Source organism: Podarcis bocagei (genome assembly GCF_964188305.1).
Source record: "Podarcis bocagei genome assembly, chromosome: 2".
Classification (NCBI taxonomy): Eukaryota; Metazoa; Chordata; class Lepidosauria; order Squamata; family Lacertidae; genus Podarcis; species Podarcis bocagei.
In genome coordinates this window covers 92,742,422-92,814,344 of record NC_138126.1, presented here as the reverse complement: position 1 = coordinate 92,814,344, position 71,923 = coordinate 92,742,422, and the positions used below count along the sequence as shown (strand labels likewise).

At 45.9% G+C, this 71,923-nt stretch overlaps 1 protein-coding gene and 2 long non-coding RNA genes across 4 annotated transcripts; 2 read left to right on the top strand and 1 right to left on the bottom strand.

Moving 5' to 3' along the window:
• Positions 1–35,945: 35,945 nt before the first annotated feature.
• Positions 35,946–67,556, bottom strand: PMP22 (peripheral myelin protein 22). Of its 2 annotated transcripts, none has more exons than XM_081183869.1 (5): positions 67,339–67,556; positions 63,827–63,927; positions 62,441–62,540; positions 43,500–43,640; positions 35,946–37,644 (listed from the first exon to the last, which is right to left on the bottom strand). In XM_081183869.1, the coding sequence occupies exons 2-5, from the start codon at positions 63,902–63,904 to the stop codon at positions 37,478–37,480; spliced, it is 486 nt and encodes a 161-aa protein (XP_081039995.1). In that variant the 5' UTR covers positions 63,905–63,927; positions 67,339–67,556; the 3' UTR covers positions 35,946–37,477. The 2 variants fall into 2 exon arrangements, with proteins under 2 accessions (XP_081039995.1, XP_081039996.1); XM_081183870.1 differs by lacking the exon at positions 67,339–67,556 and adding an exon at positions 65,716–65,859.
• On the top strand, positions 38,154–41,777 carry LOC308581461. Its single transcript, XR_014005092.1, has 2 exons — positions 38,154–40,893; positions 41,084–41,777. It is a non-coding gene; the product is annotated as an uncharacterized lncRNA (long non-coding RNA).
• On the top strand, positions 65,894–69,941 carry LOC308581458. The gene is made up of 3 exons (XR_014005089.1): positions 65,894–66,504; positions 67,631–67,830; positions 68,363–69,941. It is a non-coding gene; the product is annotated as an uncharacterized lncRNA (long non-coding RNA).
• Positions 69,942–71,923: the final 1,982 nt, after the last annotated feature.

Genomic DNA, 71,923 nt, shown 5'->3' with positions numbered 1-71,923 from the left:
GTTAAGAAGTACAGTGGTACCTCGGGTTAAGTACTTAATTCATTCTGGAGGTCTGTTCTTAACCTGAAACTGTTCTTAACCTGAAGCACCACTTTAGCTAATGGGGCCTCCCGTTGCTGCCGCGTGATTTCTGTTCTCATCCTGAAGCAAAGTTCTTAACCCGAGGTACTATTTCTAGGTTAGCGGAGTCTGTAACCTGAAGCGTCTGTAACCTGAAGTGTCTGTAACCCAAGGTACCACTGTACTAAAAGGGTTTATTTGGCCATGTTTGAAGAAAGTAGTACGTCCTCTGCACAGAGAAGATGAAGAAATGCTTTCGGGTGACAGAAGGCAGAAGTGCTCAACACCTACATTGCCTTTGTCTTCACGCAAAAGTAAAGGAGTGATAGCAGGGTAAACAATGTAAGGAGGGAGCTGCAGCCCAAGACAGGAAAAGAGGTAGTAAGGGAACACCTAGCTACTTTAAATGAATTCAGATATTCAGGGCCTGACGAGCTACACCCAAGGATACTAAAGGAGCTTGCGGATGTAATCTCAGAGCCTCTGTCTATAATCTTTGTGAATTCTTGGAGAGCACGTGAGGCCCCTGCAGACTGGAGGCAAGCAATTTTTGTCCCCATCTTCAAAAAGGGAGAAAAAAAAGATGACCCAGGTAGCTACCGACCAGTTAGCTTGACATTGATACCAGGAAAGGTCCTAGAACAGAAAATTAAGCAGTCGATCTGTGAATGTTTAGAAAAGAGTGTTATAATTACTAGGACCCAGCATGGGTTTCTCAAAAACAAGTCATTCCAGATGAAATTCATTTCCTTTTTATATATATAGAGAGAGTTACAAGCTTGGTGGATCAGGGGAATGGTTCTTCTTCTTCAATGTGGAAAAAAGTGACAAGTCCTGGGCCCATTTTCTGTCCTGGCCTCATCGTTCAACATCTTTATAAATGACTCAGATGAAGAAATTGAGGGGATGCTCATCCAATTTGCAGAAGACACCAAACTGGTAGGGGTAGCTAATGCTGCAGAAGACAAAACTGGGATTCAAGATTACCTTAACAGATTGGAGAACTGAGCCCAAAGTAATAACATGAATTTCAATAGGGACATGAACAATCTGAAACCAAAGGGACACATTGGTTGCCAGATGTGAAATATATTGCATTATTTTCAGCTCTCCTACCCCACTAGTAAATTTAGTTTATGAACCAGAATTTGCATGCTGGGAAAATCTATTTGTATGTTCCATCTAGTGCTGTGATGGACCCAGAATCATGTTTTCCTCTGGACAAATGTCTAGGTCCTCAGGCCACTGGTGGGTGGAGACAGAAGCAAAAGTGGCTGGAGCAGCATATGTAACTTCTAACTTTGCACAGGAAAGGTTAGAGGCTTCTACATACACCCACATGCTCTAAACATGTCTCCATCCTCCATTCTGTAGTAGTAGTAATAGTAGTAGTAGTAGTAGTAGTAGTAGTAATAATAATAATTTATTTATACCCACCCATCTGGCTGGGCTTCCCCAGCCACTCTGGGCGGCTCCAAATAGAATATTAAAAACATGATAAATACATCAAACATTAAAAACTTCCCTAAACAGGGCTGCCTTCAGATGTTTTCTAAAAGTCAGGTAGTTTGTTTCCTTGACATCTGAAGGGAGGGCATTCCACAGGGCAGGTGCCACTACCAAGAAGGCCCTCTGCCTGGTTCCCTGTAACCTCGCAATGAGGGAACTGCTAGAAGGCCCTCGGCGCTGGACCTCAGTGTCTGGGCAGAACGATGGGGGTGGAGCTGCTCCTTCAGGTATAATGGGCTGAGGTCATTTAGAACTTTAAAGGTCAGCACCAACACTTTGAATTGTGCTCGGAAACATACTGGAAGCCAATGTAGGTCTTTCAAGACCAGTGTTATGTGGTCTCGGCAGCCGCTCCCAGTCACTAGTCTAGCTGCTGCATTCTGGGTTAGTTGTAGTTTCCTAGTCACCTTTAAAGGTAGCCCCATGTAGAGCGCATTGCAGTAGTCCAAGTGGGAGATAACTAGAGCATGCACCACTCTGGTGAGACAGTCTCAGCCTACGTACCAGATGGAGCTGGCCCTGGACACAGAATTGACCTGCGCCTCCATGGACAGCTGTGGGTCCAAAATAGCTCCCAGGCTGTGCACCTGGTCCACAGTTACCCCATTCAGGACCAGGGAGTCCTCCACACCCACCCGCCCCCTGTCCCCCCAAAACAGTACTTCTGTCTTGTCAGGATTCAACCTCAATCTGTTAGCCTCCATCCATCCTCCAACTGCCTCCAGACACTTACACAGGACCTGTACATGGTATGCATGATCACAATTCAAGGACAGATTCCAGCCAGGCAAAAGTACACAAGGAGGGCGCAGAGAAGGGCTACTGAGGGGTATAGCCTGGGAAGGGTCCTGAGCATCACATAGAGAGTCCTGGTTGAGTGGGGTCTCATTTGGCTTCTGGACCTGACATTCCCTATGATCTATCCAAGAACTAGAAGGAAAATATCAGATCTTAAAACAATAATAGCTACAAATCCCACAGTAAACCTTCAACCCTTGGTTAGAGGCTAGTACCTCACTTCGAGTATATTTCCTATGAACTGCATCTCCGTGTTTTACTGTTCTTCCTGTACTTAAGGGAATATGTTATCTCTTTGGCTCAAACAATGCAAAAACACATTTGTTCTTTAGTGCTGACTATAATGCAGAGCAAACAGTTTTTTAAAAAGTCCAGGCGAAGTAAACATTAAAAGGCCAACAGCCAGTAAGGCTCATTAAGGATTCAGGAGCCAAGTTCTTATTTATTTTAAATGAAAAACAAACAAAAAACTTTTTGTAGTGTGTCTCTGCACCAAGAAAAAAAAGGGGGGGGCCTCAAAGTAGCAATGCCTCTGAGCGCACAGCAAATGAAAGAATGGAGAGTGGCGTAAACATCATTTTGGACTTTTGGGCTGCCATTTTCTATAAAACTAGAGGGAATGTGTGTGAGTGGTAAGAGTCTCACCAATAGATTTTTTGGTCAGTTCTTTGAAATATATAAGATTAGCTTGCATCATTGAGTTCTCGAACAACAAAACTGTGCTGCAGTAGAGCAGTGGCATCCTGCTAGTATGTAAGGGAAACGGTGGAGACAACCACTCAGAGTGGAGGCATCCATGTAGCTATGCCATTGAGCAGGGGCACCAACTCCTAGGGGCTGAGGTGACTTCAGCACCCCCCTCAAATGTATTTGATGGGTCTGAGCCCCTCCCAAAGTTGATGGCCAGCAGCTGCTGTTACTGCTGCTGCTGCAAGGCATGCCAGTCCACTGCCAGTGGCATGAGGCCTGCTAGGCCACCATTTTTGTATTTCTGGAAGCTGGCGCTGGAAGTGTGTTTCCAGAAGTACATCAGCAGCTTCCAGAAGTGTGGCCACAGAGACTTGTGGCAGTCACATGAGCCAGGAATGCGGTGGCTCCTCCTCCTCCTGCCACAGAGGGGATGTAGCCTATGGTCCATGGTGGCAGCAGCAGCAGGAGCCGACCATGGAAGCTGAGCTGCCACACGATGCCCAGACATCGCGTGTGACAGTGTTGCAGCCAGGAATCTGTCAGGAGTTAATCCTACTCTCAAGTAGGACCCTGACAGAGACACATGCCCAACTGGCATGTTCCCTCCCTCCTTGTTGATCATTCGGGAGCTTCAAAAGCTTTCTTCTGCCCAAACATCACAGCAACCAATGCCAACAGACATCGGCACACTTAGGGATCCGCAGAGTGTTCGCAGTTCATGTAACAGACCTCAGCAACTCAGCATTTTGGCTAATCTACTTTATTTACATATAAACACACACAGAGCACTGCAACATGGCTCCCTCTCTCTCTAGCATCAGACAGCAAAGAGAAAGAACAAAGAACAATAGTCCCACTTCAGGGAACACAGTAACACAAACATCCTGTCTCCGTCACTTCCCACTCTGTGGAGTCAAAACATGCACCGTCATGTGATAGACAACAATCCCATGACATCAATCACAGAGCAGGAATCTCAACAGCATCATGGCTGACGTCCAGGCAGTGCACATGACATTGTGTTGTCACACATAACACCCAGACACGGCATCGTGACATTGTGCACAATGTCAGCCCCTCAGTCTTTTCCCTGGGTTGGCACACCTGCCATTAGGCAAACTGATGCGGAAATGGCACTGGTATCAGCTGAAATCGTGTCGCAAATTGCATAAGATGTTGCGAGCACACAAGGTCTCTCATGTTTTCAGCAGGATCTTGCCCAAATCAAATTGACCCCAATTTCTTCACCAGTGGCAGAGGCGGCAGGGTGGGTGGAGGAGCAGCACCCATGGCAACAGGTATGGCAGCAGCAGAAGTGGCAGGGCAGGTCACATCCACACCAGCCATTTAAACCACTCATACCACTTAAAAAGTTATGGCTCCCCCCACCCTAGATTTTGGGAACTGTAGTTTGTTGAGGTTGCTAAGAATGTTGGGCAATTCCTCAGAGAGCTACAGTTCCCAGCACTGTTAACAAACTATATGCGGTGGTTGTGACCAACCAAGTGCTTTCCTCTTCCTTGGCCTGAATGAGGAAAGTATCTTCTCAAGCATATGTATCACTGGCAGCGAATTTGTGCTCTGCTAGGAAATATGTTTTCTGATTACAGATGTATATTGTACCTCCAGCTTTGGTTCCACAAGCCCAGACTGGGACAAATTAATTTCATACATCCATAGATGGCAGTTTCATGGATGGCTGAACAAGGACACGAAGCATAGCTTGCAAAAAGCTCCTCTTCATTGGGCTCTTGTATGTTAAAAATGATACTGGTCTTATTTTATTTTTATGAAAAATATGGAAATCTCCCTCCTCTATCAAGCGACAGACAAACCTCCTGAGCATTTTCTGGAAAAATGGGCTGAAATTTGTAATCTTTCAGTTTAAAAAATGCATTTTGCCAGTGGGAAAAATAAAATTTCATGCTGAATCAAAGCCTATGCAGCCCATTTGATTTTGGGAATTAAATTCCCCTGAAGCATAGAATAGTGGTTTCACATCGCCCAGCTCCCCTTGACAGTTTGCAATAATTTAGGATATGTTCCATTTACTTGTTAGCAGGCAAAATGCCATGGAACATTTGCGGTTTTAAATGCATTTTGAAAATCCCTGCTCGGTATGTTTATTCTCCTTTATTAATGATATTTTCTCCAGACTTCTGCTTCTCCATTCTACAGTTTATGTTCCTCTCCCCCCTTCCACCCCACCATCATTATTATGATTTCTGCACAGAAAGAAGAAAAAAGCTTTTCTGGTGTTAATGGATGCTGGAATTGCATTAGAAGGAGACGGCGTAACCTCAGTTTCCGCTCGCTCATGTCAGCTCGCCTATGAGAACCAGGTGCTCAAAGTGAAAAAATAATATCTAAATAAATAAATCTGAGGACTAGAGGGACCTTTGAAAACCACATGAAGGGAAACATAGTTCAAATTCTTGAGGAGGAGAAAGGTGTGTTAGGCCTCCAGTCATCCTGAATTTGGAGTTTACAGAATCACCTGTGCTGCTTAAAAGCCCTTCTCTGCAGCTAGCAGGTTTGCAAGGACAGGGTCATTTTGCCACCTGAGGCAAAGGACAAGTTATCCCCAACCCCAAATGCATGCAAAACTGACTCTTACTTGGACATGGCCAGTGTCCTCCAGCACAACAAAGGTTAGCAGGTTGGTCTAAGGAGAATCATTCCCTACCCAACAACACCTGCTGCCTTAAATAGGCACCTCACTGTCCTGAATTATAAGAGTGGTATGAGCAAGAATGGTGCTGAAGGAAAACTGAGCAGGATGGCATTCATGCAGTTAGAAACTTCAAATGCATGGCATTCAAAAAGTAAACACAAAATTCAGGAGCCATATAGCAAGAGACCTGGAAGGAGACAGTGGTTTTTTGTCTGCTGCTGAGAACCTGTTTGCATTGGAGATAAAGCCCTCGTTTGTACCAATGGACACTTTCCTTCCAATACAAGCTGCAAGTGTAAGAGCCTGAACTGGATTAGGACCACAGTGAGGGGCAAAGTATTAAAGCTCCTCTAGCCGTATAAGGTCCAAATTAATATCCCCCCCCCCGACACTCACTATTCCCCTTTTAAAAATTGACAATTGTGAGAATGTTGTTGTCAAGGCTTCAAGAGAATCCTATCCCTCCCATGTGGGGTGCCAAGAAGCAGGAAAAAAAAGAAGAGTTCTTATCAAGGAGTTTATTCAATATTCACACACACACACACACACAGAGAGAGAGAGAGAGAGAGAGAGAGAGAGAGAGAGAGAGAGAGAGACGCAGACTTGTGTTCTGTCTTAGATACAGTAATGGTGTTACTCCAAGTAAAGTCCGACCCCCGCAGTCCCTCCTAATCTGCATCACCCCAGCGCCGGCTGGTCAGTGCTTCTGCCTCTGATATTTCTGCTCTGCTACTCTCATGGCACACCTGGTTCTGGGAGAGGGGGGATCAGGAATGCTTTCATGAGACACTGAGTCTGTTAATTGTCTCTCCCCCAGTGCTTCTCCTTCCTGCTGCTCCCCCAATATTTCCCAGCTTTCCCCCTCAGCAACCTCTGAACTATGCCCTTCTGCAAACCACGGTTCTAAATCTATACTGTCCTCCTCCTCTTCTCCGGAAGGTGCAGAGGCGGCGGCGGCGGGGGGGGGGGCTCCCACCATTCCTCCTCAGTCCAGCACCACTGCAAAAGCACCTTCAGGGCCCAGAAACAAGTCCACATGGTTCAAGAGATGCATGCTACACATTGCAGAGTCAACAACAGGGCTTTCTCTGCTATGGTGTAGTTAGATAATTTTGGCCACCAGACTTGATGACCTTAGATGCTCATCAGTTCAAAATGTGGGAAGCCTGCCCTGCTGCTCATTCAGGTGGACATCTGCCCCCAAATCTAGCCCTGGTGCCACCGTGGTTTTTCATAATATTTCTCAAAATAAATAAACCAATTAAACCCAAAGGCAGGAGCATCACTAGGCTGGTGCAAGCAGTTCTCTTGCCCTGGGGTACAACTGAAAGTGAAGAGCAGTCTCATGCAGATCTCCTATTTTCCTCTGGTTGTATTGGAGAAATGGGAGCAGAGGATGAGGTTTAGTGGCATCATCGACCCCTTAATGTGTTGCGCTGCAGAGCTTGGAATGGGTGCTGGGAAGCCTAGTGAAGACAGGCATCACACCTGCTCTTCTTAGTTCAGACCCAGAATCCATCAGAAGTGGATGGATCCCAGTCCCGCCAACCAGAACTGATGTGGAATTTACTTTTGTGTGTGTGTGTGTGTGTTCTGGAATATTGCAAAGAGATTCTTCCTTTGACTTCAGTGGGATTTAAGAGTTGCCAGTAAAAAACCAAGGCTTGGAAGTGAGAGCTGGACCATAAAGAAGGCTGATCGCCGAAGAATTGATGCTTTTGAATTATGGTGCTGGAGGAGAACTCTAGAGAGTCCCATGGACTGCAAGAAGATCAAACCTATCCATTCTGAAGGAAATCAGCCCTGAGTGCTCACTGGAAGGACAGATTGTGAAGCTGAGGCTCCAATACTTTGGCCACCTCATGAGAAGAGAAGACTCCCTGGAAAAGACCCTGATGCTGAGAAAGATTGAGGGCACAAGCAGAAGGGGACGACAGAGGACGAGATGGTTGGACAGTGTTCTCAAAGCTACCAACATGAGTTTGACCAAACTGTGGGAGGCAGTGGAAGACAGGAGTGCCTGGCGTGCTCTGGTCCATGGGGTCACAAAGAGTCGGACACGACTAAACAACAACAACAACAATAAAAAAACCACCACACTGAATGACAGTGAAAGTTGCTTCCTCATGTGTTTCGATACACTTGTCCTCGGGAGAAGCTCATCTAATACAGCGGCAGCTCTTTAGAAAAAAGTTCAGGTTAAGAAAAATACATTTCTTTGCATAAATCAAGGTACATAGCTCAAAGCCTCCCTCTAGTGGAGAAAAGGGGGGACGTGATGCCTACAGGCTCCCCAACGCTGCTGCTTTGCTTGGTTTATGCTAGCTACTAGGTCAAAGATTACCATGCAAGAATAAATCTGGTCAAATTTCAACTCCGCTCATTTATATGCTTGAAATTATGAAGTGCTTAGGTTGTGTATCTGCATAAAATACAAGGCTCTTCCACATGACCTGTTCATTGAGCATTCATTGAAGCTCCTGCAGCCAATCGGAAGCTTCGGAAGCCCCGTCTGATATTTGTTTCCCAAAGAACGCTAGAAAACCTGAACACTCACTTCCGGTTTTCAATTGTTCGGGAGCTAGAACATTCAACTCCAAGGTGTTCGGGAGCCGAAGTACAACTGCACTTTTTAAAAGTGGATTTGTTCCACTAGGACGACAGAACCCTTTCATCCGCATTAACTGCATAAAGTTCCAGAATATTCTGGAATCCCTCCTGTGCAATAGTGACAGTCTGGAGGTGCCCAAAAGTGGACTGCAATGCAAGGGAAAGGCAAAGATCTTTGCCTCCACCTTAGCAGTCTTCATAAATGGAGCCTTATAAAGCTTTTTCCCTACCAAGGTACATGGAAATAGGGAGTGGTGCCTGGGGCACACCTGAGTTGTCCTCTGTGTCAGAACTGACCCTTAAATCAGAAGAGGGAATAATAAGTTCACCACCACCACCTCAGAAGTCTTCCCAGGTGCAACAGAGGAACATAGGAAGCTGCCTTATATGTGTCCATTTAGCTCAGTATTGCCTAATCCTGGCAGTGGCTGTCCTGGATTTTCAGACAGGGGTTTCTTGCCGCCCACCCTGGAGATGTTGAGGACTGAACCTCTGCATGCCACACCATCGCTCTACCACTGAGCTACAGCTCCTTCCTAAAACCTCATTCACAGAAGTCAACAGCCCGGTTAGTTGGCAAAGCAATAGCATGCTCTAATAATTCTTTATAATAGCAAGATTTTATTTCCTGCTGAAGTTAAGCAGCCTAGGTCTGGCTGGGGTGTGAATGGATATATCTCCTAGAGCTCTCTGCAGAAGAGGCGAGCTAACATTATAATAAAATCAATGAAGCATACTATTAAAATCTCCAAAAAAAAAAAAAGAGAGATTTACTCACTTTTTTACACACACAAATATGCAAGAGCATGTACCAAGGGTAGCAGAGCTGTGGACTTCCAAATGTTGTCAGACTACAGCTCCCATGATCCCTTGCTATTGGCCACACTGGCTGGTGCTGATGCGAGTTGGAGTCCAACAACATCCAGAGGACCACAGGTTCCCTACAACTGACAAAGACCTTCAGGCTTCAGCTTCATCCATCATTTAGCAACTTTCCCGAAAATTCAGCATTTTTCTGGGTTGTTTTGACTATTTCTCTCCATAACACGCCCTCAGTTAGAAAACTCACGGTGGTGAGCTTAGATTATATATTACTAATTAACTTCTTCATTTCGACAAACAGACCATCATTTTAAAAGTGATTGCTGATGCTCACTTTTTAAATGACCCCCCACTGAATCCAGCCCTATATCAATCAATTAACACATTAATAATCAAAATAACATTTTGGCATAAAATGTTCTGTCCGTACACGGCCCCCAGATATGTGAATTATGGGGTATTAATTCATAACTGGTTTTCTTAATGGGCCTTGGCCTTTGGCCTCACTCTTAGCAACAGTGAGGTGTGAATTGATTCCCCCTCCCCCGTCCATTTCGTCCATTTCACGCACGGTCACTCCTTCTCATTTAAATATTGTGCAGCTTTGGAAAGGTCATAAAGAGATGCAAGGAGGGGGGGGATGAAGGGGACAGTCTGGGTGCAAAGATAGCAGCTTATTCCATTACTCCATTCCTTGCCTCTTCCTCTAAAACATCTGGTCCTGGCCAGTGTCACAGATCAGTCATGAAGGATTTGCTGGCTTTCATTTCATTGTGGAAGGCGCCCAATAGACTCAGCGACTACAATCACTCCCTTGCCAAACCTTCACTGAAAAGTCCTGCCATGGACATCTCAGCTGTGCACACCATTGACAAATGCAGCATCACTCTCAGTGAGAGCCTGTGGAAGAGACGACCAGTGGCAGAGACGAGATGCACACCAACAGTTTGCCATGCCAGGGCTGCTGTGACCACTAAACAGAAGGAGGCGACTGCCCCCCAAGCAAGTGGGTGATGTGGGGGCTACCCTCAGCCATTCCCATCCACTGGTGGCCCAGTGGTGGGGATGCTTGTTTGGCCAGGCTGGGTTGCCTAATAATCCCCTTCTCTCGTTGCATCATAAGCGATGTCACTGGGAAAATCCATGACTGGGTGAGGAAGCAGAGAGGCAGGCAGCACAGGCCACAGACTCCAGCAGGCATCATGTGTTTGTGGATCTGCCCATGTGGCACAACCTGACACTGCTGCCACATTGCACTGTTCGTCGGACAGGGGAGCGAGCTGGTGCTTGGCAGAACCATGAGTGAGCAGCAGCTAAGAACTGAGGGGCAAAGCTCCCTAAACCAGCCTGCTGTCCTCAAGTATATAATAATAATAATAATAATTTATTATTTATACCCCGCCCATCTGGCTGAGTTTCCCCAGCCACTCTGGGCGGCTCCCAATCAAGTGTTAAAAACAAGACAGCATTAAATATTAAAAACGTCCCTAAACAGGGCTGCCTTCAGATGTCTTTTAAAAACAAGATAACTGCTTATTTCCTTGACATCTGCTGGGAGGGCACTCCACAGGGCAGTCACCACTACTGAGAAGGCCCTCTGTCTAGTTCCCTGTAACCTCACAATGAGGGAACCGCCAGAAGGCCCTCGGCGCTGGATCTCAGTGTCCGGGTTGAACGATGGAGGTGGAGACGCTCCTTCAGGTATACAGGACCGAGGCCGTTTAGGGCTTTAAAGGTCAGCACCAACACTTTGTGTGATGGAGGGTGCTGTGGCATCACTAGTGCATACTCCCCAAGTGTCCCATTTTAAGCAGGAAATCCCAGATCACAGAAGCCAATCTTGGCTTCTGTTTGGATTCCAGAATGTTCGTAATTTATTACTCCAGTGTTCTGACATGAGTCCTCATGCCAGAGTCCTGGGCCAGAAGCCACTCTGGTGCAACCCTGCGGACGATCGCCAGAGTGTCAGACCAGCAGGCACACCCCTCCTGACACCCCAATTTGGGGGATGAAAATATTGGAGGGTATGCTAGTGTTGAAGTAAACTTCAACTGCCAGTCCAGTCGGCATCTGTGTGTGGAAGGGGAAGCATCTTGTTTTTCACCTCAGGCGACAAAATGTGTTGACCTGTTCCAGAGCTATTGTCTTTTAACAAACAATAGCAAAGCTTCAGTCACAAGCTAAAGATGGATGGTGCAAGAATCCCCCATTTCCCTGACAAAAACAATAATCAGGCAAAAAGATGCCAAAGAGATGCCTTCCTGTTTTGCATTAGCCCATTCATATATCAGGGAGTGCCCTTCTGGTGTCTGTTATATTTCCTCTGGCCTGTTTCCCCATTCTTTCAAAGGTTAACCTTCCTTGATTCTTGATTATAAGCTAGCACCCACATGCACATTTGGAAATCTAAGTACCCATTTCATAGAAGAGAAACTGATGATGCTCAAAACCTGCCTCTTACATACATACATACAAGCAAACAAACAAACAAACAAACAAACAGGCAAAGCAACTACACACACCCCAAAACAGAAGACAGGCCAAAAAAGCAGGCAAGCCCCACCAAACAAACAAAAAAAGCCCAAACATCTCAATTAAAGTTACAAATCGAGATGGACAGGGAGCCTTGGGTAGTGCCACAGTCACCTCATCCAAGACCTCAGGTATAAGCAATGAGCTTGCTGCATTGCCATTGGTGCATGCCCTCTGAGCGCTCATAGATGAAAGGAGAAGAGGGACACCGCCTGCAACACTTGAACTCACATCAAGCTCCCCTACCGCAATCTTCTTTATGCATTAGATTATTATTCTTTTTTTAAGAAGATATTTATTAACATTTTCAAGATATTACAAAATGAAAAAAGAAAAAAGAAAGAAAAATACAAAATAAAAAACAGTTAAAAACAACTCAATCTTTCCATTACTTATTTTTCATTAACTTGTTTCCCAGACCTCCTCACGCCTCCCTTTTTTGTATTCCAATTCAATTTGTTAGTTCAGCAAATCCTTCCCCTCTTTATTTATCCTAGTCTTTAATCTTAAAATATTGTAACATTAAATTTTTACCTATTAGTAATCCATTTTTCATATTCCCTTATAGCATTACAGCTAAAAACCACTTACCGTATTTTTCGCTCTATAACACGCACCCGACCATAACACGCACGTAGTTTTTAGAGGAGGAAAATCTGTAGGCATGCCACCCACAGGCATTCCCTCCATAACACGCACAGACATTTCCCCTTACTTTCTAGGAGGAAAAAAGTGAGTGTTATGGTGCAAAAAATACGGTAATTTCTATCCAACATCATTCTAACATTCATTGATTTTACAATATTTCCGTAAATAGTCTTTAAACTTTTTCCAATCTTCTTCCACCGACTCTTCTCCCTGGTCTCGGATTCTGCCAGTCATTTCCGCCAATTCCATATAGTCCATCACCTTCATCTGCCATTCCTTTATGCATTAGATTCATTCATAATAACCTGTTCTGCGCAGGTGTGCTAGCAAAGGGACTGCAGGAGTTTCCCCTTCAAAGCAATTTATGGATGTTTTGGTGGATGTTATTTCATCATCATCATCATCATCATTATTATTATTATTATTATTATTATTATTATTATTAGGAATCTCATAGTCTTCCCTAAGTAAAGAATAGCTGCAGCTCAAAGACATCCAGCAACGTTTACTTTCTGCACAAGGCGAGGGGAGGGATGACGGGGAAGCACCACAGTCACATTTTGTTTAAGAAGATAAGAACATAAAAAGAGCCTGCTGGATCAAACCAATGGCCCATTTAGTCCAGCATCCTGCTCTCACAGTGGCCAAGCAGATGCCTGAGTGGGAATCCAAGGAACAGAATGTGACCACAAGGTTACTCACCCTTTCCTTGGTTTCCAGCAACTGGGATTTGGAAACATTATTGCCTCCAGCTGTGGAGGGAGAGCCCAGCTATCATTCCAGGTGAGATTCAATTGCATACCAGAAAATTCAAGGGGAACACATTTTAGAGAGTGGGGGGCAACCTTGGCTTGATGCAACATCATCTACCCACCTTGCAAACAAAGAAGAGAAAATGTTTGATAAATAGCTGAGTTTCCTAATCTCCCTGCAAAGTATTCAGGATGAATACTCAATAAACAGGTCATCTGGAAGCAACCAGGGTCCCCTTCCATGGGTCAAACAACAGAGGCTGGGGGACCTGGAAGTGGTCCACTCATTGCCCTCAGTAATGTTGCCTAATGGAGTCCAGTGTTTGTTATTCATCCACCAAGGATGCTCTCATTTAAATCCAGCCTGGGCAAGGCCCACTGGCCTGTGTTCACTATGCTGCAAACTGAGCTTTAATTAAGAGGTAAAATTATTAAAGCCACAAATTATTATAGCCTCGGGATGCTCCAGGCCTGGTGATACCAAGCAGATGGTCCGGGGCAAGCAGGAGCCCTTTATAAAGAAGTCTTTGCAATTCATGAGCATTAATTATGTCCACTCCTCTCATTTTCAAGTGTTATGGTTGTCAGGCCTGGCATTGTGTGGCAAGGAAGCATGATGAATGAGGCAAACCCCTTCTGGTTCAGGACATAGCCTTTGTGTAGCAAAAATTAAAAGTATTATCTCCCAGAAGAAATAGAGACTGGAATGTTTAGGCCTTTGGCTTTTCCTTCTTCTCTCCCTTAATTTTTTTTTTTTTTTTTTTATAATCCAATTCTCTACCTGGCTTATGGTCGTTTCTTTTAGCCTGTGTATTTTCATTTTACTTTTATTTATTTTTCCTGGATCCAAAGACTTATTACAATCTCTATTTCTTTATACTTCAGGGTTTCTTTGGGGTGTGTGAAATAGCAAGACTTAAAAAAATAAAATGAAGTACCCAACAAAAACATCACATCCCCAGTTGACCCCACGTAGTCCTCACTCATTGATTCAGGTTGGTGATGTCTGGTCAGCCACGGGAACAGCAGAAGAGCCCGGCTGGATCAGGCCAGAGCCCAGCATCCACAATGGTCAGCCAGATGCCTATGGGGAGCTCATGGGCAGGACTTGAGTACCAGAGCATTCTCCCCATTTGTGATTCCAGGCTACTGGTATTCAGAGGCAAGCTGCTCACAATGGGGAAGGTAGAACATAGCCTAGTTAGGAGGGGATTTCATGCTTTTAGAATGTAAGGGTTCTATCCAACTGAATGCTACACAGCGTAGACTCATTCAAATTCCTGACCCAAAACAACGCAAGGCCATTGATTGCACTGGATCCATACATGTGCATCTCCTCTGCTAGGTAAAGGTAAAGGGACCCCAGACCATTAGGCCCAGTCATGGCCGACTTTGGGGCTGTGGCACTCATCTCGCTTTATCGGTCATGTGGCCAGGATAACTGGCAAACCAGAGCAGTGCATGGAAACACCGTTTACCTTCCTGCCGGAGCGGTACCTATTTATCTACTTGCACTTTTGACGTGCTTTCAAACTGCTAGGTTGGCAGGAGCAGGGACCGAGTAACAGGAGCTCACCCCATCACGGGGATTCGAACCACCGACCTTCTGATCGGCAAGTTCTAGGCTCTGTGGTTTAACCCACAGCGCCACCCACGTCCCTGCTACACAGCATAGACTCAATCAAATTCCTGACCCTAAACAAGGCAAGGCCATAAATTGCACTGGATCCATGCATGTGCATCCCCTCTGCCGCTCTCTTGCAAATAGATGACTCCAATGACAATGGCATATTTTGGGACATTCCACTTTGTAGGGGGGAAATCAAGTTCCTTAAGGGGATGATCCTAAATTCCCTTACACCTCTTGGGTGTTGTTCCAGTGAGATCTGCGGCTGGCTCAGAGGGCAGTAGCCGGAAGTCTTAAGAAAGGGTTAACAAACAACCGAACACAACAAGCAAACTCTCCTCTCCCCTATTGTAAATATTAGTTAAGCTGCTTGCTAATCCCCCTAACCTGTTCCCCTACAATTGTATCAGGGAACACGCTGCCCCAGACCTCAAATTGACTTTTATTTCCTATTCACGCTCCCTCCCTTAGGCTCCCAGGTGGCTACGTTGCACACAAAAGCCCATCTAGTAGCCTGCCCATTGGGGAAATGTAACCTACGGAGCATTAATGATCATCTGCTGATCTGATCTGTATGAAATACCCAGCCTGTCCCACCTGCTTCTGTGTGGCTGAAGGGTCAGGTGCTGCTCCAGGCCTGCCCTGTGCAGTCAGAGGCACCAGCGCTTGAGGCGTGGGTCATGGCAGGACTCAGGGGGTCTCTCATTAAAGGAGGGGAAGGGCAAGTGTGCACATGCAAAAAAGAAAAAAAGATTAGACACAGCATAGCAAACGGAAAGTAATTCATTATCCCGGCTCATTCTCTGGCCCATTAAAGGCTCCCCTCTCCTTGGCAGGGGAATAGGTGTTGTGCCAGGGCAGATGGGATCACGTCCAAATCACCCCCCAGGTGCTTCGCGGTGCATTAGTAGCAATGGCGAAAGGGAGCAAGGTTGTGGATTCCTCAAAGGGCCTGGCTTGGCCACAGCAGGAGGCCCTGAAGTTCATCTGTATCACAGGCACTAATTTAGTTTAATTTACTTCAAAGGCCTCCCTGAATGCTGAGGGTGAATGGATCGCCTCTTTCTCTTTGGATGAAGGGGCCAGAGGGGCAGGGAGAGAAAGAAGCCCTGTCTCCGAAACTGGAGGAGGATACCATTCTCTGAAAGAAGACTGCTGGGAAAATAACCAGGATTGGAAGCATAATTCCAACATCGTGAGGTTAGTGGTTTCCACAGTAGGTGTTTCAGGAAAAGACGGTGTGAGATCAGGACAGAGATTCCAAGAGGTTTGGAACAGAACAACCGAGAATGATTTTTCCCCTCACCTGACAGTGAATGGCAAATGTTGTCTACCTAAAACCAGAGGTTTTCAACCTTTTTGAGTCCACGGCTCCCTTGACCAACTGCCTTCTTTCTGTGGCACCCCTGTGGGGCTCAGGAGCCCAGTTATGTCACCCATTTTCCTGCAGAGCTGGCACCCTCTCACCCCTTTTCAGACATCCTTCTTTGTGAAGTGTTCCCTCAGCGTCCTCTCCCATCTCCTAATTCCTCCGGGCAGCCGCCCCTGGTTTCTGAGCCACCCCCACCCCACCCAAAGATGTGCCTCCTCACACTGCCCCCCCCCCTGGGGCCTGGGAAGAGGATGCTCCCCCCCGACAGAGCACAAGAAAATTCTGCTGAAAATTTTAGGTTTCTGTGAACTGTCCAGCACTTCATCCCAAAACTTAATAAGTACACTTTTCTCAGACCCTGAAACTTTCCCCAAGCCACTGTATAAGGGCTTATACATGTAGGGAGAAGGATAAGAAAGGGTTAGTTTCAGTGTGCTGTCTAATTTGGGTGTGTTTTGTCCTGCACCTGTAGCTAGTTAGGCATGTGAGAATGAGTCAGCAAGCATGTGAGAATGACTCAGCACAATCTACAGTATAAATGTTGTGTTTAAGGCAAGTTTGTCCCTGGTTTCTGCCCTTGGCCAGAGTGTGGTCAGTATGCTGTAAGGAAAGACTGTATCTACAACTGGCTCTTCCTAGAACTGTTTGGTGTTTCTGTGTTCTTTTGGCACACTCTGCTGGCATGAGGAATGGGCACTCTGCACGAGCCCAAAGTATTTTGTGTGGCTGGAAGATGCCCTTGAACTCTGGTAATGCCTCTTGTTTGTTTGGATGGAGGATAGAGATGAGTTTGTGTGTCGAAAACAGCCTACCATAGAAAGGTGAAACCTGCATTTATTGCTCCACCTACTTTTGACTCTAGCATGTGGTGCTTGGAGGATTGCCCAGCAGAGAAAGTGGCCCTTGGGTTGGAAAGGGCTCCCCACTGCTGTCTTAGGAGCTGTTGTATCGTGAGTCAAATCATTGATCCATGTAGCTCATGTAACTGTCAACGCTGACTCGCCAGCTCCAAGCAGGTGTCTTTCCCAGTGCTTTTGGCTTGGAATATCCATCAAAACTGATACCCTTGCAGGGTATTGTTTCCAATAAAGAAGAAAAGAAGTTCATTCCCCCCCCCCCATGCCTCTTTTGAGATTTCTGGTGAAAAATGGGGATATGTATGCAAACAGAGAGTGATAAACTTAATTGGTGTGAACCTCAAAGGAGATGTTTATAAAATAATATATAGCAGGTATTATAGTCCAGATAAATGAAAGTGTATGGAACGGTATCAGATATTTGCTGCAGATGTAGGAAGGTTAGTTAAAGGTACTTTCCTCCCCCCATGTATGATGGGATGGTTGCTTAATTAAATATTCAGCGGGGGTGGATTGAAGAAACAACTGGCTGTCAACTGCAGCTGAATCCAGCAACAATATTTTGCGATATCTAAAACTTCAAGGACAGAGTAACGTCTTTTGATTAGTCACATAACAGTGATGCATATTGATTGCATGGGAAATGGATAGGACACCTTTAATAAAGCAACGGAAGAAGAAAATCTGGGACATAATGTGAAACAAAAAACTACGGGTGGATGCTGTGTTACTGAGTCCTAGTCCTTCCTTGCAGGAGACAGTCTGCTAATTCGTAAGCAGCAGGTTGAACACCTTTTATCCTAGGGCTACTGCTGCAGCAGCATTTGCTCCAAACTTTATGCATTTCTCTATGACGTTGCAAAAAATTCTGGGGTGCACCTTCTAGACCATGTGCTTTTTCATTGATACCATGGGGATGGCCAGGATTTTTGTCAAAGGAGGCAGGCTTTTGTTGGGGGGGGAGAGCAGAACATCAGATTTGTATTGATTTTGATTGATTGGGGGGCAGCTGCCCCCCTGCCCTCCCTTGGCTCCGCCCATGATTGGCACCCCTCAGCAGTATCGTTGCTCTTCCCCACCACCCCACCCCAAAAGACTGCTTTAGTTTTTTGTTCACCTGGGCCAGACTTGGATAACTTTCCCTAGATTCTCTGCAGTACAAATATTTTAAAAACAATGTCAATGGACATCCCTTTGCACTTTTGAGAATCAAGACAGGCGTCTGGATTAGGGTGATCGATTACACTCCTAGAAAAGCAACCCCAATTCAACTCTTTTCAGCACCTAGAATAGATTCTGCCGAAAGCGGCTGAGCTATTTCTGATTTATTTATTTTTAAAGTTTTCCTAAAGACAGCAGTTTCTGATGGGAGAGTTAAAGAAGCAAACAGCACACCAGCAGCAGCAACTGGGGGTGCTGTGTTTTGGGGTGGTCCGAAATCCTATTAAGCTCCCTGAGTTTGTGTCCCCCCCTTTCTCTTTTAACACTGTTTCTAAAGATGAAAAGTCTTCTTTGATGGATGAAGCTGTGAAAATGAGTGAATTTCAAACAGAGGCCATTGGAGGGATGGGAGGTGGGGAGTGGCAGGCAGGGCCTATATGCAACCGAGTTTTCTTCAGATATTATATACCCATGGGATGCTGTAATTAAGCCATCTTTAGGGGCAGGGATTGTCTCCTTTCTTCCACCTGGCCTCCACTCAGCCACTTCTCTGAAATACTGGAATCAGGTCTTTATAGATAAGGTGGGGGGGAATGGAAAAGGGAAAGGGCAAAGGCAGTTATAGATAGCAAGTGACATTGATGGATGCAAAATGGGAAGCAGAGATCAAAGCCAAGAGGGCTGTATGACCTCCTGCTGGTGGGATGCAACAGCTAAAGCAGTGTGGCCTCAGCTCGCTCTCTCCCTCCCTCCCTAAGCGATGGCATCCAATCAAATCTCTCTTCATCAGCACTGCAAGCAGAGCTTGTATGGATACCCTGAGCTCCAGCACTTTGGGCTAGACTCAGGGTAGGACACACGACCCCTTTCTATCCCCCACAGTGCATATAGGATATGTGCTCCTCAAAATTTGTTCCCCTCCTGATTACAGCAAGAATGGCTTCTTCCAAGTCCCCTGCTATAATAAATATTAGTGCAGGTCACACAGCACCATGGCCAACCACCTACTAACTAACTTTGCTGTCAGCATGTATCAGGCATCTGGGCTGGGATTGCTGGGTTTTATCTTGCCATCAGCTTTGAAGTGCTGCAATTCCCATGCAGATCAGCGACCAAGAAAACTGTAGGAGGATGAGCACTGAAGGCAGAAGAGTTAAGGAAATATGGGTGGGAAAATCCTGACTTGCTGATGACTGTTTTTCTGGCAGCAAGCCACATGATACATGGCTTTTATATCCCAACATTACTACAGGGGAACCTTGGTTCTCAAATGCCTTGGCTCCCAAACATTGGCTCCTGATCGCCGCAAACCTGGAAGTAAGCGTTCTGGTTTGCAAACGTTTTTTGGAAGCCGAACATCCGACCCGGCTTCTGCTTGAGTGCAGGAAGCTCCTGCAACCAATCAGATGCTGCGCCTTGGTTTTAGAACAGTTTCGGGAGTTGAACGGACTCCCGGAATGGATTAAGTTTGAAAACCAAGGTGCCACTGTATTGTCTTTTTCAACTGCTGTCATTGCTCCCAGTTTCATTTCTCCTATTTATTGCTTTTATTGTTTTGCTTTCCTGTGTTTGATGAATGGTGTAAGCCACCTTGCTTGATTCTTATCAGACAGTGAGGGGTAGACACTATATGAATGCATGCATACTTACACATATAACCATTGCTTTCAAAGCGATTTCAGTGCCAACATTCCCACTCCACCCCCCCAAACCCTGGAAGTTGTAGTTTGATATCATGCAGAAAATCAAAGCCAGATACAGTGGTGCCTCGCAAGACGAAAAGAATCCGTTCTGTGATTCTCTTCGTCTAGCGGTTTTTTCGTTTTGCAAAGCAAGCCCATTGACGGATTAGCAGATTAGCGCTATTAGCGGCTTTTAGCGGCTTTTAGCGGCTTAGCGGCTTATCGGATCAGCTGATAAGCGGCTTAGCGGCTTAGAAAAGGGGGGGAAGGGGAAAAAACCCGCAGGAACTCGCAAGACATTTTCGTCTTGCGAAGCAAGCCCATAGGAGATTCGTTTTGCGAAGCACCTCCAAAACGGAAAACTCTTTCGTCTAGCGAGTTTTCCGTCTTGCGAGGCATTTGTCTTGCAGGGCACCACTGTATAGAGGCCAGTGATTCAAGTAATAATAATAATAATAATAATAATAATAATAATAACAACAACTTTTATTTATACCCCGCCCTCCCCGGCCAGAGCCAGGCTCAGGGCGGCTAACACCAGTAAAATGACAGTAAAAACATTATGGGGGGGCAGGTTAAAATGCAGGTTAAAATGCAATTTAAAATGCAGCCTCATTTTAAAAGGAGCCCATAGATGAAAACCATAAGGGGAGGGAAACATAAGGGTCAGACTGAGTCCAAACCAAAGGCCAGGTGGAACAGTTCTGTCTTGCAGGCCCTGCGGCAAGATGTGAAGTCCTGCAGGCTTTAGTCTCTTGTGATAGAGTGTTCCACCAAGTCGGGGCCAGTACTGAAAAGGCCTTGGCCCTAGTTGTAACCACCTTGCAACCACCTTGGATGATGAGTTTGCTGGCTTGTTTCTTGTACTTGTTAGACCCCTTCCTTTCTCCTACTGGTGCTCAGGGTAGCTAGCAGGATGGCATATTCACTTGTAACGCTGGCAGCATTGACCTGCCTGACCAGTGTTGCTTTAACAGTCATGGTTTTATTTAAATGTGAGAAAAATGTGTGCAACAGCAGTGCTGCTTCAAAAAACTGTGTGCACATGAGTGTTCATGATCAGATCTATGTGTGTGCAAATTTATTGTTTTATATGACAGAAATAAACCATGGCATGCAAATCATGTACCAGTGTTGTGAAACTGGTTTCAAATGGTACTCGAAAAAGAAAGCTGAAACAAAATGGCAGAGGGTGCAAAAGATACTCTTCATATAGGGCACCAAATAGTCTAAGGCTGGACCCACTGAGAATTATTTTGCACATCCTGATCACAACTGCCAGAACTACAGTTCACATGATTATCTAATGAGAGGGAATGATGGTGAAGCCTTAAGGCTGCTGTGCAGATTTTACTTTAGGCATCCTCTAGGAAGAGGATGCTAGCCAATCAGGGCCTGGAAAAAAAAACCTATTAAAGGTGTTAAGGAAAGATGTCAAAGCTCTGCTGTTTGGGGGAGCACATTAACAGGCACCTACCTCTGGTGCCCTGGGGCGTGATATTGCAAAACAAGGGTGCCTGGGGAACTTTTTATGAAAACTGAATGCATTCAGCCACTCCATTCCCCCATTTCCCTTTAATTGTCTTTCCTTTATTGATCCTTCATGTAGCTGTTTATTTTTATTTTTATTTTTATTATTTTGAGAAGCCACTTAGATCAAGCCATTGGCCAGAGAAGCAAAATGTTTTCTTACCGAAGGAACGCTATGCTTCCTGCAACGTGGTTGATTTTCAGTGGCAATAAACCCTATTGGTGAAAGTGCCACCATAAAATTTTATGCCACATGAAACAACAAGGGTGAGAAAAACATCCTGCTAAAAGATAGCGATAAAAGCGTGTGTTGTTGTAAGCTCATTTTATTTGCCTAATAAAAACTTGAGTAAGCTTTAACCAACGGAGTCAAGGAATTGCACTGAGTGGTATGCAAGGTGCCGGTGTGGAAAGTGGGGCACTTCGTCTCTCCTGATTTTGTTTGGCTGATTAATTACGTGTGGCTAACAAACTTCGTTGCTTTGCTAATTGAATGCAATAAATCTTGTGCAGTGACTCATTGGCAGCATAAGCTGTGGCAAGGTGTATGCAGAGGACTTTGGACGGTGTACAGAGCAGCCATTGCTGGAGGTGTTTGTCAGGAGTAATGGAGAAATGGCGGCAAGGGCTCCTGAGTGGGCAAGTCAAGCTGAATATGATCAAGGGTCTGGAAAGCAAGCCTTATGTGAAAATGGTTGGATGAAGTAGGGTTTGTTAAGCCTGGGGAAGATAAGACTGAGAGGTCATATGATCACCATCTTTAAATATCCCAAAGGATGTCATGATCACATAGAAGATGGATCAAGCTTGTTTTCTGCTGCTCCAGGGGGTAGGACTCAAACCAATGGCTTCCAGGTACAAGAAAAGGAGATTCTGGCTAAACATTAGGATGAATGTTCTGGTGGTAAAAGCTGTTTGTCAGTGGAATGGGCTACCTCGAAAGCTGGTGGACTCTGCCCTGAAAACAATGTATGTACTTTTGTAACCCAAGAAAATCTTTAATGAAAGCAATTTTTAAAAACCAGAGGTTGGATAGCTATCTTTCAGGGATTCAGCTGTGATTCCTGCATTTCAGGATGTTGGACTAGATTACCCTTGGGGACCGTTCCAGCTCTACAGTTCTGTGATCTTATGAAGAACCTTGTCCAGGGAACTGAAAAATGCCCATAGGACCAGGATAGGGTGCAAGGAGGGAATTCATGAACATTGTTACTTATATATTATTTTATGGATTCGTTCTGACTCCGAAAAACACTAAAAGACTTGCTACCAAACATTTAACAGTGTGTGTATAGTATTGATAATGAAAACAGTAAATGATTTTCGTCGTCAGTTTGAGGACCTATCTTCCACAGGAGTGTCAGGTTTCGGAAGTGGGCTGTCAGTTTTCTGCACTAAGCCTCCCTCTTCCTCTGCCCCACCAAGATATCAGGAAAAGACTATCCAAGGAAGGAGGACTTTCAATGGAATGAGGCCGTCTGAGTGTAAGACAGGTGGGATCATTAACCTAGAGTTGAGAGGAAGAAAAAGGAAAAGGTGAAACTGTGTGCAGATGACAAATTATACGTACTATGCCTAGAAATCAAGGTGCCTTGGCATGTTTGTCAGTGGTCCTCTATGTCAGATTTGGGAAGCGGCTATTATCAAATTCTGCTTGCACAAAAGCTTTCTTGCGATGGTCCTCCACAATGGACAATGCTTGATCTGCTCACCCAACTTCCTTCTTTGTTCTCAATTGCATGGAGAGCCTCTTTATGTACATCTGGGCAACAGGCACACACCTCACTTCTCTGTGCACTGTGAGAGGTCCCAGGGGATGTCCCTGTGTTGGTGTGTGACTCCCCCCCCCCAAGCACCCTCTTAAGCTGGTGCCTCTGATCCCTGCCATCTCCAGGTAAGGCTGGAAACAGCTGCTGTCTGGAATTCTAGAAAGCCACTGCCAGTCAAGGTAGCCAGTGATGAACTGGATGAACCAATCGTTTGATTCAGTACAGGCAGCTTCCTATGTTCCTATCCAATGAAATGATGGGCAACAGAAAGGAGGTGGGGCCACACAAGAAAACCAACAAGAATAACCCAAGGGGAATGCTGGAGCTTCAGTGTACTGCTGAAAGGTTGTCCATATAACTCACTTGATACATTTTGGAAATACTGTGATGTACACCAGTTATTAGAGAGACAGACTCAGACCAGAGTTCATAGCCCTCTTCAGCCATGAAACTCATTGGGTGACCTTGGACCTGTCACTGTATCTCCTCCTAACTTACCTCACAACACATGAGGATAAAAGGGTCTATGTGATAGACAGAGTTGTGTAACCCGTCCTGAACTTCCTGAAAGAAGACAGGGATACAAAGGCAATAAATTATACAGCTGATGTTCAGCCACCTTCCTCGGGGACAGTGCAAATGAATAACGTATATGAAATAGACATTAAAATGAAAGCAACATCTTAAAGCAAATCAATGAATGTCCAACTTCAAAAGGAAGATAAATACAAATGTGGTGTGTCGTGTTATATATGTATATTTCACATGTGTTGTTCATTTATACTGTCCCATAGGAAGACGATTACTGAATGCTTTGGACAATTAACATGCGATAATAAATTACTGCTTTTGAGCACAAGTTTGAGGTTTCACTTCTCCTCATGTGCTTTTTTGTTTTCTAGCACCACACAGTCTTTTCTTACCCAAGGTGGATGTTGGGAGGAGGTGGCAAATCGGACTGCATAAAAGGAAGTTAAAGAATGGGTTAGCTACCACTGGAATACTGTTGCACAAAATGGGTTCTGAGAGATCTGCAAACACATAAGGTACAAGCAATTGTGAGTTTTGATTTTAAAATGCTATTTTATGTAAATGGGTTTACATATCTAATGATATTCATTACCAGTACTTCTAAGGCAACTCACGAGACTTGTGGCTCCTTAAAGACTAAGAAATCAGAAAGTGGACTCTCCTTCCTTGGAGGTTCTTAAACAGATGTTGGATGGCCAGATGGTCTGGGAATTAGCATGTTTTTACATGAGTAAAATGCATCTCTGGGTTATTTGTGGGGCCTGCCTGGTGTTTTTACATGAATAGAATGTGTGCTTTTATTTAAAATGCATCTCTGGGTTATTTGCGGGGCATAGGAATTTGTTCATTTTTATTTTATTTTTTCAAAATATAGTCTGGCCCTCCACAAGGTCTGAGGGACAGTGGATCGGACAGTGCTGAAAAAGTTTGCTGACCCCTGGTCTAGATAACCCTTGGGGCTCCTTCCACCTGTGCAATTCTATGTTTCTGTGAAATGTATTGTGGCATAAAACATCCATGGACTCAAACCCATGACACCAGATGTGTGAAGGGAAATTGTAGTTGGCAAGCGCATAATGGAGAAAATAGTATGGTGGGAGTTGAATGGCAGTGAGGGGGGGGGGAATGCAGCCAGTGATTATTAGAGCTGAATGATATGTTAAATAAGGAACATGTTAGTATCTTACAATAGTGGATCAGTGATCATTTCTGAGATGATTGTATTAATACCTGGGAGTAGCCATCATGGTGCGATGGAGTAGGGGCAAACTTTGGTCATCTTTGGTAATATGGTAATATGAGTGAGGCCAACATTTGGCACCCCCAAATGGATCTTCTCAATTGTGTGCTCTTTCTGCTGGGTGCCCTGTGCAGGGGAACCTCCTGCTGCACCACCGTAAATCTGGCACTGCCCTCCTACCAGAGAGGGTGCACTGGCAGAGCCAGTACAGTGATACCTCGGGTTAAGAACTTAATTCGTTCTGGAGGTCCGTTCTTAACCTGAAACTGTTCTTCACCTGAGGTACCACTTTAGCTAATGGGGCCTCCCGTTGCTGCCACATGATTTCTGTTCTCATCCTGAAGCAAAGTTCTTAACCTGAGGTACTATTTCTGGGTTAGCGGAGTCTGTAACCTGAAGCGTCTGTGACCTGAAGCATCTGTAACCCGAGGTACCACTGTACAGGTTTCCTGTTAGGGTGCCTGTGTGACCCAGCCTCATGACTACCCTGCTCTGCTCTCCCACCATCCTCATAAGCAATGTTATTGTTGGCATGGCAGTTCCACAGCAGGAGCCCACTTCTCCTGTTTACACCTGTAGTGGAGCAGGGAATTAGTCATGAGAAACATAGAGTTGGAATCCTGGAGTTGGACGGGACCTAAAAGAGTCATCTACTCCAATGCACACGTGCGCACACGCACACACCCCAGCAATGCAGGAAACTCAACTAACATATCCATGGCAGATGGCCACCTGACCTCTGCTTGAAAACATCCAATAAAGGAGAGTCCACAACCTCCAGAAGGAGTCTGTTCCACTGTCAAACAGCTCCTACTCTCAGAAAGTTCTTCCTGATATTTAGTCAGAATCTCCTTTCTTGCAACCTGAAGCTGTCGGTTCGGGTCCTACCCTCCAGAGCAGGAGAAAACAAGCTTGTTTTGGAGAGCCAGTGTGGTGTAGTGGTTAAGAGCCGTGGACTCGTAATCTGGTGAATCGGGTTCGATTCCCTGCTCCTCCACATGCAGCTGCTGGGTGACCTTGGGCTAGTCACACTTCTCTGAAGTCTCTCAGCTTCACTCACCTCACAGAGTGTTTGTTGTGGGGGAGGAAGGGGAAGGAGAATGTTAGCCGCTTTGAGACTCCTTCGGGTAGTGATAAAGCGGGATATCAAATCCAAACTACTACTACTACTACTACTACTACTACTACTACTACTACTCTTCTTCTTCTTCTTCTTCTTCTTCTTCTTCTTCTTCTTCTTCTTCTTCTTCTTCTTCCCTCTTCCATGTGACAGCCCTTGAGATATTTGAAGATGGCCATCATATCTCCTCTCAGTCTCCTCTTTTCCAGGCTAAACATACCCACTGAGTTAGATTGGCCAATGGTTCCACTCTAGATAAGGCTTTTCCCATGTTAAGAACGCAAGAACAACAAAGCCTGATAGTGGGGAACATCTTATAATCTGAGAACTATTCCTAAACACATTCGCTTCTGGATACACTGCTGACAGAAACAGGCCTTCTGTTGCCTCGTTCAGGCTTTTGCTCACCTTATTTCTTTGTGACAGTGTAGTGGAAATGTGGAAGACAATTGTATTTCGAGGAGTTAGGTGGCATGTCGCTTTCCCTTTAACATCCCCAGTTTGAGGTCTGCTGGATTCTTGTGTTTCACACACACCTGTCTGGGGTTTATTGGGTTCTTCTGTGTTGCAAGTGCTGGCTGGATGCCGGTTGCAGGTAGTGGGAGACTCTCAGTCACTCTGTATTAATCATGAGTAATGCCAGGTGCACTTGATTACATCAAGGCAGGCTATAAGAGTCATAGGTGGGAGGGGCCCGGGGAGCTTCTGCCCAGATCAAAGGACCTGATGCTGGGAGACCGATGGTCGGGGTCTTTCGCCTGCTGCTCTACCTGGGGCTCTGGGCAGCTGAAGGGGAGATTGGGTAGCCCCTGTCGGGTATGTTTTATTTTATGCTTTGCATGCCTGCTGTTTGTTAATAAAACTGTTTTGGTTCCCCTTCACCTCCCCATTCCTTTTGTCCTGATATCCTTGGACAGAACTGTATTTGGCAGCACAGGCAGCGCGCGCGCACACACACCCACACACACCCACACACCCGAGTATTTGTTGCTGTCACTCCTTTCACATCCACTGGGAAGTCTTCAGAGTCAAAGAAGTAGTAATTCAATTACAGTGCCTTCAATATGTGTCTACACCCAGCTAAATCTTGCCACCATGTGGCCAAGCAAGGAAGTACTGTTGTTGAGGTACACATGCAACGAAAATGAAATTAAACAAACACAGAGAGAGCATTACAATTATATGTTGGCATTCACAAGGTGTAAGTGAAAGACAAAGGTCTTTGCTCAAAACGTTTTGCAAAAGGGGTTATTGTTGAGTGCAAGAAGGAGTTGTTAAACTAATTACTTTTAGGACTCAGCATGCATTAAATATTTTCCCCCAATAGGTGCTCTTTCTTCCTCTGTGGATTGTTTCTCAGCATGTTGATGCTGTTTTCCTATCCAGCTGCTTTCCTAGGCAGTTTTGCTATAATTTAGCCATCATGGGAGTGCATTGAGATTCTAGAGGTTCCGTGGGTTCCAAACGTAGTTGCCTCAGATCTGCCTGCACATGGCAAGATCTGTTCAAGTGTCTGGTGGCCTCACCAGGAAATTAGGGGAAGAAATTGCAGGGACAGTGCAATGTATGTGAAGGTATGTGTGCACATATACATATAATTACCCTTATTTTCAGCCCAGAACTGTAGTCAAAAAGGAGAGTTCAGTTAATCTGCACCTGGTATATACAGAGCAACTGTTAATATCTCCACAATCAACTCAATATTCAGAAACCTGGCCACCCTTCTTGCTTACCCAATATTATTCCATATTCATATTTCCTTATTCTGTTTAATTCTAGGTTAGTACCAATCAATAGCACCAAATACAATCAAGTATATTAAAATGATAGCGTAAATATAATAAAGTGTAATGTAGGCCAAGTTTCTAAATACAATTATTAATCATCATAACTCAATACCATTCCAAGTTAGTTGGAATGTATTATCACAGTTGATATCTAATCCATATCTGTTTCCCATAAGGTTTATAAACAATACCCAATTATCATAAAAATTGAGGGCTTTTCCTGCAACTGAATGTACTTTGCAACCTTTCTACGTTATTCCACATTTTAACCAACCACATTTTCACTGTTGGTGTTTCATAGACACTCCACTTCGTAGCAATCTTTTTCCCCCCAGCCAAAAATAGGAGTGGCACACTTTTTATTTTATTTTTTTGCAAATATTTTTTATTGCATTTTCTATGAAAACTTCCATCTTTCCATTTTCCACATCACATATTTTAGTTTGTTGAACCTCCCTCCACTCCTCTGACAGTCATCCAAAATAATTCTCCTATTTACACATTTCTTAATAATAATATCACCTTTAAATAAAAAGTTTTTATATCCTTATTTACATTCTTGCGATATTCCTCACTTTTCACAAAGCCTCTTTAAAACACACTAGCGTTGTATTCTCCTCACATATAGTTTTCAAATACTCTCTAAATTTTCCCCAGTCCTCCAAAAACTTATGGTCTCTTTGAAGTCTAATTTTCCCCGTTAGTTTGTCCAATTCCGCATAATCGATTAGTTTATTTCTCCATTCATCCAGAGTCGGTACTTGTTCTTGTTTCCACCTTTGAGCTATCAGCGTCCTCGCGGCCGTTGTTGCATACTGGAAGAGTTTGAAATCCCTCCTTTTTATTTCCCTTCTGGTTATCCCTAGTAGAAAGGTCTCTGGTTTCTTTATAAAGCTATATTTTAGCATTTTCCTTACCTCATCGTATATTTTTTCCCAGAAACCCTTCACTTTCTCACATTCCCACCACATATGCATAAACGTGCCCTCTTTCTCTCTACATCTCCAGCATTTGTTGCAGATCTTATACATTTTGGCCAATTTAACCGGTGTCATATACCATCTATATACCATCTTCATGGCATTTTCTTTTAATGTTATGCATGCTGTGAATTTCAGATTTTGATTCCATATCTTTTGCCACTCTTCCAGCTCTATACTGTACCCTAGATCTCTGGCCCAGTGAATCATTACCTCTTTCACCTCCTCGTCCATCGTAGTGGCACACTTTTTTAAAGTAGTGAGGTGAATATGGGATGTGTGTGGAAATGTGGCCATAAAGACTGAGGTACCTCTGGTTACGTACTTAATTCGTTCCAGAGGTCTGTTCTTAACCTGAAACTGGTCTTAACCTGAAGCACCACTTTAGCTAATGGGGCCTCCTGCTGCTGCTGCTGCGCTGCTGGAGCATGATTTCTGTTCTCACCCTGAAGCAAAGTTCTTAACCCGAGGTACTATTTCTGGGTTAGCAGAGTCTGTAACCTGAAGCGTATGTAACCTGAAGTATATGTAACCCGAGGTACCACTGTACACTTAAGTGGACAGCCCTAATGGGGCTTTTCAGTTTGGAGAAAAGGTGATTAAAGAGGGGAGCAGGATAGATGTGCATGCATGATGTGGATAAAGCAGATAGCATCCCGTGAACCCCAATCTCCAAGGGGTGAGAGATTTAAGGGGTGTGAGCACATACCTTGGATTGGGCTTCCTCAGAATGAAGCCCATCGGAGACTCTGGTGTCTTTTGGATATAGAGCTTTGTTTACACAGGCTGAGCATAAGACGGAAGTGTCTGCAGTTTTATTGCTCCAACAGATCTTGCTCCCCTATTGATTTCCAGCCCTCCCTCCCTCTCGCAAAGCCATAGCTTTGCTTGCCGCACAAAGAGCGAGTTGGGCCTCTCTGTGTCTTCCCAGCTCCAGAGGAGATCAGAGTTTGAATCCTGCTCAGTCTGACGGTGCATCCCTGTTCCTTGCTGGGAACAGGTGAACACAGCCAACACAGGGTTTAACCCCACTCTGCTGCCCAGCAGATGATGACATGAGAGATACAAATCAATGTCTATGTGAAGTTAAGGTTGTTACATCTTACATCTTGAAGACTGGTGCAAAAAGAGTTCATAAAACTTCTCTACAATCTTCTTATCCTTCTATAGCAAACCTTTAACTCTCTTGTCCAATCACCTCCCCAGCTGGTTTCCTTTCTCATATGTTTAAATATATTTCTATGGTTGGTCTAAATGTTTTCAGAGATACACTGCTCATATTATTTTCACGTCCCTCGGCATCTGCTTGCTTTTCTTGTGCCAACATTGTGTTCCTTGTTGTTCCCATTTGGGCAAGAGCTCCATTTTCTGAATGAAGCTTACTTGCCTCTAATAGCTTCCTTGACTCTGCTCGCTCATTAATCATGCTGCTGTTTTCTTGAACTTCGTAGGACTGCTCTTGCCCTGCTTCTCTTATTTAAATAGCATGTGAGCTTCCCATGGGCATCTGTTGGCAGAAGCAGATTTAGGGCAGTGCAACTGGTTGTGCCACACTGGGTGCCAAGCCTAGGGAGCACTGCAGGGCATTGCAACTATGACAGATAGTGAACTGAGCAGAACATAAGGCGAGAGGCAGGGGCCCTGAATATTGGTGTTGTGCAGGGCACTGCAGAAATTTGAAAGACCAAAGTCTGTAAAGGAGTGGATTCCTATTTCCAGAAAGCTTAGACCATTTCCCTGTGGTCTTATAGCTCCCCCCAAAATATGCATTAAAAACAAAATTGTTGTAACGTTTAAAAGCTCAAAAGCAAAACCCATAACTTTTCTTCCCATTTCAAATTACATCAGGAAGAGGAATTGCTGATAGTGCCACCTTTCACCACGGGATGGCAGAGTTTCACCATCTTTCCCATTGATAAATAAAGACTTAAAGAGTTGCTAAATTGCTACAGCCCAAGCATAAAGGGGTTTGCATAAAGCATAAAGAGGAGGCAGGTTTAGTCGTTGTCTGAGGACTATCCCTGCCTCCGGGTCTGGTCCTGACCGGATGGATACTAGAATCAGCAAGGGATACCCACATGACCTGAAGGTGCTGCTGTGCAATGCCAGGTCAATGATTCATAAGACCACTGCCATCCATGACTTGATCGTGGATGGAGAACTTGACCTGGCATGTGTAACAGAGACTTGGTTGGATGAAGCAGATGGGCCTGTCCTTGCCGCTGCTTGCCCACCAGGTTTCTCTTACACACAGCAACCCAGGTCACATGGGCGGGGAGGGGGGGTTGCAGTGATTTTTAGGAAGTCATTAGTTTGCACCAGGCGTCCTATTGGGAAGACCCAGTTTTCTGAGTGCATGTTCTGGAAGTTGGGCAATAGGGGCAGTACAGGATTCCTTTTGGTGTACCGACCTCCCCGCTGCACCAAGGATTCCCTGCCCGAGCTGCTTCAGGTCGTGGCGGATGTTCTCCTGGAGACACCTAGCCTGGTCGTCCTAGGGGATTTTAACATCCATGCCGACACGACCTTACAAGGGGCCGCTCGGGACTTCGTGGAAAGCATGGCCTCCATGGGGCTGTCCCTGAATAAGTCTGGCCCAACCCATAGTCGTGGACATGCCTTGGACCTGGTGTTTACCTCTATGGATGTTGGTGATCTGACACTAAGTAAAAGCGAAACGAAAGAAGTGCCATGGTCAGATCACTTCCTGGTGCAACTGGACTTCTCCGCGACCCTTCCCCTCTGCAGGGAGGTGGGACCAATTCGGATGGTCCGCCCCCGCCACTTAATGGATCCAAATGGTTTCCAGAGAGTGGTAGGGGATACTTTATCCCATGTTGATGGCCTTTCAGCCGATTCCCTGGTGGCCCGCTGGAATGTGGAGTTAACCAGGGCTATTGACTGTTTGGCTCCGAAGCGCCCTCTCCAATTGCATGGAGCCCGGACAGCCCCGTGGTTTTCCACGGATCTGAGGGCAATGAAACAATCGTTGAGACGGCTAGAGCGCCGGTGGCGGATAACTCATTCCGAATCTGACCGGACACAGGTTAGAGCTCAACGTCGAGCCTACCAAGTGGCGATAGCGAAGAAGAATTTCTTCACCGCCTCTATTGCATCTGCAGAAAACAGCAGCAGGAGACTTTTTCAGGTGGTTCACAATTTAGCGGAACCACCTGCAACATCGGGGCCCAGTACGGGCCACATGTTCTCCTGCAATGATTTTGCAAAGTTTTTTGCAGATAAAATCGCTCAGATTCGGGAAGAAGTAGACTCCACCGTGGGAGCAGGGCCGGGGCGGGAGAGTGCTAGAGTTCTGTCTAGTCAAGTTGAGTGGGATCAATTCCAATCTGTTACCTCCGAGGATGTGGACAGGCTGCTTGGACGAGTGAAACCAACCACCTGTCTCCTGGATCCTTGCCCATCCTGGCTTATAAAAGCTAGCCGGGAAGGACTGGGCGATGGGCTTCGTGGGGTGGTGAATGCTTCCCTCCGTGAGGGAGCCTTCCCAGACCCGCTGAAAGAGGCGGTTATTAAACCGCTTCTTAAAAAACCATCTTTAGATGCGGCCACGATGGCCAACTATCGCCCAGTCTCAAATCTTCCATTCCTGGGCAAGGTGATTGAGCGAGCGGTTGCCGAACAACTCCAGGCACGCCTGGAAGAAGCGGACCATTTGGATCCCTTCCAGTCGGGATTCAGGCCTCATCATGGGACTGAAACTGCCTTGGTCGCACTGGTTGATGATCTCCGGCGGGCTAGGGACAAAGGTGAGAGCTGTTTCCTAGTTCTGCTGGATCTCTCAGCGGCGTTCGATACCATCGACCATAGCATCCTTCTGGACCGTCTTGAGGGGCTGGGAGCTGGGGGCACTGTCATACAGTGGTTCCGCTCCTTCCTCCTGGGCCGTGTTCAGAAAGTGGTGGTGGGGGATGAGTGTTCAGACCCCTGGGCTCTCACTTGTGGGGTGCCTCAGGGTTCTGTCCTCTCCCCCATGCTTTTCAACATCTATATGAAGCCGCTGGGAGAGATCATCAGGAGGTTTGGGCTGGGTGTTCATCAGTATGCGGATGATACCCAGCTCTACCTCTCTTTTAAATCAGAACCAGTGAAGGCGGTGAAGGTCCTGTGTGAGTGTCTGGAGGCGGTTGGAGGATGGATGGCGGCTAACAGATTGAGGTTGAATCCTGACAAGACAGAAGTACTGTTTTTGGGGGACAGGAGGCGGGCAGGTGTGGAGGATTCCCTGGTCCTGAATGGGGTAACTGTGCCCCTGAAGGACCAGGTGCGCAGCCTGGGAGTCATTTTGGACTCACAGCTGTCCATGGAGGCGCAGGTCAAATCTGTGTCCAGGGCAGCTGTTTACCAGCTCCATCTGGTACGTAGGCTGAGACCCTATCTGCCTGCAGACTGTCTCGCCAGAGTGGTGCATGCTCTGGTTATCTCCCGCTTGGACTACTGCAATGCACTCTACGTGGGGCTACCTTTGAAGGTGACTCGGAAACTACAACTAATCCAGAATGCGGCAGCTAGACTGGTGACTGGGAGCGGCCGCCGAGACCATATAACACCGGTCTTGAAAGACCTGCATTGGCTCCCAGTACGTTTCCGAGCACAATTCAAAGTGTTGGTGCTGACCTTTAAAGCCCTAAACGGCCTCGGTCCAGTATACCTGAAGGAGCGTCTCCACCCCCATCATTCTGCCCGGACGCTGAGGTCCAGCGCCGAGGGCCTTCTGGCGGTTCCCTCATTGCGAGAAGCAAAGCTACAGGGAACCAGGCAGAGGGCCTTCTCGGTAGTGGCGCCCGCCCTGTGGAACGCCCTTCCAGCAGATGTCAAAGTGATAAACAACTATCTGACATTCAGGAGACATCTTAAGGCAGCCCTGTTCAGGGAAGTTTTTAACGTGTGATATTTTATTGTATTTTTGGTTTTTATGGAAGCCGCCCAGAGTGGCTGGGGAGGCCCAGCCAGATGGGCGGGGTATAAATAATAAATTATTATTATTATTATTATTATTGTTTGCTTTTTGCTCAAGCATAAACATGCTTTTTCTCTGAGACACCAAACACAATTTTCTTCAGTGTAGCAATGTCTGTAATCCAGTCTAGTGCCTGCAAAAGGTGTATTGAATATCACCCAAGCTTTTCCTCTGTGGAAATTCACAGATCAAACATTTCTGAATGAAAAGGGAGCATTTGAAAAGCTTCCCTCAAATGCATGAGGCTCTATAATTTCCAGGAGTGTGCATGTAGGGCAGAGATTATGAGGAAGAAAGATAGAGTTTCAGGAATTCCAAGTTCAGCCAAGATTTAAAGAGCAATTTGAGTGCATTGTGGGGAAATCATTCTTTGCCCAATCCATTATCAGATGTTTCAAAAACCAAATGACATATTGAATCTCCAGTATTTGACTCATAACTTGCCAGGGGCTGACAGGAGTTATAGTTCAGTAATATCTGGAAGGCCAAATGTTCCACATACAACCTGTTAACCTTATTTCTGCCCATGTGATGTTGAGTACACGCTTACTTTTTCTGATTGCCTTATAATAATGCCAACCAGCCACTTGGAACGTCAAAGTTGAAATCCAGCTTTCCCCAACCAATTAACTCCACATATGTTGAGCTCCCATCAGCCCCAGCCAGTAAAGCCAATGTTAAAGGCTGATGGGTGTTGTAGTACAACATATCCGGTGGGAACTAGGTTTCAGCAAGGCTTATCAAATCCATTAGTGTTAACCACTGTGAGGGCAATAGAAAGGCCAAATGGAGACTCTTCACCTAAAGGTAAAGGTAAAGGGACCCCTGACCATTAGGTCCAGTCGTGGCCGACTCTGGGGTTGCGGCGCCCATCTTGCTTTATTGGCCGAGGGAGCTGGCGTACAGCTTCTGGGTCATGTGGCCAGCATAATAAGCTGCTTCTGGCAAACCAGAGAAGCGCACGGAAACGGCGTTTACCTTCCTGCCGGAGCGGTACCTATTTGTCTACTTGCACTTTGATGTGCTTTCGAACTGCTAGGTTGGCAGGAGCAGCGACCGAGCAATGGGAGCTCACCCCGTCATGGGAATTCGAACTGCCGACCTTCAGATCGGCAAGTCCTAGGCTCTGTGGTTTAACCCACAGCGCCACCCGTGTCCCCTAGACTCTTCGCCTAGCACCCCCCAACCCCCCCCATCTTAAAGTGTTCCATGCCACCTGTACCACAGCAGATTGTAAGAGAGTCTGAGTGGGGAAAGTGCTGGTGTTTTGGTGGAGCAATGTTCTTTCCATTTTGGCCTCTTAAGTCAGCTGCCCCAATTTAAGCACAAAAACAGTGAGTGGAGCATCACCAGTTTTATTGACCCAACTCCACCCAGGCAGCCTGGTTCACAAAGATGTAGGAGGAGCCCAACCAACCCCATGTGGGATTTAAGTCATGACCTCTTGGCCCCCAACACCCCCCAGAGAGGTAGCCTGCGTCAGCGGCCATATCAATTTCCCATTAAGATCCAGCTTCACAAAGCAAAAAGACTACAGTCGTCTTTAGGCCTCTGATGAAGGCTATGGCTCAGAACACAAAGGGTTACAGCAGGGGTCAGCAAACTTTTTCAGCACGGGGCTGGTTCACTGTCCCTCAGACCTTGTGGGGGGCTGGACTATATTTTGAAAATAAAAATGAACGAATTCCTATGCCCCACAAATAACCCAGAGATGCACATTCTACTCATGTAAAAGCACGCTGATTCCTGGACCATCAGCGGGCTGGATTTAGAAGGCAACTGGGCTGGATCCGGCCTCCAGGCCTTAGTCTGCCTACCCATGGACAAGAGAATCATCCCATAGGGAAGGAAAAGAGGTCATACTATAAGCAGCCCTGAAATGTCTACCTTGTGTATCTCTTCTACCTGGCTTGTTTATTGCTTGTCTTCAGTGTTGGGGAATGCAATGGGTGAGAGAGGGTGTGAGAGAGAGAGATTTCCCTACGGAATGATTCATTGCAGGCAGCTAGTGGATATGCTAGCCCCAAATGGGGGTAACCAACAGGTGCCCTTCAGATTTTGCTAGATGCCCATTTTCATCATTCCTGGTGATTGACCATCATTTGGAGGGTACCACATTGGTTACCCCTGCCTTAAATAAATACATACAGCATCTTATTGTTCTAACCACATATACTTGCGTCCTTCCCAAAGATATACAACCAAAGGCCAAAGCATGTGAGTTATTCTGACTTTTATTTTGTTGCTTCTTAGTCCACACAAGTTGGTATAAAATCAGAAAAGCAAAGCAAAATAATCATATAATAATGTCTGGAGTCTTAGCATCAAAAGGCACCGCTTACACATCTACACACGGCTGCCAATACAGTTCATTGCCAGACACACTTTGGGGGGGGGGGACACACAGAAAAGGGTTACAGAGGAGCTGGAAGGAGGGAGGGATCCTCAAGGGGCTAGAAGGTTCACTTACTTCCCTCCCGACCATGAAGTAAAAGGAGTGGGGGAGAGAAATACCTTGGTTATAAATGCTTTATTAAAAAATAATAATAGTAATAATAATAATGATGATAGCAACTTTCCTAAGTACAAAAGCAGTTACAGGCTGTATATATTACACAAGAATTATTTATCATTCCTATTCCTTGGTTTATCTCAAAATCGTTATCTGACTTTCCAGTGAGTAAGGTTAAATGGCTTAGCGATATAAGGAATGGTAAATAGATAGCACCATTTCACAGATTTGGTATTCAATTTTGTAAAAGGGGTTATGGAGAGGGGTGGGGTGGGGGTCTGGAACTTAGAAGGGTTCCTTGCTTTCCCCTACTTTAGCTTATTCTTTCTGCCTATTGTCCCACAATGGGCAAGGTTGGGGGGCGACACACCAGTGGGTAGTTACAAACCAACATGGCGGACTTCTTTTTCGTCCCGTGTCTCCCTCCAGTGTTTCTTCTTAGCATCAGTGCTCATCTTGGCCATCTCAAAGTACGGAGAAACGGACCTGATTTAAAGAGGGATTTATGAAGGACTGGCGACATTTCTGTGCTCCCAGGAGCTCCAGTTGTCATACGAAGAGGGGGGTGGGGAAGGTGGTGATATTATGCAGCTTCTGGTTGCATTGGTGGGACTATCCTTCACATACGACGCCACAGCTTGACTAGCATTCCAAGGGGTTCCAAAGCTGGGCTCGCCCAGCCATGCGTTCCTCATCGTTGACATTCCCCTTCCCTCTACGTGGCCATTGCAAACCATCTTTTAGTTAACGTGAGCATATGAGGGGCATAAGCAAACATCAGTGCAGTGGGCGGCATATCACACCTATCTGAGGACCAAGTTTATGGCTCCTGCCTTGTCATGTGGCTTGGGGATTGGAAGTGGAGAGCTATGGAGGAGGGATCCATTTGCTTCCACAGCAAGAGGGGAGGGGGAACGGCACTCTGATTATGCTGTTAGGAGTTAAAGAGTCCTTAGGCACTTTCTTTAGGCTTTAAACATGGCGGCAGGTCAAACAAACAAAAGCAAACAGTACTATGTACATATATGTAAAAAGTGTTATAAATAGGTTTTTTTTAAACCATAGATACTATATACATCTTCAATGAACACAGTAACCCTTCTTTCAGTTTGGTTGTTTTTTTCCTTGTTGATATTGTTTTGGTTAACTTCCTTTTTATTTGTTTGTTTCCATTTCCTAACTCATCAAGGCCCCCTTGTCCTGAGTGCTGTAGTCTCAGCGGCCGCCCTCGACACATCATTCGCGCTTCCGCAGGATGACGTAGATCACCCCACTAATGACGGCCAGCGGGAAGGCCACCCAGGCCAGGATGTACGAGAAGCCAAAGGAGATGCTGTCTACAGGGGGATGCCAATCTGTATGTCTCGCCGTGAAGATGGTGGCCCCGGACATCACACATAGACCTGCGAAAGAGAAGTCAGCAAAGAATGTAAGCAAGCCAATCCAGGTCCAACATGGAAGATCAAGCTGGGATGTATCTGTTATAATGAACATCTCTCCTTCTCCACCTAACTCCTTCTGAACTTCCCTACCACAATATTTAACAAGATCCAGCAGCTTGGGGGCCTTTAAATAAATTCATGGAGGACAAAGCACTCTCAATGTCTGCTCGCCACAGACCTTGACTAGATACGCCTCCGAATGCCAGTGAAGAGAAGAAGAAGAGGAAGAGTTTGGATTTGATATCCCGCCTTTCACTCCCTTTAAGGAGTCTCAAAGTGGCTAACATTCTCCTTTCCCTTCCTCCCCCACAACAAACACTCTGTGAGGTGAGTGGGGCTGAGAGACTTCACAGAAGTGTGACTGGCCCAAGGTCACCCAGCAGCTGCATGTGGAGGAGCGGAGACACGAACCCGGTTCCCCAGATAACGAGACTACCGCTCTTAACCACTACACCACACTGGCTCAGTGGCTGGAGAAAGAGCTGTTGTGCTCATACCCTGCTTAGGAGCACCTCAAGACACCTGGTTTGCTACTGTGAGAATAGGATACCAGGCTAGGCAGGCCTTTCGCCCAATCCGGCAAGGTTCCTCTTACGTCAAGAAATTTCAGGCTGCAAGCAGGTGTGAGCAGCCTTTTTGCCCCCAAGGGCCAACTGGGCGAGTGCTTGAGCATGTGCGCATGTGCACACATGCTCTTCTGGCTTTCAACGTATCTCCCTGTTGAGGAAGAGAAACCCAATAGGAAAAGAGGCTTTGAAAGCAGGATCACACAGGTGCCTGCCAAAAAGAGCCTCACTTTCAAAGGTTCTCCAAACTCCAAGGCATCACTATCTTTTGCAATTTTGTATTCTTCAGTATAAGGACCTTAGTTTTGTTTGTTTTTAATCAGCTTTGAGAAGAGAATTAAATTCATGCAGGATCAGCCTATCCTTCTATCTCCAGAAACACCACATCTTGGATTTACTGTGGTATACAGTACCTAAGTTTTCCTATTACAACTGCCACCTTAAAAGTTCCTCTTAACTGAAAGAAATGGCCACCAATCCTCTTTTTTGAGCTGGGAGGAGTCTGCAATGCCCAGTCGAGGAAATTGGATCAGCCCTCTCTTCCTATGAAGGACTGCTCCATTGCATTTCAACAGGTACACTGGTCTGGCTGAGGCCCTACTCTATAATGTACTAGGGAATAATTAATCCTGCCTTGCTGCTAATAATTAAAGCAGAAGTTTGTCTTCTTTTTTCCACTCTGCTGCCTCCAGTGCCCTAAGCCCCTGTGATCAAAGCGTGAGCAGGTCAAACCAGGCCCCCTTCCTGCACTAATGCCTCTAAGTTCAGCATCTTTGTATTGCCACCTCAGCAATTCCAGCTCTAGAACTATTTCCTCCCTCCTCCTGAAAAGCTCAGCACCAGCGACTGCCAGGATTACACAATGGCTCTTCTATTCAGTGCCCAGAACAAGGCCTTTTCATTGATCCCAGCAATTCCACAACCTGCTCAATGTGCCACCAGAGTAGTCTCTGTTCCAAAGCCCTGTGACCTCAGGACCACCTACACCTAACCACAGTGATATTTGAGCTGTTCTTTCCCTCCACACTGCCCCCTTTGTTTTCACAAAAGTGCAGGAGTGGGAATGTGTTGAATTCAGAAGCTGCTGATGCAGCTCCCATTCTCTGAGCCATCGAGAGGACACCCACAGCCACAGCCACCAGCCCATGGACTGGGAGCATAAGCAATTGTCTCTCACTTTGGGTGGGATGGGCAGTCGTGCCACAAATCACCTACTGGCACTAGACAAGAGAGTGTGGATTGTGCATGGGAAGAGCTGGGAAGGAGGAGGAGATGATGGTGGTGATTTTGTTTCTGCTTGAAGTAACCAATTTTTTTTCACTGGACCTCCAACAAGTGTGGAGGGTGGGTGGAGAGAGAAGGCACTTAAAGGGGTAGGGAATTAATACAAATGTCTTCTGTTCCCATCTTGCAAAAGAAAATGGAAAGTCCGTTCCTAGAGACAGTATCTGATGCAATCTCCATGGGAGAACACCCACTGGTGGAGCAAAGGCCACCGGGTTCATCTCTGAACCAGAATAGAGTTGAAATTCCAGCACTCATTTGCATCTCTAGCAAAAGGAGGGTACACACAGAAGAAGTTGGAAGCACTATCCTATAGGATAGGAGAGGAAGATGGCACCAGTCAATTGATTTGGGCCTAACATAAAATTTAGCCGTCCCAAATAATTCCCCCGCCCTCCAACTTTGAGCGTTGGAAGAAACTTCAAAGCAACATATTTGAGCCACTGGAAACACCAGGATAAGTTTTGTATGACTGAAACCTGGTGCTATGGAACGTTTGCATTCAAAGTCTAGAACTAGGAACCCAAACACAAGTGTTATTTTGAAAGTCAGTATCTGTCAAGCACACAAATTGATCTTGTAATCTGATCTACTTCTGCATGTCTCTGCAGAAAAAAACAAACCCTTCAGATTTGATAGATTCATAACATGCTGTATTCAAATGCTGATGGCATCAATCGGTCATTATAAAAGTAAAAAAAAAATCTGCATGAAAGTTGCTGAATTTGGCATGATAAACCTATTATGAAAGCATATGTTCAAAACTCAGATTTTGTTTTCTAGTTACAATACTGTGTAACCATCATGTACTCTGAGACTGAGTTCAGTTTTAATTGCATTTCCTGGATAGTTCACTTGGTTAGAGCATGGTGTTTATAATGCCAAGGTTGCAAGTTTGATCAGCTGCATATTCCTGCATTGCAGGCGGGGGGACTGGATGAACCTTAGGGTCCCTCTCGCTGAAAGACCCACACAAAGAACAGAAGTACACCTAATATTACCCAGACAGTTCCCGGTGATCAGCACCCTGCTCCTTCCAAAGATGCTGGAAAGTTACACATTAAAACCAGGCATATTTAAACTGCAGTTTATAAGCAGCACAGGGCTGAGTCACAGGAAGGAAGGTTGCCTTGGGGGCAAGATCATCTGCAAAGAAAGTGATTGACGGCTTGGAAAATGCTTTCTCATGGACTGGAGAGCAGGGCTGGCTTCCAAATGCTCCACCCAACAGAAACAGAGGTTCCAATTGCTCACACTGAATTGGCCGGAGAGAATCAGGAAAAACACGAACAGGAGCTATCTTTATGCTGGCTGCTGAGGCTCCTAAATCTTCACAGCTACCAGCAACGGTATATACAAGGTATGGATTAATGTCCATAAAGCCCCAGGAATGTTATGAGGAAATGCAACCCTGACTTTGAAAAAGCAAACCTTTTTGGAGGAATGCAAATTAATCTGAGCACAAGCCAAAACAGCTCCCACTCTGGAGGCTCTTAAACAGACTCTCTCTCTCTCTCTCTCTCTCTCTCTCTCTCTCTCTCTCTCTTTAGGAGCCAGGGTGTGGAATGCTCACCCAATGCTAGGCTGAAGTGCAGTGAGATGAGGGACAGGAGAAGAAGCTGCTGACACAAGAACTATTCAGAAGCACACAGCAGCTCCCTTTCAAGCCTGGTGCTACAGCAGTCAGAACTGTGGACTGAGTGGGTGAATGGCGGTTGATGGTACTTCAGCCCTGGGAAAGTGGTTGGCAAGCGTGCCACAAAACAAGTCCAAGAGATGGTGCCATTGCAGAAGGCAGTACATAAGGCAGTCCTGATTATCTTAGGACAGTGATGGCCAGACTTGGCCCTCCAGCTGTTTGGGGACTATTGAAGAGCATTCTTCTCTTCAAGGATCTGTGCCGGCTGGGATTGTGATGAAACATCAATGAGTTGCTTCAGGTTTTCAGTTTCTAAATGATACTTCTTCAGAAGGGCATCCTCATCCATAACTTCATTTATTATTGGGTGGTTTTTCATTTTTTTTGGCTGTACTAGCAAACTGGAGGGTTCTAAGAGTTTCTTCGGCGGATGTCAGAGTGACTGTGCAGATTTCCACCCAGTGATTTGTGGAGAATCCATGTTAACGTACTGTCTCTGTAGTTAATGTTGTTAGAGGGTTTTTTTCCTCTGGTGGCAGATGACAGAAACTACGACACCACGAGACCGGTGTAAAACAAATCAAATAACGGCTTTATTACAAAAACTACAAACAACAAAGCTTGTGGGTGTTTTCTCCCTGCAGGCAAAGTTCAAAGTGCAACTTTTCCTCCTTTTGTAGTCATGACCAGCTGTACCCAATCTGCCCAGAGCTCAGAGAAACAGTTCTTAAAGGTACAAACATCTTTACTGTTTCTTTGCAGAATGATTCCCAAGAAATGTAGGCTCCAGTCTGATCTTCACAAAGTTTATTGATAACCTGGCTCAAGATGGAGAGGCTCCGGTTTACAGGTGAAACTCAAAAAATTAGAATATCGTGGAAAAGTTCATTTATTTCGGTAATTCAGCTTAAAAGGTGAAACTAATATGTGAGATAGACTCATGACATGCAAAGTGAGATGTGTCAAGCCTTTATTTGTTATAATTGAGATTACGGCATACAGCTGAAGTCATCCTCCCCATAAAGCTCATCTGCGGAAGAAAGCATGAAGTGCTCCAAAATCTCCTGGTAGACAGCTGCATTGACCCTGGACTTAATGAAGCACAGTGGACCAACACCAGCTGATGACATGGCTCCCCAAATCAACAGAGACTGTGGAAACTTCATACTGGACTTCAAGCATCTGGCATTGTGTGCCTCCCCATTCTTCCTCCAGACTCTGGGTCCTTGGTTTCCAAATGAGATGCAAAAGTTGCTCTCATCAGAAAAGAGGCTTGGGACCACTGAGCAACAGACCAGTTCTTTTTTTCTTTAGCCCAGGTAAGACACTTCTGGCCTTGTTTCTTGTTCAGGAATGGCTTGACAAGAGGAATACGACATTTGAAGCCCATCTCCAGGATCCGTCGGTGTGTGGTGGCTCTTGATGCACTAACTCCAGCCTCAGTCCACTCCTTGTGAAAGTCCCCAACATGTTTGAATGGTCTTTTCCTGACAATCCTCTCCAGGTTGTGGTCATCCCTGCTGCTTGTGCACCTTTTTCTTCCACACTTTCCCCTTCCGCATAACTTTCCATTAATGTGCTTCAATACAGCACTTTGGGAACATCCAACTTCTTCTGCAATTACCTTTTGAGACTTTTCCCTCCTTATGGAGGGTCTCAATGACGGCTTTCTGCACAACTGTCAGGTCAGCAGCCTTCCCCATGATTGTGCTTCCTATTGAACCAGACTGAGAGACCATTTAAAGGCTCAGGAACCCATTGCAGGTATTATGGATTGAATAGCTACTGCACCTTTTCACAATATTCTAATTTTCTGAGATTGTTTTTTCCAGACAATGTTCCCTTTCTCAGCAAGGTCTGCATTCTCTCTGGCAGGGAGCGGGTGCACCCGCATGCAGACAGTTACAGCACCTTCCTCACACCATGCATAATGTTGTTCAATACAACCAGAGAATTCTTGTTGCTTACAATAGTAACCGGCCTTTTTCAATCGTAAGCATAATTATTAAATTATTAATAATTTAAATTATTAAAATTTAATTGCTAAATGTGCTGTGCTGTCATCTAAATGATTGTTAAAAAATATTAAATATCCTATAGTCTTTTAAGTTGTCTTGCCCTTTCTTTCTTTAGAATGTTGTGTAAGAAATTTAAGAATAATCCTACATACATGCAGAGCACATGACAGGTTAGAAAAAATCATGTTCTGCATCTTAACTTTGCTATTCTGGAGTCTCCCTTGCTTTCCATCATTAACCAATGCTCCATCTTGGACAATTTCCCATGGCAATGTTCCAGGATATGCAATTCCACTCCCCTTTACTTACCAGCAAGGATCTGGAAAATGCCAGTAAGGTAGAACCGTCCGCCCTTAGTGAGAGTGAAGAGCTGGCAGAAGAACAGGAACAAAGACAATACGCTGAAGATGATGGAAAGGATCATCAGAGCTTGGACACCCTGCAGCCATTCTGTAAAAAAAGGAAGATACACACAAAAAACCATTAGGGCAATTGCAGACCAGAGGTAGAGGTTCTACAGATTTATCTGTGCAAGGGCAGAAAATTCCCTTCTCTGGCTGCTGAACATGCGATAGCAAAGCAGTAAAAAAATAATAATCCAGTGATTCTCTTTGTATGAAAGCTACAGTAGAAATTGATTGACTATCATAAACATATATATCAATCGTAGCCAACATGGTGCCTCCAGATACTGTTGGACTACAGCTCCTCAAATCCCTCACTATTGGCCATGGTGGATAGGGGGAGTCCAAAAAACATTTGGAGGGCATCAGGATAGCTACCCCTGCTATGTGTTAATAGAAGTCAAGCACTTTCAGACTCAGCTGTTGGGGCCCATGTTTTTTCCTAGGAAGGTAACCAAGCAGTTCCAGAATTAAGGCACCAATAGAGTCTCTTGCAAATCTCACCTCGAGCATACAAGGAGGAAATTCAAGGGTGTTTTATAAGTGCTGCTTCTGGGATGAGCAGGAACTGAGCAATTTTTCTGGCCATTTGTGCCATCTCCAACCAAACCTTCAGTGTTTTTTATCCAATTTTCAGAGGATAAACACGGAAAGTACGACAAGGAGACCACAACTTACTCACTGGCTCACAACTCTCCCAGAACCTAATAACGAAGCAGCTGTTCATAGCCCCCTTTCTATCATTTCCAGAGCTAGCCTGCCTGCAGCTCTTGATATTTTACCCATTTGGCAAGGTTGGAAGTTCCTGGCTGAGTCAAACAAAACTAATTGACACGATTGCCCTTTAGGGATGCAAAGCAAGGCCAGCTAGAGAGAGCTAAAGGACCAGATTCAGCCTGCATTCCAGAGGCTCCCCACCCCAATTTTGTCACATTCCACAGTCATTTGCTAGGCGCTATGCCCATGACCCAAGATCGCTAACCACAGCACTTCATCTGAATGACCTGCAGTTGTGGGAGAAGAATTGCAGTTTCCAAACCACTGATCTTATCAGTGGCTTGAGGAACTGAACATTTGCAATTTCTCCATGGCAGCAGTGCTTGCAGCAATACGCTCGCAAGGGGGTTTAGAGAAGCAGCTATGCAATCTCCAGAGGAGGCAGAACAGCAGCTATTTAGAAAGGCCCCGACATGGCTGCTGCTTCGACCGGGGTGCTAAGAAAGCTGCAAAACTCTGAAATAACCAAGCATCATTAAGTGACAGCCCTGTCCCCATTTGGAACCTTAGGCAAGCCACTTGCAGCCCAGCTGTCAAAAGTCAGGAGACTTACAACATGAGCTCAGTCAAAAGGCCATCCTTGATGTCTGAGTCAGAGCTGAACTATTTGCATGCCTTGTGGGTGGGTAAGTGTCCTTGCAAAACAAACACTACAATGAGCACTCCGAATACCACAACAGCGCACTACTTCACCCCAGGAACCTTTAAGTTTCTCTATAACACAGTTTACTCCTGCAGGCGTAAAAGGGAGACGGCAGGGTTGGCTTAACCCAGTGGAACAGCTCCACCTATTTATAGCCCCCTGGAAGTTAGCAGACCAAGCAAAAAGATTGCTCGACTTGCACATGCAACAGACGGCCTTTCAATGACTAGGGCTCTTCCTACTGCTGCTTTGTCTAGGAGGCATAGAAACCTGCAAACTGGTGGTCTAGCATTTCTAAGGCAGGCTCTGAGAATTTCATCAGAGCCCCAGCTTTGCATATTTTGGAAGCAAGAGGGGCTTCAATGGAACATCCTTTGGATGAGAGGCTTGTGTGCTGTCAAGTCTGTACCATCTGCTGTTTCTGTTTATGGTGCCCAGGTCCTCTCTGCCTTAGAAGAGTTCCATCCTGACCCACAATGTATCCCATCTTCCTTAGCAAAACATGAAAGATTTGGGCATTGGGAATCTGGGTGCATATTTTATCTAATATTGCCATAGTTCTTTTGAAATCACAGCTTTTAAAAGAGGTTTTGGCCGTAGCACTTGATTTCTTAAGCAGAAATTTACAATATCCTGATTATTCCCATGCAAACACCATATTAACTTTCGTTTTAATTTACTGTAATCATCTCTCTCTTCCAGCCCCCATTTCAGCTACAACATAAACTTCTGCAAACAGAAGTCCTGAATATCCCCAAAGCTCAGGTTTTTTAAATTCTTGTCAATAAATGCATTGTTTATTAAGAAGGAACATAGTAATATTTACTCAGTATATTTAGGCCATAATCCCAAGAGCATTTACTTGGAGGCAAATTCCAGTGTTTCAGCATTGAAACTTTTGTATGTTTTCAAGAAGGCTTGTAATTTTTTCTTGATTTTACTGTTTTATCATTTGTGAACTGCTTTGAGGGTTTTTGTTTTTTTTTTACAATCAAGTAGTGTATAAATTTTATGAAATAAATCCATAAATATTTCCATTTCACCACTAGAGATACTGCTATGGAAAGAAGTTAGCCGGCAGCTCAGAAGACAGACTTCAATTATGTAGCAGTGGGAAAAGTAGGGCTTGTACTACTAGATAAGTCCATTAATAGGGTCAGATAAAAATGGTGAATATTGGGCATTCACACTTCTTGGTGAGTCACTCACGTTCCCATCCTATGCACGCTTATTTGGTTTCAATGAGTCATTTCCAACCTAAGTGTGCTTAGGATTTTGCCCCAATCATGTTAGATATTTTACAGAAGCAAGGGCCAGCTGTCATTCCAGTATCCCAAATAAATCTCAACTCCCACACGTACATCCTGCTCCCTTAGAACTTCATATGGAGTCATTCATCCAAGCAGACTGTCTATCACAGGAGAACGGCCCACACCAAAATTAATGGAAGCCAATTCAAACACTACCGAGGACAAATATAATTCGCTCTTCCAACAATACCCACTTTTCCAAAAATGTGTACAAACCACAGGGATGTTTCCTATGAGATTTCACATGTGATTGTATATCTGAGGCTTCTGAAACTCTTGAAGCTATTTCACCATAAAATAGAGGATAGAAATATATGAAGTAGTTTCATACTGAGCAAGCACATTGGTCCATTAAGCTCAGCTTTGTCTAGACTTAGTGTCAGTGGCTTCCAAGGACTGAACCTGGGGCCTTCAGCATGCAAGGCATGTGATCTACCACTGAGCTTCATCCCTTCTCCCAAAAGATGTGGCACAATGTTACCTCTGATGGAATCCCAAGTCTTCCCATGGGCTCCCTTTTTATTGAACAGGAGCAGTCACTCTGCTGCTATTGCACAGCCAAATGCTGGCGGGTGGGTGTCTCGGCTGGTGAAAGAGAAGTTCTGGAAGGATTACAAAGTGCTGAAATGCAGAGTTTCCAGAAGGGATTGTGACTCGATTCATGCACACCACTTTTCCATGATGTGATGGGGCAAGGGGAGTGTGAGAGAATGATGCAACAGGGTGGGTGGAGCGGATTGTGTGGGGCTTTCCTACAACTTTGATGCCTGAAGGCTGGGTGCCCATTTTATGAGAAAGTCCTACATGATCTGCCCCACCCACAAGTTGCATCTGAACCCCACAGCAGTCAGGGGGAGAACTTTTACTCTTCACACACAGACACACACACACCCTTTGAATAAAACTATCTGAGAGGAAGATAACATTTTGGAGATCATTTAGGTGGTCTAATGAGAAACCCACATGAAGGGTTTCGAATGCCTAATTACTTTATTTCTTTTAGATTAAAAAGAAAGAAAAAGGAGGAGGAATAAGAATGATATGCACTGTGCAGGTTCTTTCAAGCCCTTTATCATTGTAGGAGCTTTCAAGAATGTAGCCCCAGGCAGATAAGAGCTATTACAAGTGTCATTAGTGTAAGCAACTAATAAATAAATGCAGCCGTCTCCAGATTGCAGGCTCTCAGAGGAAGAGAGCTGCAGTTGGAGGACTTTACAAGTGGCCCAGTTCATTTACTGACATGGTGTGCTTATTTTCCCCCGGGCACCAAGGGTCAAACACAGAGTGGAGCAGCAGCAATAGCCTAATGGGAGCCAGTGTGGTGTAGTGGATAGAGCAGGGGTCAGCAACCTTTTTCAGCCATGGGCCAGTCCACCACCCCTCAGACCATATGGTGGGCCAGACTATATTTTTTTTTTGGGGGGGGGAATGAACGAATTCCTGTGCCCCACAAATAACCCAGAAATGCATTTTAAATAAAAGCATACATTCTACTCATATAAAAACATGATTCCCGGACCATCCGTGGGCCGGATTGAGAAGGTGATTGGGCCGCATCCGGCCCCTGGGCCTTAGGTTGCCTACCCCTGGGTTAGAGTGTGACCTTGGTCCAGTCACTGCCTCCCAGCCTAACCCCCTTTGCAGGGTTATTGTGAGGGATAACTGGAGAGGGGGAGAAATGTGTATGCCACCTTGAGCTCCTTGGACAAAAAGGTGGGGTGTAAATGCAAGAACTGAACTAAATGCTTTGAAAGCATGAAGGCACATGAAAGATAGACTCATCCCTTATATACCCAATTGATCACTGAACTCTGCAAGTGGGGGGTTGCTCCTGCAGGCATCATCTTATCAGGAGGCCCATTCCTGATTCCTCAGTGTAGGAATCTGGCCTTTAGCATGGCCACACCTACCCTATGTAAACCCCCCCCCCCTGAACAGTAGACAGTTGGCGACTGTGTTGCCTTTTCACAGCCCCTGCTGAAGACCTTCCTCTTCCAAAAAGCCTCTTAAATAGAGATATTCCCTAGTCTGGCTCTGCATGGAATTGTTTTTCTAAAATATGGGTAGGCAAACTAAGGCCCAGGGGCTGGATCCAGCCCAATCACCTTCTAAATTCAGCCCGTGGACGGTCCGGGAATCAGCATGTTTTTACATGAGTAGAATGTGTCCTTTTATTTAAAATGCATCTCTGGGTTATTTGTGGGGCATAGGAATTCGTTCATCCCCCCACCCCAAATATAGTCCAGCCCCCCACAAGGTCTGAGGGACAGTGGACCGGCTCCCTGCTGAAAAAGTTTGCTGACCGCTGTTCTAAAAGATGTTTTTCCCCCCTGGTTTTATCGCTTGTTGCTTGCTACCCTTGGCTCCCTTTTGGAGGAAGGGCAGAATGTAAGTCAAATAAATGAAGTACAATGGTCTTGATTTCATTCCCTAGCATATCTGATCCAAGCAAGACCTGAAGTGGGAGAAGGTCTGGGGGGAAACCTCTGCCGGAGAGCTCAGAAAGCCTAAACTAACTAAAGTCAACAATACTGAAATGGTAAAGTGCAGCAAATTCAGAGCATGGCCCGCAGAGTGAGCAGCTTCAGTTGATGTACACCAGTGTGCCAGCTGACTGCAGCAAATGACAGCGAAAGAAAAACTCCTCTAAATCTTGAGGGGCAGAATAATAAGACTGTCAGAGCCAAAGAACTGGCCTCGGAAGATATAAGAGGCATGTTGATAAGATAAACACAGTACAGCGGTGAGGCAACGGCAGGTGGAAAGAATGTGGCATGCTTGGACTGATGGGGATGTCAGAGCAGCCCACTAACAATGGATAGAATGTGACATATGAATGGAAAATACATAGTAAAAATTGGCATAGACTACATCTGGTAGCCCAAACAGGCTTTTTTTGGGGGGGGGTTAATAATATTAACACAAATGTGACAATATGCAGAAAAGAAGCAAACACAATTCCACAGCTAAGCTATTCAGAATGAGATAAGTAAGGATGCAGTGAATTCTCTCCAGGGCTGGATGATCTGAGAGGGTTTGGGACATTACTCTGCCTGAGCATCTAAGCCATCACAAGAAGGCTTCAAGGGGAGTTATGAAAGGAGACCATTTTGATCTTGTATGGTCTCCATTTATATGCTTTATAAATAAAAATTGTGCACCGCACAGGCCCCCAACAACACGTGCCGCTGTGTCGTGTGGAAATTCTTAACCTGAAGCACTATTTCTGGGTTAGCAGAGTCTGTAACCTGAAGCGTATGTAACCCAAGGTACCACTGTATATTTAAAAAGAAAAGAAAGTCAGACCGATAGACAGAAAGCTTGCAGTGAAGATTTTCCTCACCTTTGCATTAAGAGGACTGCTTTTTCACCACTTTTAACCACACATTGTTAAGGTTGCTAGTCCTGTATACCTTTCCCCCATTCGTGGAACACTGAGAGAAGTGTTGTCAGCAGCATGTTTTGCATACAAGGTACCAGGTTCACTCCCCAGCATCTCCAATTAAGACTGGCCAGAAAACCTTGGAGAGCAGCTACCAGGCAGCATCAACCATACTGGGATAGAGGGAGCATTGGTTTGGCAGCCTTACATGTTCTTGACTGAACTTGCAGCCTTGCAGAAGCAAATGAAAATGCACCGTTTGATGAGTGGGCTCCTACATGTTATTTGCCCCCCAGCAATCCAGTTTTGAGATTAGCACTTTCAAGATTGCCAAGCAAAAAGATCACTCACACACACAGCCCATATTCACAATGTAACATGTACTGTAATGACGCTAAGTACATGTGTTAAGTGAAATACTATTTCCCTGTTTTCTACGGGTGTGTAGCAGCTTCAAATGAATCCCAAGCCAAGCCCAAAGTCTTTGGTGGAGTTCTGGGCTTGGCAAACATAAAGATAAGGTGCCCCAAGTTGAAGTGGGAACCCCACCCCTAAAGCACCTTGTGATGAGCCAGTAACTTGGGCACCACCATCACCCAAGAAATAGAGCCAGCCACATTAAGGAAATCGCAGGGAGGGAAGAGGGAGGAGACAGAGTTCTGTTGTCAAGCAAGGAATAATCCAAGGAAACAATTTTACCCAGACCCTCCAATCCCAGTATTTTGGCGGAGGAAACCAAATCCATTTTAGTTTTCCTCAAATCAATTTTAAAGATGGAGCACAAAAACCAGTGGGCTATTTTGTTGGCAATTTGGCAGCTTTCTTATTTAGGGGCACCCTCTCTCCTGCCTGTTCTTTTCAGACCAACTGTCCACAAAACACTAGAGAAGCAATTTAGACCAAGGCAGGTTGTTTTCCAAAGCAGCACATTAGTGCTCCAGTTCCCTCGCTTGTCTCCCCTGCATTATAAGCCCGCTGGACAAAACCTGGCTCTCTTGTACTTGCAAAACAAAAGAAAATGGCAAGTTGCAGGAATCTGTCATAACTAACTGGTGTGGTCTAACCTTGTGGATTTGTGTAACCCAATCTCACAATGGTGCCACTGAGCTAATCTTGCACAGGGCAGCATCTGACTATAGTTGGGCGGCTGGATGGGGGTGAGATGAATTGAGAGGAGGCTGCAACAATAACAGCTGGGAGGTCTTTTGCCATGGAGGGACCGAGTCACGGACAGGGGTCCCATTTTTCCTGGACTGCGCCATTTTGACAGCAGGTAGGGCATCACATATTTCAGGGATGGGGAAGCTTTGGCCGTCCAGACATTGCTGAACTACAATTCCCATCAGTTCCAGCAAGCATGGCCAATGGCCAGAAATGATGGGAGTTGCATCGTGTGTTCTTTTATATTCTGTTGGAAGCTGCCCAGAGTGACTTGGGCAACCCAGTCAGATGGGCAGGGTACAAGTAATAAATTGCTGCTGTTGTTAAGCAACATTTGGGGAACCAAAACTTTCCCCCACCTGAATATTTGAATGCCTCCACCAGTATAAATCCCACCCAAAGAGTGTCTTCATGCTGAGGAAGAGGACCCATGGTCAGAGCTTTAACTTAAAGCACTACATTACCAGGATCATATCATGCCCTCACAATGCACCACTGTATCCACTGCAGTCTCCCAACGATGCCTTCATGCCCCTAAATACCATCAGCAAGAGACTGGTCTCTAGCTCAGACTCCCATCTAGGTATATTCCAAGACTGATGTAAGACTTTTGCTATCTAAGCAGGCGGAGAGAATTAGATGTGGGAGGCCTTTCAGTTGCCTGTTTTGATCTGTAACTTTAGCTGTGTTTTATTTTTCCTAGATGTATTTATATATTACGGTCATGAGGTCCAAGCCAAAAGGGCAACCGTGCCATTTAAAAAGAAAGAAAAATAAGGGCGCTATCTTTTTGTTCTCTTTGCTATCTTGCAGTACCAGGCTCTCAAGCAAATTTCACTGAGAACTGAAATTAACAGACTAGAATTCTTTACTAGTGAGGAGGGGGCAGAGAAGCCATAAATTGAGATTCTTCTAACGAAAGAATGACAAGAATGCACTTGGGCCCTCTTCATGCAGAGGCTGCTTGCATTTGCAAATACACAAGATTTCTAGTTGATTGCAAAGCATTTTGAATTTTTTTGGGGGGAGAGGTGCCTTTGCCTGCATGTCTATATGAGTCACTTATCTGCTCCCTGCCTGGTGGCTTCTCCAACAAGCAAGGTAAGCATTTCCAAAGATGAGAACACCCCAAGGAGATGTTTGGCATGCCTTACATTTTTCTCCTGCCTAATTCTAATGCCCCTTAGGCTCCGTTGCAATGCTTCAGGGCATTTGCAGAATACTTCATGGTACTCCTAGGAGACAATAATCCTTGGCTGAGAAAGCATTCCACCCTAAATATCACCACACCCTAATTTATAGTGCTGCCACTGACTTTTCCTTACCAGGCCGGACATGCAGCTGATGCTTTGCCTAGAACAGGGATATTGTGATGGGAGAATCTGCAAACAAAGCAAGGCTGCTTTGTTTCTTGAGGCCATGGGTGTGAGAAACCTGTGGCCCTCCAGATATTCCTAAACCACAACTCCCATCCATCCCAGAAAGCACAGCCAATGGCCAGGAATTGTGCGAGTTGTAGTTCAGAAACACCTGGTGGGCCAAAGGTTCCTCAACTCTGGTTCAAGGGCTCCAGGGAACTAGGCAACAGGGCACTGATAGGTCAAGCAGAAGAATCCTGCTTCCCACAGCGGCCAACCAATGCTTCTGGGGAAACCACAAACAGGACATGAAGGCAATAACCAGCACTGAGATGCTGAATACGTCCCTCATGCAGCTAATAGCCATTGATAAGACTTTTCCTCCATGCATTTGCCTGGTCTTCCTTGAAAGTCATCTAAACTAGTGACTGGCACCCAACCTTGTGGCATCAAACTCCAGAAATTCATCATACATTGTGTAAAGAGGTGTCTCCATCTGCCTGTTTGTATTAGGCACTGAAGCAGTCAGCTGTTTCCTTATATTCCACTCTCAATTCCATGATGTGTAGCACTCCATTTCTGCACAGCAGCAGAGCGGCTAGATTACCAGAGTTGGATGCTTGCCAAATTTGTGGCAGTGCTCCTCTGCCTTTAAACAGCTACAGAACAAACAGAATCAACAGGTGCTGTTTCACCATCCCCACATTTGGGGGGGAGGGCACAAGAACCTTGTCAGGAAAAATATGATCATCCTATGCACTGGTAGAAGCTAGCCTAATCCTGTCCTGTTTGCATCCAGAGTACAAACTAAAGCAGATTCAGTAGCTGAGATATTTCTATTTAGGGCTATGTACCATCATCACAACAAATTCCATTCTAAACAGGTTCTGTATTCACAGCAGCAGCCTGTCATGAAGAAATTCAAATAGATGCAATGACCTGCAATGAAATTGCACCTGATGGATTTCCGCTTGTTATGCAAACTATTAAAGGCTTAGCATGTTTAGCAGGGGGGAAATATGGCAAAAAAGCTTCATTCAGTCCTGTGCTCACAGTGCAGAAACAGGGTTGATGAGAAGAGGTAGCACACCTAGCTCCATGGTCTTATCAAGGCTTTGAAGACCTCAACAATCCCAAGACTCTGGATTCTGCAACCATGTTGAGAAAGTAAGAACATTGAGAAGACAAGGGGGTGTGTGTGTGGGGTGTCCCTAGAAATGTAATTTGGAAAATGCTATATGGGCTTGATCGAGAGGCTATACTTCACCAACTGCAGCGGCATCACTTCAACAGAGAATCTGACAGATATTCATTTTGGTACGAGTGGGATTCAGTCCTGAATTCCTTAGATAAGTCCGCATGAGGAATGTCTGGCAGAACAAACTAAACTATGACCAGAACATTTGAACATGCAATGACCGCATACTGATCAGCTAATTGAGGAGTTATCTTTACTGGGGGAAATGTGCTCAGATCAAACAAGCTTGTCCCAGACATGAAAGGCTAAGGGAGGAGGGCATTCTGCTTAATTCTGTAACTCCCCCTCCCAGTGTAGAATTCAGTCTTCTGGCAATGTTCTGCCAGAAGCAAGGATACTAATTGTGTTAGATGAGGAAAGGCAGGTGTAGACTTTTGAAAGACCACGGTCAGCAACTATTTCTCGACCTGGGACTTTTACATTGCTACAGCAGTCTTGCTGGATGTTGGCAACTGCCTCAGCTTCCCCCTCTTATAGAATAAGTACAATGCTGCCACTGGTGATGTTTTGTGGGGAAGGGTGGTTTCAAAAAAGAAAAAGAAAGAAAAGGTGTGTGAATGAAAAGCACAACTGGTAAAATCCATTACCTATAGGGTTTAATAGCAAAAAATCCTACAGGCCACAGAACCGGAGACAAGAAGGCGATATTATTATTAATGCACACACACAAACTACTCATGGCACATTTGTGGTTGACAAGGGAAACCAAGACGGCATAGCTGCAGACAAATCACTTGAAACAGTTCCAGGTTCACAGCAGCTTCTTGAAAAGGGGTGCTCTTGATTCCCTCGGGAGCTTACCAGAACATATATGGATCCCACAATTGCCCCTGGGAATTCTGCCAGCTTTGCATTGGGGAATGGGCTGTGGTGTCGTCAATACCAGATCTATATCAGCTTACACCACATATGAGCTGGCAAATGGTACAGGTACTTCTCACAGAATGAACTGCAATCCTACCCCCCCCCCTTAGTGTTGGCCATGAACTGAGCGTACTAAAACACACCTAACCATTCCTCGAAGCCTTTCTGCACCACACCTATAAGCATCTAGAGGCCTGCTCTTCTCCAAGCCTCCTATGCTTGGTAAGCATGGAACCACATCCCAGGATGTGAGGACTGACTGGTCACTGATACCCATTAAGTGAAGTAGGGGTGATCACCTCCCTCTGTGGTCCGTGCAATATGTACACACACACACACACACACACACACACACACACACACACACAATGGCTGGGTGCACTGCCATGTGTCCTGCATGCACTGGGAAGGAGATGCTATATGTCTCGGCAGCAACCAGCTCTCAGGGTGCAGGTGGGGTTTGGGTTTATTACAGGGCGGAGCAGAAAACACGCAGCATTCTGAGGGACTTGTGACATTCTAGCCTTCAATACAATTGCAGCCTTAGCATCAGTGCAAGATTGTGAGCCACACTGTTGCAGCTGAGAGCGTAACAGTGTCAAACTGAAGCTGACAAAGTAACAGAAGTAAGGAGGCAGAGAAAAGGAATCCAAGTTTTGTTATGGGCCATCCCCCTGTTCTCACAATTTACTTATCCAAAACAAAAGCCAAGTGATAGCTCAGTCAGTAGGGCATGAGACTCTTAATCTCAGAGTTGTGGGTTCGAGCCCCATGTTGGGCAAAAGATTCCTGCATTGCAGTGAACTAGTTGACCCTTGCGGCCCAACTCTATACAGTGGTGCCTCGCAAGACGAAATTAATTCGTTCCGCAATTCTCTTCGTCTTGCGGGTTTTTCGTCTTGCGATGCACGGTTTCCCATAGGAATGCATTGAAAATCAATTAATGCGTTCCTAGGGAAACCACCTTCAGGCCAGGTCCGGGGACAGTCTGTCCCCGGACCTCTTCTGAAGGCTGGGGGGGGGGACAAGGGCTTTTCTTCCCACCCCCAGCATTTTAAAAAACCCTGGGACAGCGGAGGACTTCTCCGCTGTCCGGGCAATCTTAAAATGCTGGCGGGCGGCATTTTAAAATCGCCCCGGACAGCGGAGGACTTCTCCGCTGTCCGGGGCGATTTAAAAGCCCCTGGGAAGGCAGGCAGGGGGGAGCAAAGACTTTCGCCCCCTGCCCGCCTTCAGAAGGTGTTCCCACCCCCCGCCCGGCTTCGCAGCAGCGCTACGAAGCCCGGCAGCTGGGGCAGCTGTTCCCGCCCCCCTCCCCCCTTCGGAACATCGTTCCGAAGTGGGGCGGCTGGGGCAGCTGTTCCCGCCCCACCTCCCCACTTCGGAACAGCATTCGGAAGTGGGGCGGATGGGGCAGCTGTTCCCGCCCCACCTCCCCCCTTCGGAACATCGTTCCGAAGTGGGGCGGATGGGGCAGATGTTCCCGCCCCCCCTCCCCCCTTCGGAACATCGTTCCGAAGTGGGGCGGCTGGGGCAGCTGTTCCCGCCCCACCTCCCCACTTCGGAACATCGTTCCGAAGGGGGACGGCTGGGGCAGCTGTTCCCGCCCCACCTCCCCCCTTCGGAACATCGTTCTGAAGTGGGGCGGCTGGGGCAGCTGTTCCCGCCCCCCTCCCCCCTTCGGAACATCGTTCCGAAGTGGGGCGGATGGGGCAGATGTTCCCGCCCCCCCTCCCCCCTTCGGAACATCGTTCCGAAGTGGGGCGGCTGGGGCAGCTGTTCCCGCCCCACCTCCCCACTTCGGAACATCGTTCCGAAGTGGGGCGGCTGGGGCAGCTGTTCCCGCCCCACCTCCCCCCTTCGGAACATCGTTCCGAAGGGGGGGCGGCTGGGGCAGCTGTTCCCGCCCCCCCTACCCCCTTCGGAACATCGTTCCGAAGTGGGGCGGCTGGGGCAGAGGTTCCCGCCCCACCTCCCCACTTCGGAACATCGTTTTAAAATGCTGGGGGTCGGCAGCAAACGCTCCCGACCCCCAGCATTTTAAAACCTCCCCGGGACAGAGACTTCTCTGCTGTCCCTTGGAGATTTTAAAATGCTGGGGGTCGGCAGCGAACGCTTCGCTCCCGCCCGCCAGCATTTTAAGATCGCCCGGGGCAGGTGGGGGGAAGGCAGGCGGGGGGGAGCAAAGACTTTTGCCCCCCGCCGGCCTTCAGAAGAGGTCCTCTTCTGAAGGCCGGCTGTGGGCAAAAGTCTTTGCTCCCGACCGCCAGCATTTCCCTATGGGCTTTCGTCTTGCGATGCAAGCCCATAGGGAAATTCGTCTTGCGAAGCGCCTCCAAAACAGAAAACCCTTTCGTCTTGCGGGTTTTCCGTCTTGCGAGGCATTCGTCTTGCGGGGTACCACTGTAATTCTTTATTATTTAATTGTGTTTATACTTTGGGATAAGAAATGTACAGTGGTACCTCAGGTCAAGTACTTAATTTGTTCCGGAGGTCTGTATTTAACCTGAAACTGTTCTTAACCTGAAGCACCACTTTAGCTAATGGGGCCTCCCACTGCTGCCACGCCGCCGGAGCACAATTTCTGTTCTCATCCTGAAGCAAAGTTCTTAACCCGAGGTACTATTTCTGGGTTAGCAGAGTCTGTAACCTGAAGTGTATGAAACCTGAAGCGTATGTAACCCGAGGTACCTCTGTACTTCTTTCCCATAAGTTAGTAAAATCTGGAACATCCACCACTATAAATTTACATGGCTAATAATAGTTTAGCCTTTCCCTGCTGTGCTAACAGGCACCCCCAATTTGCAGGACATAATTAAGAAGGACATCTTTTATTGGAAACACAAACACAGCCAAATTCCGCCATGCATGAGCGACTCTGAAACGGCTTGCCTACCCTGCACATATAGCTAATGCCACCGAATGCTGATTAAGGATATCGCTGCAGCCGTGTAAATCTGCCACATTGTTACACAGATGTACCCAGGCACTTGCATATGGAGCTGGCACCACTAGGGGCCAGCAGAGAGGCACAAAACAGCACCATCCACACCCACCCACCCATTTTGCGGAGTTTTCTCTTCTGGGGGAAAGAGCAGCCATGGGCCCTGAAGCTTTCAGGATAGTTTAACATTCCGGCAGAAGCCTCCACTACTACTGGGCTAGTACTGGGCACCTAGGGATCTTTTAAACCAGCATGAAATATACTGCAGCGATTTAGAAGGTCACACCAGTTCCTTCATAAACTTTCCACAGAGCAAAAGCAGCTCATTGTTTGCAACACACAACATGCTCCCATTCACTGAAGTCAAGGATTCTAGAGAGGAAATGCTGCCAGAAGCATGTTCATATGGGCATGCCACACGAGTGAGAGAAGAATAAAGGTCCATATTTAAAAACAAAAATGAAAAACAAGCAACCAGTCACTGTCCCAAACTATGCAAGTAGGCAACCATGTCTCCCCTTCCCAAGCCTCAGGTCTCCAACTCATCTTGTACGTCAGGTATGGGAAACTCTGATGCCCTCCAGACATTGCAGGACCCCAGCTCCCATCAGGCCCAGTGAACATGTCAAATGGTCAGGGATGATAGGAGTCAGAGTTCAACTACACCTGGCAGTCCATAGGTTGTATGGAAATACCAACCAGTTTTTAAATTCTGCTTCTATCCTTTCCCCCTTATTCTTCATATTTTATATACCAGTTAATACTGTCATTTCCAAGCAGTATACAAGAGGGATACATGAAGGCTACAATATAAAAGCAATTAAAAATCGGGGGGGGGGGGGTCTCACTTAAAATGAAGTCTTCAATAAGTGCCAAAAGTTGACATCAAACAGGCACCTTTCCTGTTCAACTGGCAGGGAGTTCTACAGAATTGAACCCACAATACTGAACACTCCTGGTGGAAGTGAGCTATGCATCTGAACCATGGAGAATCACTAACACTGACTCCCCTGCAAACCTCAACAATCACACTGGATATAAGGTACTGAGCAGTCTTCAAGGTATCCTGGACCAAGTTGTTAAGGAACTTCTAAATGAATACAAGAAGTGTGACCTTCCACAATACTGCCACAATCACAATTATTATTTAATTCCCTGAACGCCTACCTGGGTGATGTGTGGAGTGACTGCACTCCAGTTCCTATCAGGCATCAATTCCTAGATTTGCTTCACTATTAATGTTGACTGGCCAGTCCCACCGATTGTCACAAAGCTCTCCTTCAACCCATGAGATTTCCAGCTCCCATGGAAACACCAACTATCATCCTACCGGAGTGAGCTGTTCTAAACTAAGAACAAAAATGATGGCCTACTGCACAACCACAATTTTAATATTAACTCTTAATCATTACATAAATAAATGCCCAATTTCAAGGCACTGATTTGAGAACATTTCAACTCTATTTAGCTTTTGAAAAAATGTGCCTGGAGGGGATACAGAAGTGGAGCAATTCACATTGCATGACTATGCCTAAAGAAATGCTTTGGGACTCCTAGTGTCTCATTGAGAAGATACTCAAAGTGGCCAAGTTATGACTGGAGGAAATCTGCTCTTCAGTAACTATGATGGAATAAGCAACATCTGTAATCACTAAGTGCCCTCAAAGCCACATGACCTTAGGAGACAATGTGATGCAGGAGGCAACAACAACTATGATATGGATTTGGCACTTGGTGCCATTTCCTTAGGGGGCATCCTCAGAACAGAAGCAAACCACAAGTAGAATGGTGGTTGATAGCAGATGCACAATATCTTAGGAAACACCATCTTTGCCACACCCTAAGAACAAACTGGAGAGGTCACTGCAATTTTGAAACACTATCAGCAACTAAGGCGTCAAACAGCCCAATCCTATGCATGTCTCCTCAGATTAGTTCTCAGATTAGTGTGTATAGGACTGCAGCCTACAGCAGCTCCCACAGCTGCTAAGAAATTCCAGGACTTGAGCTGGGTAGAAGAACAATCTTAGGAGAGTGATTATTTACAAACTGAAATGGAAAAGGGCTCAGTTTGGGTCATAACTCCAAAACGGTTTCTCCCTCTCCACCTTCTTCCATGGGCAAAATTCAGCTTCTGCTTACATCATCTAGGTTTAAGATTTTAACTCTGGAGAATGGGAGGAAATGCTTTGCTCCCACACAGTGCAGCTGCAAATCTACAAGTACGTAAGGATAGTCTTGCTGTATCATACCAAACATTCATCTACTCCAGTGGCCAACAAAAGCTTTTAGAGGCCTTATAAGCAAGGCATGATTATGATCCCAATGGGAGAGCTCTCCCCCACTGATTGTTCCAAGCACTTAATATTCCTCCAGTGAACTCAGAGGTTCCATTTTTAGCTACCATATCTAACATAATAGCAAATGCAGGTGGTTGTGTGCCACTGCCTATTGCTTAGGGGGTGCAACAAATGTAAGGAGGTGGCTTCTACATACTCAGAGGACTCCCCAGATATTCAGAAGGTTGTGAATCAAAGTTTAATAGTCAATTAATTCATTTAATAGAAAACAAGTTACACTCCCTCCACATCTTCCTTAAGGGAGAAGAGCCCTGTTGGATCAGACTAAAGCAGTGGTGGCCAAACTCAGCCCTTCAGCTGTTTGGGGACTACATTTCCATTGGTCCTGTTAGCTAGGGATGATGGGAGTTGTAGTCCCAAAACAGCTGGAGGGCGAAGTTTAGCCACCATGGGACTAAAGGATTCCTAGTCCAGCATCTGTGGTGGCTGGTACCCATTGGGACTGGTGGGGCGGAAGGCAGGGAGTCCAACAGTAGGTGGAGCCAGAGCCAATGAGAGGCAGAGCTGACTAGTTCTGCCCCCATCCTCATCCCCACTGTGTTCTACAATGGCAACATTGAAACTAAGGAAGAGGAAACTGACAGCCAGTGCAATCCTCTGGGCTGGATGTAAGAAAGAAGGCAAAGAGGAGGGAGTTGGCTACAGGGAGGTGAAAGTTGATGGGGTAACACCCCACTTGATAGACCAGCCTCCACTGTTGAGCATTCTGTAGGTCATCGGTGGGCCTGACTACTCACAAGTAGGGCAGGAGCAAAACAGAACTTTCCTGCTCATGAGCCCCGGCAACTGGTATTCAGAGGAATATTCATACTCATATTCAAAACAATGGGCTGCAGCCATTATTAGTTTTATCCTCCATTAACTGGTCTAATCCCCTTTTAAAGCCATCCAAGTTGGTGACCATCTTTTGGACGCAATGCCCCACCCTCAAATTCCTAAACATTTATTCAGATGAAAAGATAGTCCATCCCCTCATCATTTTAATTGTGGAGGTTTTTGTTGTACCCTCTCTAGCTCCATAATTATTATTATTTTTAAATTATATGGCGTGAAGAAAACAGTGATACAAACTTGCTCCAAAATCTAAGCTGCCATCTTTTCGTCCTGTCAACTGGATTCAAAAGAGTCTTTGATACCTGCATGGTATTTTGCTGTCATAAATTTGAGTAGATCATCAGTGGTCCTGACTACTTCCTTGTTTGCCTCTAGTTCCAGACAATTCATGAAACAAGTATAATAGCTATGGTGTCAATATATCTGTTGCACCCATCTGTCCATTGAGAAAACTTGATATTTATGCATGTTCCCAGACTCCTGCCTTAACTAGTTACTGGCCTCTTAGCAAAGGATTCCTTTTTGTAGGAAGAATAAAATGCTGCAAAAGAATCATGGTTGCCTTACAATAAGCCTTTCTCCATAGCATTCACATCTAATTAGTTAATAATAATGTCAGTGGTTTAAATTGTCTTGAGTGCAGAAGATTTATGATTCACCAACTTCTGAATTATCCAACTCCTGAGTTGTGGAAACAAGATACCTCTAGCTATTAAGCCATGGAAGTATTTTGCTACAAGCCAACGTGAGATGTGTGAACAAGCTGTATGCAGTGATAGTAACAAATACAAATCAACTGCAAGCAATAAAGTAAGCAGAAATGTTTGGATACTTAGAGATGAAACAAAAACCAGCAGCAACTCTGTGGCAAGTTAGGAAAGTTGCCAACTTACATTGCCACTGGGACTTTCTTGAACATGAATCCTCGTTTTACCTGCTATTAACAGCTTCTACAGCTTAAGCCAATGCATGTTCACTGACCAGTTAAGACCTACTGTGTACAATAGGGCTTCCTCAAAGGTAAGTGTGCACAGGACTGCAGCCTTAATGTACCAAATATATTACAGTTCTTTCTAGCTTATCTTCAAAACACAACTGTGATCCAGCCTGTAGAATATTCTGACCCACAGAGCTGTCCATTATGCCACTAAGAGTGTGCCACCTATACAGGTTTTATTCACAACCAAGACTCAAAACACAGCATGTGAGGCTAGATTTTATATGTTGACATAAGGCTTATGTCAAGTAGTGAGCGGGTGAGTAGGCAGAAGTAGGTGGGTAGGTAGCCAGAGTACAGTATACACAAGATTATGTTTTAAGCAGCCATCTCTGTATTAACTATTCATGGATAATATTTTCTTCTCTATCAGAAAGCCAGGCAACAGAAGGGGAAGAGCCATAGCTCAGTGGTTGACCACATAATTTGCATTCAAAAGATCTTGGGTTCAACCCCCTGGCATCTCCAGGTAGAGCAGAATCCACGAAGCCCTGAAGATGTGCTCCAAGGGTAGACAATACCAAGCCAGATGGACGAATGGACAGACTCGGTAGTTTCACACATTCCTGTAAGTTCACATGATCTTAAGAATGGTGGGCCAATTCTTTCTTTCTCTTTTAAAAGAATCTTACAGATCGGACTCTAGGTTTTCTGAAAGGTTTGGTAAAAAGTCAGAAGATGTAGGTCCTTAGAATCATAGAGCTGGAAGAGATCCCATGGGACATCCATCTCAGCAGAAGCATCCATGGCAGATGGCCATCCCTTGAGCAACATGGAGGAGAACATTGCAACACACACACACACACACACACACACACACACACACTGATGGGACTGGGGTGCAGGATTTCACCCAAACTGCACTCAGAGCAGGCCCTGAGGACTAGCTCATTGTCCAATCTATTTCTAAAAAGGTATCATAGGAGGCAAAGTGAAGAAAATGTGACAGAATCCTTACCATCTGCGGACGTTTTGGCGCACTGAAACGAACTCAGGGACCCCTGGAGGGTGCAGTTCTGCCAAAGGGCTGATGTGTGCCCATCCCAAATGAGCCATTGCTGAAAGAGAAGGACAGAACACAGTGAGAGGAGGGGAAGTTTAAAAGGAGCAGGGCCACATACAAACTAAGCACTGAGAGAAACCATGTACTAAAAGTGATCCATTTCCTGGTGCAAGTTCATCTACATGTCTGTTCTTGCTTAAGGACTGAGCTGAATCCCTGAGCAGTAAAGAGGCACTTTAAGCTTTCTTAAAAACAACAACAAACTTTTGTGCATAACTAAAAGCTTATTTCCGGGGGAGGGGGGCACACACAAAAACAAACACAATCCTATTTAAATTGACTGAAATAAAGAAAAAGTGCTTCGTACTTTCATTCTTTGCATCCATTGCAAAAGGAGAGAGAGAGAGAGAGAGAGAGAGAGAGTTCAACGAAAAAGAAAACACCTCTCTCTTTAAGCTTTTGCCAAATCGACTGGGAAAGGGAAACCCAGTTCCCCAAGCCTCACCTCCCTCTCCCAACACATCCATTGGCTGTTTTTTCTTTTTATTCTTCTTCTTTTTTTGTAAGACCTTACTGAAAAGCATGCAAATGAAACAAGCTGCTCACACAATTGATTACAATCAGGAATTAATTGACACACCTCCGCCTAAGGTAACAGATTAGCTAACAGATAGATATGGAAATGTGAATGCATCCAGCAGCATAGTAATTCTTTCTCCTGAATGCTGAATATGTAGTGGCTGACTGTATAGGCAAGTCACTTAGTGGAGAGGGAAATGTGCTCTGTAGATTTCCAGGCTCTCTCTCTTCCCTAGAACTTAAAACCAGTTCTGGGACAGAGTCCTGGCTCAGATTTAACAAAGCTTTGTGACTCTCCTAAGTTTGGCTTTTCTTTTTAACTAGCAAAGACTAACATTATTTATAAAGGTTTCATATGCTTCAAGATGCTCACACGCTCCAGAAACCTGATCTCCGAAAAAACAAACGGTTCTTCAGCTATTCTTGCGACGCAACCAATGAAGTCATTTGGGAGACATTTTGGCTGCAACAGCTTCCTTTTTCATGAGAAGCTATTGGATCTCCATCGTGATCAGTTCCATAAAGAAGCATTGGGGTTGCAAACAAAAACAGCCTAAGCCTAACATGTTTGCTCAGACCTTTCACCGAGTTCAATGGAGAAAGTGCAGTTTCAAATGCAAAGTAAACTTCTACAGATTCCAATGGAATCACATCTACAGGCAGAGCGCGTTAGGACCAGAGTTCAAAAGCTCTGGTTCACCCTCCTGCCCTTTAGCAGCTTGGAAGGGAATTGGAAAACAAATGAGGGGTGTTCATACTTACACTGACAATTGTTGAGACGAAGAGAAGGACAAGCACTGAAACATGGAGCACAATGATTCCCAACAACAAAAGGAGCATTTTGGCAAAAGTGTTGGATAGATCTGGAAGGGAAAAAGAAAACACACACACACATTTAAGTAAAGGGAGAAAGGTTACCAGTGAACAGCCTTCTACATGATACTGGGATGATGAGGCAAGTCTAATTTTGAGACACGAACAGCAGAGGGTGCCTCTGAGACAGAAAATATACACCATATGGTTTGACGAAGCTAAATAAATGCATGAAAAAATAATATACATCATATATATATGTGTGTGTGTGTGTATGTATATATATATATGGAGGAGGGGGCAGAGAATGTGCACTGATGGTGGAGGCAGATGGGAAGTTTTCAAATTTCTTGATTAGGAGATCTAGCCAAAAGGGGCAGGGCAGGGAGTAATTAATCTTGCATGTCTGAAGAAATCCAACCAATTTGGCAGGTTTGGAAAGTAAAGGGTGAGATTTGAAATAAACCAGACCCAGAGCCTGGTGCAGTGAACATACCCATCAAAAGGCAAACAGAGCTGAGGGGGTCAGAATAAATGATCTGAAACTCCCCTCCAAGCTCTCCCTAAAATATCACATCTTTTAGATTATTTCCCTTTTCAGGGCTGGATTCCTTCCCCTCCCTGCCCTCACCCCCAAGATTTGGAAAACTTATGGTGACTATTGGCATATGGAAAAACTCAAACGACATCACACATTCCTCAAAGTTTCCATTTTATTGCGGGGGGGGGGGGAGGTTGCACTCTGCTCCCAAACAGCCAGCAGATGATGAGGTGATATATACATATATCAAGTATCTGTTTTCTAAATGAGTGCTTAAGAAAGCGCTCCAAAGCAGAAAAGAGTCTAAAATAAAGCAGGAAAACAGCCACCCCACTTGGACTAGACCTCCACTGGCTCAGGAGGCGGGAAATGGAAACCGTTATGCCACAAAGCCACCATTCTCCCTTGAATAATCAACATTTGGAGCCCATTAAACCACCAGCCCCACAAACGCAGCCCGCCAGCTATCTCCCCCACAGCTTCTAAATAGAATGGAAACTGTACAAAAATACAGATATTGCATGAAATTCACACAAAAACCATGGGTTTCCCTCTTTTTTGGGTGTATGGGGGGCGAGATTCCTAGGCGGCAATTGTGGGAGAGATGGGATTTGGGGAGCAGGCACAACGATCAAGTCCTGCGGATTCGGAGGGACTAGGGGATCAGTTATTAGAAATACTGTTGTAAAAAGTTTGGGTGGGGGGATCTTTATAATCAAATGGGAGAAATCTCTCTAGGCAAGTTTTCTTTCACAGAAGAGCGCCATGCACTCTCCTCACGCTCCCCTTTACGCACACTTCAAAATCTGCCAAGCGACTGTTATGAGGAATGGAATTCTTCCAGGGCCGGCGGAGTGGGGGGAGAGGAGGGGGAAAGATCTACGTGCTAAAATGTTTCAACCCGTTTCTAATTATATCAGCCCCAGCCTGGAGTAGCGGACTTTCTCAGCCGCGCGAAGCCTTGGGGAGAGCTCTCCACCCCGCTCTCACCGCTAGACACAATAGTCCTACAAAGTGGGGTTCAGTGCAACAGGCATCAACACGCAGCGAGCCCCCGATAAACTTTCTGGGGAGCTGGGTCGAGTAGGGTCCCGCATCCACGGGTCGAAGGCTGGGTGGGGCTGCTGCTGACGTTATTATCCAAATCTAGAGTGCGCGCACGGGCCGGAAAGGGGCCATGGGGCCGGTTGCGAAGAGAGGTCCCAGGGGGCGCTTCAGTGGAAAAATCTCTTGCTCCCCTCCACCCCAAATATCTATCTGTAAAAGAATGCGCTGGGAAGACAGGCGGGTTACTTACTGGTCTGCAAAAAAATAAAATAAAAGCTCGCGCTCCCTCTGGCAGGCGACCTGGCCACTCGCTCTCTCCGACGAAGACTGCGCGCCGAGTGCGGGCGCCCGCGTGCCTCCCCGTCCGAAGATCGAGTGAGCCCTCGAATGGGCGGGACCCCAAGAACAACGCCCAATGGTGGCCGGGCGCCAAGCAGGGCGGGTCCAGGGCGCCGGCGTAAACCGACGGGCAGGAGAAACGGGCGGGCGTCTATAAATACTTTCCCGGACGGGAAAGGAAAAGGGAGAGCGCGCGGACGATCGCTTTACCAACGGAGCGGCCGCCTTGGATCGTGGGTCCCAGAAATCCAAGCCCGGATAGCTACAGTTCCTCTTCTGGGCTTTTCTTTCTTTCTTTCCTTCCTTCTTTCTTTCTCATTCCCAGTGGAAAAGCGGAATGCAGGGGTGCCAACTTGAATAAAATATTGGGGGGCCCAGGTAAGCCCCGTCCCAGATAATTGATTACAAAATGAGGGGCACCCACACCATAGGAATAGCAATGCCCACCAACTCAAATATTTTTTTGGGGGGCAAAGGCCCCTACGAGTTGGCTGCTATGGCGGAGGGCATGGGAAAGATCGTGGCCCCGCGGTACAAGTACTCTCCCCTCTCCGGTCCTGGGAAAGCGATGTTCCTTGCTGAAACGCAAGACGGGTCAAGAGGCTGCGGCGGTGGAGATCTTCGCGTCCGGTCGTCCTCGGATGGCTGCGGATGCAAATGCCTCGAAGAGAGGGGCGCAGGACGGGGGCGCGATGGCCAGGTAGGCGCAGCTACGATAGAGCCGCTGGTGGGCTCCGGGGATCCAGAGGAAGTAGAGGCAGACGGCCTGACGTGCCTAGGGAGCTCAGCTAGGCACAACGGATTCAACACAGTCCATCCACGCCAAAGTCCATTAAGCGCCTCCTTTTCCACACTGGGCTCGTCTCACTGGGGTGGGATGCGGTGCGTGGCACACAACACACGCGCAAGGCGTTCCATCGGTAACCCCGAGAAGAGACCGCTACCCTACACTCTCCTTATAGCTGCTCTTGATTCGATTTCTGGCGTGTTCCCGGTGGGTTTTTTAACCGCTCTGTGTTGATGCGTGCAAGAGCAAGCTGCGTCCGATCGCTCCTGGGGCAGAAGGCTCAGGTTTGTCCCGGCCACCCTCACCCCAAAACTTGTTGTTGCCTATGTTGCGCGCTCTCTCTCAAGCCGATCACATCCGTTCCTCTCTCGATCTTATTTTTCTGCATTTGTGTACTGCTCACCCGACACCCAGAGAGGAATCCGACGGTGTGGGTAGCATACCTCACCCTTTAAATTGTTTGCATTACTAGGATTTCACACCTGACAGACCTCTGCCACCTGTCTTCCTACCACCACCACCTCCCGCCCATAGTAACCGGAGCAGTGGAAATCCAGCATCAGTTCTAGAGTGTTGTATCGGTGGCAATCCGAATTAAGAGAACAGCCACCGCGTTTCTCGAAGTTGTGCTCCGCGTGAATCTTTGGCACCCCCAAGCCTGTAAGAGGAAAGCCTGTCCCAATACTGATGTCTGCTAGATCTGAGCGTTTATTAATTAATAAATAATAAAAACAATAAACAACTTACCAAGGCCAAAGAGCTTGCTCTTTTTCCCAAGCAGTATTCCCTAGAAAGCGAGAGCCAGGTGGGATTAAACTCCAGTTGCTGGATCTCGGACAGAAGCAGATCTGTCTCTAAACTCCTGTGCGCGCCGAGTGAGCCCTCGCTGGTTGCAAACCCTTTACTGCATCCGCAGGTCTCGTGCTCGCCCCGTTTATTCAGCCCCCGTTCCAACGCCCAGATATGTCATGGTGGCCTGAGAGAGAACACCCTTTACTATTTAAAGGGGCAGCGCCTCTCTATCTTTATCCTCCGGCAGGGAACACCGCCAGCACGCAGGGCCTATTTAGGGTGAGCAAAGGATTACTCCGCCGCGAGGGAGTGGCCGGCTTGACATCTCCGTGGTCGGAAGGCTGGGTGAAAAGTCCGGAACGATGTCAATCTTTCCGTTGGCAGCTGTCGTTCAAAGACCGAAGCAAAAGGAGACCGGACAAGGTATCCTGGGACTGAGTACTAAAGGTGATGGAACCAGGGGCTCTGATTTTTTCCCGTGCCATACAATAAGTGGCTTCACTGAATAGATTTGCAACATCAGTTTAGCCCACCTGGTTGTATGAATGGGAGATGCATAGCCTTTAGGGACTTTCCCCGCTTTGCATTTCGATCGCACAAGGGTTTCTCCTCCAAGCCACAGTGCCATCATCCCCAAAGACTGGCTGATTATGTCCTTGGTGGAGGTGGGGCAGATGTGTGTTCCTTGGGTACTCATCCTTAACACCTGTAAGTTTAGTTACAGGAGATGCCTTCAGTCAAACAGGAGAGAAGAGGGGAAAGTCACATTTACAGGGATCCTCATTCTCCCCCTCCTCCAAAGAACCATCAAAATGCAGGCCATGCCTGCTGCCATGTGAAAATCACAGATCTATCCCTGCCATGGAACATCATGTATCCTCTGGATTTGATAATGGAACTTGCAGATTCTGTTTGGAGGGTGTTAATTCGGAATTTGTTAATTCCACTCTACTGACTGCATCACCTTTATTTATCCTAGGAACAACTTATTGAAGGAGGCTTATTTCTTCGCTACTGAGGAAGATGGACAGAAGATAGCCAACGCTTCCAAAGCTAGGATCTGAACCCAGGTCCCAGCCCACTGTTCAGTCTATTCGTGACCAATGTAAGGTCTGATACTGAAAAGTCCTTTTAGATAGCTAGCTTGTTCACTTAACTTCAGAAGATGAAATCTGGTCTGGTTCATCTGTCCCTACCTGCATCTTTTACAAGGGAGGTTTGTTTTGCTAAATGTGTTTTCTGTCCAGCTTTTAGGCAAGGGGATCTATTTATTTTTAATACTGCTCTTTTGTGCAAATGCATTTCTGTCTAAAAGAGGTGTTTCAATTGTAAAAATAGAAATACCATAAATTGTCCCTTCAGCACCTGGTTGTGGGAAAAGGTAGACTGCAGCCTTTACTTTGGGCGGATGCAAACAAAATGGAAGCAGAGGGCATGGAGGGAGGCAGCATCCAGCAAAATAACACCATGGGCAAGGCTTTTTTTCAGCCAGAACTCACAGAACCGCAGTTCCGGCACCTCTCAGGTGGGCACCAATGGCATTCTAGGGGAACAAGGAAGGTGTTTCTGTTGATTTCCGGTACATCTTTTTCTATAAAAATAGCACTGACCACAGGTATATATATATTTAAAAAACCCATCACCAACAAACAGGCAGTATCCCAATCAACCCCACCCCCAAACACCACATTTCACAACATAGGACTACTGTGAGTAGGGGCTGGGCACACCACATTGGAGATCCCATGTGGGCAAACTCATCCTTTCGTTCCACACTGTGGCTCCAGTCCAAATCGCTGGCCTGGCCAGAACGGCTTTCATTTTATACCTTCTGAGCTTGATGAGGCATGTGAGCCTCACCTGTCCTGAGCCTACTCCAGCTGAGGAATCACACACCTCCTCCCCGAACTAGAGAGCCCCACTTGGGCTGACAGCTGTAAGTTCTGGAATCCTGAGGTACGTCCCATTTTGAGGCAAAACAAGAAGTGCCACCCAGCTCTGCTGCACCACCACCCGTGGGACGCTCACCACCACTGCGCCACCTGTCGGTGGCACTGCAGCTGTACCACTAGCTGTGTCACCTCCGCCACTTGTTGAGAAGCAGTGCTGGCATGGGTACCGATTCTGTGAAAGAGCTTTCAATATCTCACCCAAATCTCATGAGATCATTTGCTCTCCTTGACATCTTGCAAGACCTTACAGGAGATCAGCACCTATACTGGCACCGCTTCTCTGGCAGAGGTGGGGGCTTGGCAGGAGGTGCCTATGAGGGTGCTGACTTGGGGGCTTCTAATTCACACCACTTCGTGGGTGGGCTGACCTTCCCTGAGGTCATTATGGGCGTCCACACTGGTAACTGTTTATCTGTAAGCACAAACCTTTATTTCTTTTTTTTAATATAAGTTTCTCAATATAGCAGATTTGCACAAAACATCAGCTCTGTGTGTGGGTGTTGCTCCAAGCCCAGGAAACCTGAGATCCATGGGTATTTGTTTACATGTGCACGTACACCTTTTGTGATCTACCATGCTTGCAAAAAAGAGCAGTCCAAAAATGAAAATAAGTCATGCCACATTCCAAACTAGGCATGGATTTGGAGTTGTTCACATGAAAGGCTTCCTGTCACTTCATTTCCTCCCCCTTTCCTCCCCATCTCCTGTACCCATGGGTGTAGCCGGGGGGGGGGCAGCGGGATCCACAAATATTATTCAAAAGCGTTGAATAATTATCTGAGTACTCAATTATCTGAGATTGCCCCCTGCCCCCGGCAGAAGCCTGTCCCGTGCAATGTCCTATTTATGGGGTATTTTTATCCACGTTTTCCTAAGAAAAGCTCAACAACTGGATTTCCAAAAAACCACAAAAACCCCTAACAAAAATCTTGGCTATGCCCATGCTTTTTGTTGCCATCCAGAACATGATGGATAATACAGTACCAGCAAATCATGTAGGAGAAGCCAGAAATGGGGAATCATGCTGAACAAATGGTATGGTGGCCTTCACATTTGTTCCAGCTCAGCAATTTTATGATGTTGTGCAATAGTCTGGAAGACTGCAGTGCTATGCATGCTTACGTGGGTGGGAGTAAGTTTCACTGAGCTTACTTATAAGTAAGCATCAGCAGAGTTGAATGACATATACTCAGGGATATATACTCATGGGGTATGCCCCAATGCAATGAGTGACACTAGGAAAGCAGGTGTTTTTGGAGTTTGCCCCCCCCCTTACTTTGGAAACCTAACCATTTTTTTGGTCAATGGGAGTCCTCGGTAATATTTTCTTATGTCCTTTCTGATCATACATTTCAGGTCACAATTTGTTAGGATCTTTGGTTTAAGTAAAGTGCTAGAGAGACAAATGAGGAGACATCCAAGTGCCGTGGAAAATCCAGCAACCTCAGTGTTGCTTTTAGTGAATTATTATACAAATCAGAGTTTTCTTAGGGTGTGCATTTGAATCACGTGTTCATCAGGGTAGAAGCAGGTTCTGATCTGAATTTTTATTATTATTACTACTATTCATATTTATTAAATTTGTATACTGCCCTTCATCCGTAGACCTCAGAGCGGTTCACAACATAAAAATGCAAGATTAACAAATCCAAAAACTCCCCCAAAAGTTTATCAGCACTACTATCTGAGATCTATTTGAATAAGAAGCTGCCTCTCTCCTCCTCCTTTCCCTATACACACACACACACACACACACACACACACCCTTTCACTTCAAGTATTCCATCCATAAGGCATTCCAAACATGGGCATGTGCTCTCCAGGGGGAAGAACTCAAGCACTCTTAGTTTCTAATGATGTGCAGATAAAGTGAAGTTTGTTTCGAAGACTGAGTAGGCACTTTGTTCCTTATGCACAATGCCCACTTTCTTGGCGTTAGTGTTGTGCAGAGTAATTGGCCTCTAACTAAGAGTCCCGAGCAGCTGCTTGAAAGGGAGGGAAGAGGGACTGCTGGAGGGCAGCTTCCCCCAACCTGGTGGCCTCCAGCTATTGCTAGACTACAACTGCCAACAACCCTGTTCCCCCTTGACTGCGCTGAGTGGGATGTCCAGTAAGATACCAGACTGCTGCTGCTGTAGGGGGAAATCAGCTGAGATTGTTTCGTATGCAGCATTAAGACATGTGAGGAAGGCATTGCACAGACTTACTAGAATTTAATTCCTGGTTGGATATCAATATTGAATGTTTAAAATAAGCGCACACACAAACACACCCATGTAGCTATTTAGGGCACAATCCAATCCCCAGGCACTGTCTGATAGGACTTAGTGAAATGCCACACTACCACTGTATTGACAGCCCTGCCACTCACACTGTCCAGGACAGACAGTAGAGAGGCAAGTCAATGTCCTAGGTTGGAGCTGGTGCAGCAATCACAGCCAAACCAGGCTCGTAATTCAGCCCCTCCCCATCCTGATATGATACTTCTGCAGTGTGATTTGCCAGTTCTTTATTTGTTGCTTTTGTATAAGGTGCTCAACAACATGCATTTTCTAGAACAGGGGTGTCCAACAGGTCGATTGCGACCT

Excerpts from the sequence above, each read along its gene's own strand:
- PMP22 (XM_081183869.1), bottom strand. The coding sequence starts at position 63,904 with ATGCTCCTTTTGTTGTTGGGAATCATTGTGCTCCATGTTTCAGTGCTT. Across the intron at positions 43,641-62,440 it reads CGCCAAAACGTCCGCAGATG|AATGGCTGCAGGGTGTCCAA; the intron begins GTAAGGATTCTG and ends CTTTTTTTACAG. Across the intron at positions 37,645-43,499 it reads CATTTTCCAGATCCTTGCTG|GTCTATGTGTGATGTCCGGG; the intron begins GTAAGTAAAGGG and ends TCTCTTTCGCAG.